Raw genomic sequence first — 72,089 nt, 5'->3', positions numbered from 1 at the left:
CACTGGCCAGACAGGTGAATGCCCCACTCTCTCGTTTACCCGCTGGCTGACCAAATACATCCATAGTTAAACGCTTCAGGTTGCTACAGTTTTCCTCCCTCAGTTTTACCCCTGTTGATTGACCACCTTTCTGACTGCTGACTACTCTTTTTCTTATGTCCAGGCAATGAGACCCTTTGTCTGAGTTGATGTCTCTGCCTCCCGCCTTCTTTGTTCCCTGCGAATTGCCACTCATTGAAGAATATGTCAGAGAGCTTCATTCTTTGTTGACTGGTTTTACCTGGCCCTTGGTTATTGATCCTTTCTTTCGGCATGCTATGGGAATTTATTTAAATGTTTTTGAATGAGATACACGGCGAATGAATGCAATAAATTTATGTTACTTTGAAAAAGCGCTGTTGTATATTGGGATGAAGAACATTGCTACTCTAGCACTGCCTCACCTATGTCTCTTTTAAGGGAACAAGCCGTAAACAAATTTTCTAGAAAGGAATTTTTTACTTTGTAGATTTCAATTTTTGTATGTTTGGTGACGTACCGTATTTTATTAAAAGCGTCCGAATATCTTCTATGCATAGCAAGATTTCCAATGATTTCAGACATAGACGACATTATCAATTAAATTTGTGGCGACTAGAATTTTGCTCACAGTATGAAACTGTCTGATAACGGATAATATTTGAGGAAATTTACACTTAATGGTATAGGTATTCTGTCAATGTCTGTGTGAAAGAATCAGAAAGAAAATGATGATTAGCCTGATGTGAGGAGTTCACGTTTGCTAGCTATGGATGTATTCTGCCATATTATTGAAAGAATAAAAAGAAAAAAATAAATTGCGAATTGATGACTAGATAAACGAGACGGTGCACATCCTAGAAGTCTTGGGTTGCGTTATTTTTCCAAACGAAGGGAATAACAGTGTTTGTTAAAATTTTGAAGCTTTTTTTCTCAAAACCAAAAAAAAAAAAAAAAAAAAAGAATGGCCTCTGCCGACTCAGTTCCTGAGTGGGTGATCTTACGTCAAACGACGCATAGAAAAATTAGAAAAGGAAATTCTCGGGTGTGATTGGGGGCTAGTCTTGTGTTGTGTTCGCCTTGTGCGGGTCTTGGTTCAACGTCGTCGCGCGGAGTGTCAGTCAACACTTCGTGTAGAAGTTACTTCAGGTATGTAAGAAATGAATCTTTAATATTTTCTACTAAACGGCAAAGAAAGGGCAGATATGAGGGTTGGGAGGCTGAAACTTTGGACTTTAACATCTTTCCGGCAATTAGTACCTTAACTCTAGCGTGGTAGATGATGTTCTTTAAATATTCCTTTACTTCATTTGTCTTTTTGGACGCCAGTAACTATCCTACAGTCGTGAGATCAAATGTATTCAAACCGGTGATTAATATTAAAAAAAAGAGACTACATAGAGGTTGAAATATGATATCGAAGACGACCTTCGTAAACCTTAATGTAATGCTGAGCTACTTTTTAAATCTTATTTTTGTAATTTTATTGTATAAGTTATTTTACTATCCTGTAAATAAATTGGCTAGCTTAAAAGGAGTATTTCATTTTTCTTATGGATTACTGTTCTAAGGGTTAATGACCACTAACAGCTGTTTGGAGGATCAGTCGATAGACATATTATGCTAGTCGATCCCGTTAGTGTATTGTAGCTAACGCCCCCGTTTTCTTTATAAGTATCCTGTGAACTTGGCGCTGATGACAGAAGGTTTTCTTGAGGCTGTTTAGATAGCTGACTACTCACTATCTTATCCAAGGGACATGATACTGGGAGTTGCTTAAGCAAATACTGAATTAGAGTGTGAGACGCCGCCGTGAACGAAAGGTGTATCGGAATCGAACCTTCTCGTATGAGTCTCACTCTCCTTCGATCTTACTCTTCCGACACCTACTTTGTGTGCATTCTCAACAATGTAAGACTTGCTTAATGAAGATTCGCCTAGAGGAACAGTCTGGAACCAACCATCATGGGAATCTAATATCCATATTTGGTAAAGTAAGTATGTTTCTTTTTCAGGATCCTTCTAGGAACCACATAACTAGTGTTCTGCATACTTACGTAGTGATATATTAGGGTCGCCACTTGACCCTTGCCAACACCCTCAGATTTTAGCGTAAAATGCAGCGTGTACATATACACAAAAATATATCGTAATAACTTGCGGTCGGGTAGCATTGAAATGTAGCATAGAGATTTCCTCCAATGGTGTAGCGGTGGAGGCGTCGGGTAGCATTTTCACTGTCTTGATGCTTTTATCTCCAACCCCTCTGTCCGCCGTACGCTGCATTTTCTTCGTCAACAGTTTTTGTAAGTAGAGTACTTATATTTCATTTATTTTGTAGTCAATAATTATGTTTGCTCATTATTGGATTATAATATTTTTTCCTAGTGTTCTCTTAGAGGGTTACTTGATATTTTTATGATCATCCACTGGTATAGCGCGGGCAGACATTTTTGCTCATGCATTGCCATTTTTTTTTACAAAACAGAAAATCTTTAGGAAATGCAAAAAGGAAGGAAGTGATAGTTGATAATATCAATATATAACTCAGCGTTTTATGTAGGTTACTATAACAGGTAGTGGATAGGAATAATGGAGCAATGTCAAGAAAAATACTGACGCCCACGCAACATACTAATAATACACTATGAGTTTTACTAAAAAGTTCAAACAAATTCTCCGGGAAGAGAAAGACGGAAGTACTGTAAATAAAGAAGATAGGGATCTAAAGCAAAGTCCCATGTTTATCCATTACTCAATCTTAAACTCCGGACCGAAGCATACCTCTCAGAAACAGCAATAGCAAACTTCTCCACCTTCTCAAGGAGATAAAGATCAATCCAAGAATATTTTTTTTCTGTCCCGCTCCACGTCCACCCGAACGTAAACATACCAACTTTCAGTGGCGATAAAAATGAATCGGTGGAACGTTTTTTAAAAGAGTTTAATACAGTTAAACGCATTTATGACTGGACGGATTTTGCAAAGCATGTTATTTACCTGCCTGTTTAAAAAGTTCTGCGCAAAATTTCTATCAGGTGAAAGAGCTACAGCTAGCAGGCCTTGAATACAGGAATTGGCTGCTCATTTCCGCCAAGCGCTTCCATCAATTGAGTTCCGAGCTCGATTGGAATTTGGCTTAGCATGCAGAAGTCAGCATGTCAATGGTGTACGTATACACCGTACGGATAGTATGGTGTACGTATACTCCTTACAGCGAGACCTAAAACTACTCAAAGGAAGAATAAAGAACACCGAGTTATTAAGCAGGATGCGAACGGGATTGCTCCCTGAAGCCTTATATTATTGTTTATCAACTATAAAAGAAAAAAATGATTTGAAAGCTGGTTAAAAGCTGTGAAACGGTTTAAAGCAGCCAGGAAAATGTTTTTGCAGCGTAACATGCCCGAGTCAACCTACCGTAGTACGGACGCTAACTCACTTAACATCCCGGGAAACCCTGATTTTTTCAGTCTTGGAATTTGCCGTACGGATCCCATAGAGGCCGGGGCGGAACCAAAACCGTATCGCCTCAACTACTCCAATAATTTTGGCATTGGGATGGGAGGATGACGATTATGTACCGTGAATATTAAGGTTGGCTCTACCTGGACTTCCGGTCTCATTGATTCTGGGGAGGAGATAAGCCTTATCAGCGATAGATATCTCTCAGATCAATTCCCGATCGCTGACCGATTAAAAGGTTATGTAAAAATAAGGGGAGTGGGAAATAAAATTTCTGATTTTCTTCCAGTGGTGCGATTATCATTCTATCTTCAAAACCACTTAAAAACCACCTCGAGGAAGTATATGGATATGGCTATAGTTAATGCTAAAAATTGCGCTTATGGCAATCTTAGGAGCAGATTTCCTCCACCGTTATTGTCTTTCAATATATTCGTGATACCTATCTTTGGCTAATAAGGATGAAAATCATGGTAGAAACATCTGGTTCAAGATCCCCAAAAGTTACAGAGGCGTACAATCAGTACCTTAGACTTGAGCCATGTAAAGCGATTTTCACGAGGAAAGCGAAATCGTAGGCTAGTATCCTACGTACCCTATAACAGTCTTTCTTGTTCAAAAGAGTCAGATGCACATAGGGCATCGAACCCCAAACGCAGTAAACATTGTCATACCACGAATGTAAATTCACACATCCCGTTTCGATCAAAGAAATATTGTAAATCCTCAAGAACGGCTTCCCGTGAATCCCATAAAGATTATCCCACCCCAATTTTTTCCAAAAAGCTAGTGAGGAGCTCCTCTCCTAACTCGGATCTAGCTGATTTTACGGGAATTAAGCCATTGAAAAAGTTCCACCCCCGGTCAGCGGACGCAGGTCCTATTCTATCAATTATAGCAAAACAAAATCCCCTTCAAACATAAGCGGGCAAGAGAAACGCCTCTATTATCCAAACTAACAGTGTTCATTCTATGAGAAAACGTGAAAGACGTTATCAAAAACCCCTACCTCCTAGATTTAAAGAACATAACTTTGAAAATTTGAGGAATCTTCCCGCTAAAACGTCCATAGAAAACGCTAGCGAGAAGCATTCTGCTACTTCCGCTATAAATCCTCCTGCTCAAAAAATAAGGAGGGTAATCCAATCATACTTACAGATGGGAATCCCTCCCTCCTCAGTATTGAAGGCACTCTCCCTGAGGACTCCCTAAAAAGATCCTGGTCCTGCTAAAGTTTGTTTAGGATTCGGTAATAAACTCAAGAAACTATATACTGCCTCATCTTATAAAGTGAACCTTCCCACTGATGTTCGGGTGCCAGCCAAAGCGCATTATAATGTGGAAATACCAATTCCGCATGCGGGAGTAACCATTTGGAAATTCACCCCCTCCCGGGGGATTCCTTACTGGTATTCCTGTTTTATACATCCTGGACCAATTCTGAGTAAAACTGGTAAAATCATAATTACAATCTTTGCTTCCTCAGATCGGTCAAAAACACTTCCGAAAGGCCCCTATATAGGAAAGTTAACTCCATGTCTAAAGACTACTCCAACTCACACCAAAGAGGAAATCTGCAACATACATCAAGTCATTCATGTTACCAATAAAAAAATGAGGGTAATAATGATATACCGGATGCTCCCAAAACATTAAAAGAGCTAGATAAAGCATTAAATGTAAGCAAAGATTTAGAGCCCGAGGAGAGAAAACAACTGCTAGATTTACTAATGAAGTTTCGGAACGTAGTGGCATGGAATAAATCCTGTCTCACGGCCGCTACTAACAAATTTGTGTGCTCTGGAGGTTACTACCGATATTCCAGTGGCATCTTCTCCATATCAGGAGACACCTAGAAAAAAGAAATAGTAACGGCAAAGGGAAAAAAGTTGCTCAAAAGTAAGATCATTCAGCCCTCTCGTAGTCCATATAGCAGCCCGGTCGTAATTGTGCCCAAAAAATGGGTCTATGAGGTTTTATGCGGATTACAGGCCTTTAAACAAGATTTTAAGGCCCCGCACTCAACCAATTCCGCAAATTAACTACATTCTAACATTCCTAAACAGAGCTAAATACATAAATACATTAAATTTACAATCAGGTTTTCATCAAAGGAAAATTAGGCCTAGCAATGTAGAGAAAACAGCCTTTTCCTGCTCGCAGGAACTGTTCGCATTTTTGCAACCACCTTTCGGACTTAGTACCGCGCCCGCTCTCTTTCAAAATATAATAAATATTATTTTTGCAAATATAAAATAAAAATATCTAATACTATATATCGATGACCTCATCTGCCCTTCGTCATCATTTCCTGAGTTGCTAGAGAGGACTAGAGTAATCTTATCACGGCTAAAAAAGCTAATCTAAAACTCAACCCTAAGAAGTGTTTCTTTGGGTATAAGAAAGCCAGTGTCTTAGGTCATATTGTAAGTTCCAAGGGAATTAGAGTGGATTCTGCAAAAATTGAGGCTATTAAGCAAATTCCATACCCGTCTACGGTTAAAGAGGTTCAAAATTTTATAGGATTATGTTTTTTCTATAGATTCTATGTGAAGGATTTTTCTAAAATCGCGAAACCATTGACGGCAATGACCAAAAAACGTTTGGGAAAAAAGAAGAAAGGAGTGGGACACTCTAAAGCAGTCTTATTACCTCTCCCATTTTGGCACACTACGACCCAACTCAGGAGGTCATAGTTTACGCGGACGCAAGCAGAGACGGGATTAAAGGCTATGTCGCCCAAGTAAAAGATAACAAATAACATCCTTTGGCTTATTTCTCTACGTCATTAGCTCCTACTAAACAGTGGTATTCAACACCTAAACTGAAATCACTCGCTATAACAAAAACAATCATCCACTTTCACCATCTTTTGGCTAATCAGCCGTTTAAGGTTAGGACCAACGCCTGTGGTATATGTTACTTAAGAAACAATAAAATGCTTAATTCTAAACTAATGCGTTGGGCTATTCATTTACAATCCTATCAATTCATGATAGAACATGTCAAAGGAAAGAACAACGTGACGGCCAATTTCCTGGTAAGATGCCCGTTAAAAGAGGAATTACCCTCCAAATATGGGCAAGACGAGGATTGTGTAAATATTTGCACTCTTAGCTTAAGCCCAAAATTGGATATGAAGCTCATGCAACGGGAGGACTCACAAATTGCAAAACTAATTAGCAAACTTCGCACTGACTCAGCGAGTAAGACTGTAAAACTTTACAAACTTGAGGGAGATCTCTTATACAAAGTTATGAATGAAAAAAATAAATTAGTGATACCCAAGAAAGTCATTCCAAACATCCTTAAAAAAGGCCATTCTTCGCCTTTGTGTGGAGGCCATTCCGGGTTCGCCCGCACTTACAGCAAGACAAATAAACAATATTTTTTCTCTCACATGGGGAAGATAATTAAAAAATATATACGCACTTGTAACGAATGTTAAAGGGTAAACATTCCTCGTGAGAAGAAACAAGGGTTTCCTCGTCCTCTGCCTGTTAAAAACAAACTTTTTCATAGATCAAGTATGAATATTTACGGGCCTCTCCAGCAGAGTCTCGAATATACGTACATAATAATAATAATGGTAAAGTACGTAAGCCATTTTATAATTCTGGTGCCGTTACGTAACATAAGAGCTCCTGCCGTGGCTAAAGCCATATTAAACAAACTTATCACCCGGTATGGCCCACCAAAGACCATGCTAACAAATCAAGCTTCAAATTTTTGTAAATTGCTAATATCAGAATTTAATCTTTTCGAAATAAAGCACGTTCGTACTGCGTCCTTCAAACCTTCTTCTAACGGCTTATGTAAACAATTTAATGCAGTTATCTCGCAATTTCTTGGCTAAATATACTGCTAAACAACCTACAAAATGGGCAGAATATGTGCGGTTGTGTGCCTATGTTTACAATATTTCCACCTCCCCTATTAGGAAGTTTTCTCCCTTTAAAATTCTTTTTGGTCAGAAGGCTAGGTTCCCCAATCAAACGACAGTCCAATATAAGTTTGCCAAGATCGTGGAACACCAAAAACAACTTCGTTTAATACGTAGATTGGCCCAGAGGGCCATGAAGAAAACACAGGCAAAAACGAAGGTACGGGTGGATCAAAATAGGCAGCCTATTACACTAAAAGTTGGAGATTTAGTCTTATTAAAAAATTATATTCCAAAAAGGAACGTTAGACCTAAGTTAGCCAAAAAATTTATAGGACCTTATGAGTTACAGGCTATCCATGCTAGTAATGCATGTAAAATAGCACTAGTATCGGATCCCAATAAGACTCAAATAGTAACAATAAAAAACTTAAAAAAGTACTATCCCCGCTCAAAACCGATCTATGGTGACGAGAGCGATGACAGCAACATAGAGTAAGGTAGAGCTAGTAGAAGGGCAAGTTTTTTTTAAATCAAAAGTCGCCTCAAGTATGGTGAACAGGCGCCTATAGCTCACCATATGCGCAGCCGACTGCACAATCTAATACATTTTGCAGTAGGACGTGAGTATTCCAAATTAATCCATTCCAAAAAAATCCTGGAAAATTGGATACTCCTATTTCTAGGGAAAAACGGAGGAAAAAATTAATTACACAAAAGTAAGCACCGTTTCTGTTACAAAATAACAAAAATCGATCTCAGGTGCTGGGGCTCAGCTCCAATCCCAGAAAGGTTGCCAACCATTAAATTACTCAATAATGTATCACTGTCCCAATAATGCGGGACAGTGGCGCAATATGCGCCTGCTAATATGTCAGGCGCTGAGATCCTTGCTCCTCGTTACGAGTTGAAAAACAGTTCAGACGAGTGAAAAACGGAATTAAAAAAAGTAATTTTGGTACTCTTGGTCGAGTCAGAGATAAAAAAATATCTAGGACGTGTTATAATTAAATCAAACGAATATGACTTCGTCATGAATTGTGTAACGTTTCCGATTTTCTCTCTTTTAGTCGAGTTCTGGAAAACTAGTGCAGTCTAAACTTTTTAAACTTACACCTGCAGGGCGAAAAACAGGAATTACATCTATACAGTAAACAAAATAAATGAACTAAAAAGCATACATTTCCTTTCTTGCAGTTGCTCAATAAGTAAGAAACTTAATTTTACTTGAACAAAGTCACTATGATGTAACTTACAATTTAAATATAAATGATACGTTATCAACGAATGCTTTTGTTCCCTTTAAACTTAACAAAGAAACTATCTGTGGTAAAAAACACTATCTCCGAAAGTACTCTCATTAAGTGCATTCCATAGGAAATAACTCGCGCAAAAACGTCACCGTAAGTTAAACTGCCTATTTTACAACATTCAAATACCCTTTCAATGTAACCACTTATAGTGTTCTCTAATTATGAAATTTTACTGTGGCTATTAGTGTTTTTCCAGTGGTATTGTACCGAGTAAAAACAAAATAAACACCAGCACGAGTCTGCTATCGAATGCTTAAATATATTTCAAAATATTCCGTCTATACTATCTATGCTAATTTGACGTGAGTGGGAGATTTTTTTAAAATATAAATAAATAATAAATAACAAAATGTTTGTCATACTTATCCAGTATAACGAGCTATGTTTAATTAGGTGCATATGAAATGCTCCGGATGAGGTCCAATTTTGCATTATACTCTTACTCAAATCACTGTTATCCCTACATGTTGGGTGTCAGCAACTCCCTATACTAATCATATAGTTCCTGCAGGGTGGCCAACTTGCAAGGGATTGAAAGAACTAGATAGGTTTATTCACGTTAATCACAAACCAGAAAATACCGGTTTCAATGTTAAACTTTTATGAAGTATAGAAATTCTATTAAGTGAATGTGGCCGGCCATGGATGTGTTTCTTCTGCAACTTCTCTTCCTGCCACTCTACAGAATGTTTAACAATATGAACAAAAAAACTGATGTGAACCCAAACTTTTATAATCAACTTAATATTTATTACACCGCAGTAAATAAAAAGTGGGCTTAAGCCATATTACATTTTATGCGTTATTCCACATTCCTAAAAATTTATGTCGGAGTATGTCACTTATTAGTAGTAAGAGTAATATAATAATAATAATAATAATAATAATAATAATAATAATAATAATAATAATAATAATAATAATCAATACTATTATACTAGTACGGCTTGTAAAAGAAACAGGAATCCCACGTTCGCTCTCTGAGCCAGCGTGACCACCACAAAAATATTTGCGACACTTATTGCCTTACATAGTGTAAACAAATTTGGTAAATCTACGAAAACGTTAGCATTCCGATTTGCAATCGGCCAATCTTATAACAATCACAACTATAGGAAGTTCATAAAGTAAGGCTATGGTGTTCATAATAAATAAATGTGATTCATATACTTTTTAGCACGGGTTTGTTCCCACCTATCTTAGGCAAGTCTTCAGCATCAACCATCAGATGGTGAGTAATGAGTAAGTAATCCATGAGCAACGTTTACGTAAGAAATTACTGTAACAGATCGGCGAGCTTCCGATCTGTAATTATGTTTCCATTTCCTCTCTGTATACCTGCGGCCTTGTAATCAACGGAAACACGATTATGCATCACTTGCTTCATTTCTTAGACACCTGAGGTAGTTACATCATTAATTTATAATTACTTTCAGTAATTTCTCGTGTCTTAATTGTCGTACTACTGTACTCGTAACATTCCTTACATTTGTTGTATAATCTCATCAGATATAGTGCAGCAAAAACGTGTCTAGCAAACAAAATCATTGAAGCTTATATGGCTATCTTAAATTATAGCATTTAAATCCATATTCAAAAATTTATTCCCATGAACAAATTGCTTTTACCTATTGTAAAGCAAAAAACAGCTCTGGTATGAATAATGGATAAATAAATAAATAATCTAAAATTGTATATATTCATCAATAGTATTCCTTTTCTTTAGTAATTTTAGATTTTACGTGCAACCCTCGTACACTTAGGTCGCTCACTACCTCCTTGCTCCGTTCGAATTTTTATTTTCCGGGAGATTCCGGCGGGCATTCTGCCGAAGCAGGTTTTATAATAATTACACGTCATTGTCATTAGATAGTACTGGGAGTAATAAAAATTTGTATATATTAGAGCTATGTCTAATCTCAGTTCCTTGTTTAATGATAAAAACGCCATTCCAAACGAGATATACAATATAATTCGCCATTCCAAAAATGGTAAAATTTATGGACCCCCGTTTTTTTCTCGCCTTATTATGGCTTACCGTCCACGCCGCAATTCGAATGCTTCAAGATTCGACCTACTTAAATATATCCTATCTAATTAAATCAACACATATGACCTTACACTTACCTCAACAGTGGATTAATTTGCTTAAATTAAATTTGTGTAAGGTTAAGTGTCGCTTTCAGAATCAAGCCAGCCGCTTGGCACTCCCATGGACCAGGAATGGAAACCATAAATGTTGGACCAACCAAGGAATTGGCATACGGAATACGTTGGATGGAAGACGTATAGTAAAAACCATTTTAATTAATTATTACGTTTCCGTTTTTACTTTAGACTGATACAAAAACATACCTAAATACCTAGATTTCTTGTACTTAGGCCCGAATTAAGGCAATGTAAAAATATAGTGAGTTAAGTAGTTATCAAACACTCATGATGTCTGAGATCTACATAAAAATTCAAATAAAAAAGTCTAAATTTAAAAAAGTAGCAAATTGGTATCAATTACGAAGGTTAAACAAATTAGTTTTAGCTATCAGTTACACCTGATTCAGTACATTCACTAGGAAAGTGTATTTAATATAAAGATAGGGCTTCGTTTATAAGGACACAAAATTCTAGTTAAAAGTATGAGCTTATCTGATAAAAAGAAAAAATATCACCAATAATAAAAACTGAATTGAGTAATGTTGACCACGTTTTATAATGATACAACAAACAACAGATTGTAGAGTTATTGATAAGAATTTTAAAAAATTTTGAAAAATCTGGCTAGTTTATAAAAATTCAAATATTTTAGTTTATAAAAGTATTTTGGTTAAAAATTTAAACCCAAGAAACTCTGTAATCTAAAGATTATATATACCCCCCTCCATACGAAATAAGATCTAAAAAATAAAATATATAAAATCTTTGGATAAGATAGTGAGTAGTTAGCTATTTAAACAGCCTTGAGAAAACCTTTTCTTATTAGCGCCAGGTTTACAGGATACTTATAAAGAAAACGGGGACGTTAGCTACAATATACTAACGGGATAAACTAGCATAATATGTTTATTGACTGATTCTTTAAATAGCTGTTAGTGGTTATTAACCTTTAGAACTGTAATCCATAAAAAAAATGAAATACTCCTTTTAAGCTAGCCAATTTATTTACAGGATAGTAAAATAACTTATACAATAAAATTACAAAAATAAGAATTAAAAAGTAGCTCAGCATTACATTAAGGGTTACGAGGGTTGCTTTTAATATCATATTTCAACCATTTATGTAGTCTCTTTTTTAATATTAATCACCGATTTGTATACCTTTTATCTCACGACTGTAAGGTAGTGTACTGACGTCCAAAAAGACAAATGAAGTAAAGGATCTTTTAAAGAATATCATCTACCACGCCAGAGTTAAGGTACTAATTGCCGGAAAGATGTTAAAGTCCAAAGTTTCAGCCTCCCAACCTTCATATCCGCACTTTCTTTGCCTTTTAGTAGAGAATATTAAAGATTTATTTCTTACATACCTGAAGTAGCTTTAACATGAAGTGTTCACTGACACTCTCCACGATGTCGAACCAAGTACCGTATCGCCAACAAAGAAATGACCCCCAATTATCCCCGAGAATTTCATTTTTTAATTTTTCAATGCGCCGTTTGACGTAAGATCACCCACTCAGGAACTGAGTCGGCAGAAGCCGTTCTTATTTTTTGGTTTTGAGATAAAGCTGCACAATTTTATTAAACACTGTCATTTCCTTCCTTTGGAAAAATAACGCAACCCAAGACTTCTAGGATGTGCAGGGACACTGACGAATTTAGAATAATTCTGAGCGTCATACTTCAGGAGAACTTAATTCCGTAATTTTTTTAATTGCGTAGAATAGAGATCTCAGAAACAATCTGACTTTTGTTTGTCACGTACTTCAGGGAATTGTTTGTTGATAATTTAAGACGTGATTATCATTGGCTATTTATTTACGTTAAACCTTTTATTGTGGCTTGCTCTGTTACCTTTTTTAAAGCTGTGAAAAAATAAAAAAACAATAAAAAATAACAATCACGTTGGCATGGTGCCTACAAGAACCAAAGTTCAATAATGATCCTCTACCGATTTTCCGCAAGAATAGGGTTACTTCATATCAGTAGTGGCCGAAATAAATCAGTGGCGGCTTGATTATGGTTTTTAGGCCAGCGTAATGTTACACCGTAACATCTGCTGAAACTTGGACTTTAAAAAAAAGAAAACAGAAAAAGAAAAAAAATGCGTAAAGTTACCTTTACAGTGATGTTGGAACTGCTATGCGTGTTGAGATGAACACATAATACCTTTTCTTACTTTTTTCTTTTTTTTTTTTTTTGACAAATGATTTAGTCATAAGTTCTGCCTGTATTTTAAAGTTGCTAACTGGCTGAATCGTGTATTAACTTTTTACCCTTACGCATAGTAGTCCTAATCACCGAACAGTTGCGAGATCCTTATTGTTAATTTTGAATTATATAGTTAATTATTATTATTTGAGTTTATTAAACTAGACTTGACTAATATAAATGTTAAACGTGCATTAACCTTAACGAACATTAGAAAGTTTATCTGACTAACAGGGTGTAAAATGCTAGGTATTGATGCTGGTACTCGGTTAATGACGTGTTTTGCGGATACCCAGAAAGAAGGCCGCTATAAAATTAAATTTTGATAATATGATTGTCTTTCTATGAAGGAGTACCAGAGAAATTTTGTTACGGTACAATAAGCTTTATATTAATGCGAGATAATTTGTTTTCTGGTTATGGTACGTTTTTTTCTCTCGTTATTGCATGCATGATGATATTACCGTTTGTAGTTTATATTTAAAAAAACAACTAGTTATGGTATATAACCTAGTATGTAGACATGACAATTATTGTTACCCAATTATTTTTGTATATTTCTTGACTGACAAAAAGTTATGACTTATGTAAACGTAGCTTATTAATTAAATAGTCTAACCTTCTAACAAGTACAGTTTTTTTTTTGTAGACTGTAATATGTGTTCGATACCTCGCTTCTTACTCTCATAGAGTTTACATAGTTATGGATCCTAAATTACAAAGTGAAATTATTGAATATAAATTGCAAAGCTAATTAAAGATTAGAAATTCCATATAGTTTTCAAAGAAGAGAGCCTAAATGGATTTTATTTTTATTTATTAAGTTTAAGAGGCAATACGCTCATTATGCGTTGAATTCTAAAAATTTTGGTTGCTATGCAGTTTTACCAGCAGAATTAATGATTACCATACTCCAAATTTTGTTTTAGTTAATTATTAACCTCTTGTAAATTGACTAATATATATATATATATATATATATATATATATATATATATATATATATATATATATATATATATATATATATATGTGTGTGTGTGTGTGTGTGTGTGTCACTTCCGCTATTACTGTTGTACAACCATTTTTGATATTTTTGATATAAGTTGCAAAAATATATATTTCACATGTTTTTTGAAAATTTTAACAATTAAGTTTTTAATCGTTACGAGTATTTTTAGCGATTATCAATTAAAAATTACCTCATAGAAATTTTAACTGATTAAATTACAAATTAACAAACTATTTAATTAATTAATTGAATCTTCAATATTTAAAGAATCAATTACAAGCTTGTATACAAGCTCTATGAAATTAGAACGTTCAAAACACAATCTTACCTGTAAACTTTTTGTGCATTGGTAGACAACTTGCCTAAACTTAGCTTGCAAATAGCTAAGAGAGAGGAAAAAAAATTAACTTAAAGTATCACAATTATGCACTCTAGGCTACACAAAGCGGATGCTTAATGAAAGTGAATGATTGTCAAATTAAATTCTTGTGCTCTCCCACCGGGAATCGTACTTGAACCTGTTTATCAAAGACACCCACAGTAGTCACTAGACCAGCGGGAAGGGCTAGTAGCGAATAGGGTTTCAGCTCGATAATGCTGAAGCATTCATGAATTTAAACCCTATTTAAAATATCATGGGGTAAACTATATACCGGTGAGGTAAATAATTCATATTGTGTGTAAGTGTTTCTTATAAACGAAGATTACATGGTGATAGCACTTTCGCATGTTATTTCTGCCTTACTACTGTGGTAAGATGTGGCGTTTACACAAATAAATCCTTTAGGCATTACTCTTTGTTTCTTTGTGAAGTAACACATTTGAGCCATAATTCCAAATTTTGCTATGATATTTTCTTCTTCATTTTTTTTGTAATCTAGTAATCTCGATTGTTTTGACGTATAATATTTACGATAAATGATGAATTACACACTACTGAGATAATTTATGGCCCCAAAGAAGGACGAGCAAGTGATTCATTCAAAATATAGGGAAGAAGAAAAATTGTAAGGGACACTATTAGGTGAATCATTAGAGTTATTAAGATGTGGTCCATATGCTCGAGAAGTGATTTTAATATTCATTCTTTGTTTCCTTTAGGAGGATCATGGACTAGTTTAAGAAGTACACAGCCCAATGTTCCTACTGATGCTATAAACCAAAGACTTTTTAGAAATAACGTAAATCATATAGGAGAAGATGGGGAGTTTTAATTGCTTAACAGATGTGGCCAACATCCTGGAAATGTTCTTTAGCGGAGTAATTAACTTTTTTTGCCATGGACTTGAGTCTTTGTAACAAATCTGCAATTAGCTTACATTTTAGTCCGAAGATTTAGAAAGGGAAGCTAAGCTGATACCTCGTAGGGCTATTAATTGTAATACTGCCCATAATATATTTACATGTTACAAACTGTAATAATAATAATAATAATAATAATAATAATAATAATAATAATAATAATAATAATAATAATAATAATAATAATAATAATAATAATAAAATAAAGTATATGTTTTTGTATAAGACAGAGTAAAGTGTGTGTTATGATTACTGTGAGACAAGTGTGACGTCATTCAAGTGATCCGTCCTCTTTGCAAATCTAGATGCAATACTTTTGCACTACCAGCTCTGGTTGCTCTCTGCTGTGAACATGTGTTGCTTCCTGGTAATCGAAGTTGTTACCATGAACGTGAAATGATCGTCTGTACATATTGGAGAAGAAAATTTAAAATCCAGCAATTAGATTCTGTAATCAGTTAATTGTTAACGAGATAAAGGTTGATTTTTGTATATGCCTTATGCTCAATATTTTCTATAATTCACAATCATTCCAAATAATAAGGTGTAATATTTATTGTATAATTAAGTGCTTTGCTGTTTACAATACATTGAAGTCACTTTTGGATCTCCATCAAATTTTATGTAATCATACAGCATTTCTGTTATTTGTATTGGTATTTGTTTTGTTTTTGCATTTCTCGTATTTAGTTCCTCGTATGGTAATTAATGTAATTGATTCTTTAAATATTGAAGATTCAATTAATTAATTAAATATTTTGTTAATTTGTAATTTAATCAGTTAAAATTTCTATGAGGTAATTTTTAATTGATAATCGCTAAAAATACTCGTAACGATTAAAAACTTAATTGTTAAAATTTTCAAAAAACATGTGAAATATATATTTTTGCAACTTATATCAAAAATATCAAAAATGGTTGTACAACAGTAATAGCGGGAGTGACACACACACACACACACATATATATATATATATATATATATATATATGTATCAATTACAAGCTTGTATAAAAGCTCTATGAAATTAGAACGTTCAAAACACAATCTTACCTGTAAACTTTTTGTGCATTGGTAGACAACTTGCCTAAACTTAGACAGACCGCTAAAATCCACAACAGAGGCCTGAAGTTGTACAGAATATGTTGACAATAATCCACATTCTGTGAGCTGAAACGAAACCAATATTTTAAAATCATATTATTTAAAAGATCTCTGGCAATAACCAACATATAATACACTCACACAAATTCGTAATTTCATTGTTTGTAGTAAGACTATCTTTTTACCTTTTTTTCGGCACAAAGAAAAACCTCGTCTAGCTGGTAAGTATAGCGTGCTTTCATACGACACGTGAATTCTTTCCCGTCTGCAAGGGAGTGTGTGTGTGAAGAACTGAATACAATTAGATTTTCATTTACTGCGAAACGATGGACCGACCAAAGCAGCAGGATTAAATTAAATTTTAACAGAAGTTTGGTAATTGATATCTAAGTGAAAATCAGGCTATAGTCATCACAATGAAAACATCATCCTCAAAACAATGAAAAGCGCACGCACTAAGCTAAATCAAGATCGATTTTCTTCGTCTTCTGTGGGGTAGGGATATCACAAATACAAACACAAACGCCAAAACTAGAGATGCAATGAATCAAGATAAAACTTTGAAAAAAAAGTTTTTTCAGGATTTATTTTGTGTGTGAATTTTTTAGCTTTTTAACATTTTCTTCCTCAAAACGTTTGATTAATTAATCGCAATGCCCTTGACAGAGCTAGATATTCCATATGTCAAGTAGCAAATAAAAGTAAATAAGATTAATTACTATACGAGGAACTAAATACGAAAAATGCAAAAACAAAACAAATACCAATACAAATAACAGAAATGCTGTATGATTACATAAAATTTGATGGAGATCCAAAAGTGACTTCAATGTATTGTAAACAGCAAAGCACTTAATTATACAATAAATATTACACCTTATTATTTGGAATGATTGTGAATTATAGAAAATATTGAGCATAAGGCATATACAAAAATCAACCTTTATCTCGTTAACAATTAACTGATTACAGAATCTAATTGCTGGATTTTAAATTTTCTTCTCCAATATGTACAGACGATCATTTCACGTTCATGGTAACAACTTCGATTACCAGGAAGCAACACATGTTCACAGCAGAGAGCAACCAGAGCTGGTAGTGCGAAAGTATTGCATCTAGATTTGCAAAGAGGACGGATCAGTTGAATGACGTCACACTTGGCTCACAGTAATCATAACACACACTTTACTCTGTCTTATACAAAAACATATACTTTATTATTATTATTATTATTATTATTATTATTATTATTATTATTATTATTATTATTATTATTATTATTATTATTATTACAGTTTGTAACATGTAAATATATTATGGGCAGTATTACAATTAATAGTCCTACGAGGTATCAGCTTAGCTTCCCTTTCTAAATCTTCGGACTAAAATGTAAGCTAATTGCAGATTTGTTACAAAGACTCAAGTCCATGGCAAAAAAAGTTAATTACTCCGCTAAAGAACATTTCCAGGATGTTGGCCACATCTGTTAAGCAATTAAAACTCCCCATCTTCTCCTATATGATTTACGTTATTTCTAAAAAGTCTTTGGTTTATAGCATCAGTAGGAACATTGGGCTGTGTACTTCTTAAACTAGTCCATGATCCTCCTAAAGGAAACAAAGAATGAATATTAAAATCACTTCTCGAGCATATGGACCACATTTTTATAACTCTAATGATTCACCTAATAGTGTCCCTTACAATTTTTCTTCTTCCCTATATTTTGAATGAATCACTTGCTCGTCCTTCTTTGGTGTCATAAATTATCTCAGTAGTGTGTAATTCATCATTTATCGTAAATATTATACGTCAAAACAATCGAGATTACTAGATTACAAGAAAATGAAGAAGAAAATATCATAGCAAAATTTGGAATTATGGCTCAAATGTGTTACTTCACAAAGAAACAAAGAGTAATGCCTAAAGGATTTATTTATGTAAACCCTCATCTTACCACAGTAGTAAGGCAGAAATAACATGCGAAAGTGCTATCACCATGTAATTTTCCGTTATAAGAAGCACTTACACACAATATGAACTATTACCTCACCGGTATATAGTTTACCCCATGATATTTTAAATAGGATTTAAATTCATGAATGCTTCAGTGCTACCGGGCAGAAACCCTATTTGCTACTAGGCCTTCCCGCTGGTCTAGTGACTACTGTGGGTGTCTTTCATAAACAGTTTCAAGTTCGATTCCCGGTGAGAGAGCACAAAAATTTAATTTTACAATCATTCACTTTCATTAATCATCCACCTTGTGTAGCCTAGAGTGCATAATTGTGAGACTTTAAATTAATCATTTTTTTCTCTCTCTTAGCTATTGCAATAATAATAACTTTGTAGGCAATACAAAACCATGCATTACAAACTGTTTATGCATTAATTTCTAAAATAAGCATACACCTCTCATAAACTGCAGCGTGTATTATAAACTCAGTATCTTGATTACTGTGGGAACTTGTTTAACGAGTATTATCCTTAATCTGTAAATTATGTTAAGGTTTCTAGAACCTTTTCAACAAATCCTGGAGTTAAATTCCGAGGATATTATTTAATTTCTCCCCCGAATCACTTGGTATTTACTTTGGCTCAGTTAGTAGTAATTACGGTTCGTTATTTGTAAGTGTGATGAGTATAAATACAGTGTGGACGTATGACTTAAAAATTGGTAATGCTTTGGGCATCACCCCCACCATCACCTGGATCCGCCCGGTACCTTTCGGTGTACGGTACTACTAATCGCCCTACAGCGTGACCTTTAACCCATGGGGTCGGGATATGAATCCCTTTGTATGGCAATCTAGTACAGGTAAACAGTGATTTTCTAGTCGATTTGTAATTTTTCATCAGTTACTTCTGCTCATTACAAGCTGATGGCGGCTACGAAATACAAAATTTACGGAGAAATGAACAGAGTCAGACTAAACGTGATAATGAGATTAACAAATGTTAGAAAGGTTATCACTGTAGGGTGATTAACAAGGAAGAAAACGTAAGGTAAATTGTGGACAGTATGTGTTCGCGGATTGATGCGATATGAAGTGAGGTGGCAGTAGAGCGTAATCTGACAGTGTTTCAAACTCACTGTGTTATTAAGTAACTTAGGATATGTACGCTGCGGTATTATCATGGGAGTCAAGGCGGAACAAAACGTGCCCTGTGGGGCTTCTAACCCGTTCCTACTACTACTACTTATACTATGGGTCTATGTAGTAAAACTGCACGCACCTGTTAATCGTGCATTAGTTCTGTGTGCAGAGTGGACTTAATACCACGTGACATTACGTCACGCTCGTGCGGTGCAACTTGAATGTAAATTTAACCTCACCCTTTGGGAAGACATGATATCTAATCGGCCGCATTGTTTTAGTCATTAATGAGTAGTGTGTACTTTGCAACACTTAACAGTCCAAGATATTAATTTTGCGGAGTAATACTATACTGATGTAAATGGATGTATGTAGGAAAGAGCAAAAGACCATGAAAATAAGTGTCGTGGCTAAAATTTCGACCAAACTTTTTGCGGTGTTTTTGCAAACACCTTGTACTCCACGACAAAGTTCTCCCTTGTATAACCTACGAGAATTTGTTCAAATCAATTGTTATGTGAATATCACCCAGATTCTCAAACTTCTTCACTTACGAATTCAGTGGAACAACTTTATTTCTTAAAACTCTAGTGAAGACGATAGATTTTCAGAGATAGATGTCTGTCGCATTCTGCTCCAGACACCCTTCCCAATTCTAGCGACCAACTACGAGACGATAAGATTATTTTTTTTCTCTCTCTCTTTTCCCCTTTTGAAACAACTTCTCTGTTTTCCGGTGAATCATCAGTCTGATATTACTGTTACCAAACCCTCTTAGAGTCTTAGTTCTGATATGACTCCGTATTCTATATTTAGCGCTGACTTCATACTTTCGCAGCTGCTAGAATGACCTTTGAACCGAGCACTTGTAAGAGGTTTGTTTCACCCCTTTTCTGGTATAATGTTGTGTAATTTTAACTGGTTTTAGTTGGAACCCATGTCTGTACATTTTTTCTTTTCTTTGTGAAGGTGTGTGCGTTTTGGAAACTCTATAAGATATCAGACATGTCGCGCGCCTATCATAAGTAGTATGAGATCACCTCTAGCCAATCAGAATTCACCAAGTGTTCCGAACCATTACATCATTTACATCCAACCAGATTCTAAAGAATTCTTTCTAACGATTGCACAATCTGGCGTAAGATTGAGACACCCTAGCTTGACACATAAATCCTCGGGGATGATCTCTCGAGTGGTTAATTACCACCGAACAGCCGAGGAGCCCATAATCCGTGTTTCTCTCTCTCCCCTCGTGGGGGGGGGGCGTCCTCTGCACTCCTTGCAGAGTGACTCTCATTAATTTAGTGGTAATTCAGTATTTTTAACATAGTGCCATATAGTGAAGTTTGTCGTCTAGTGAAGTTTCGAAAGAACAAAAGTGCTGTATCGAGTATCCGGCGTGACGACCGTTTCCACGCCAACCTTTTGGAATTGATATTGTGTTTTGGGAGTAAGTATTTTTTTTTACTAGCTCTCCCAGAGAGCCATCGTACACTTACTCAGCATTTGAATTCTTCTGTAGACTAAAATAATTACTTCGCCCTACTTTGAGGGAACTGTTTCTTAATAGCTCCAGTCCAACACGCCACACCTACCAACTAAACATCATGTAGTTGTAAACATGTGATTTTAACTTCAATCTTAATTAGTGACCCAACTGGATTCTTTTAATGTTTGATATTATGGTCTGTAAAGAAACTGAACTCTCTGATAATAAATAACTCGCAACACAATCGTAATGCTTCCACATTATTATTACTATAACAGACCAAATGAAACTCCCAATCTCTCTCAGCTATCGAGAGACGCCTCCGCTAAGATCACGCACTGCGATTAAGTGGTAAGTCACCTTACAGTGGATCGTCGTGAGAGTAAATCTACTAGTATTCTAGATCATAGTCCTGTCAGTTCCTGGGGACTCCCGTCCCCCTTTCAAGGGACTACCATTAGGCCTGGTAAGTCAAGATCCTGTCTCGATAGAGATGCCAGTTACCGACCTCCTCTCTGCATCCATCCACAGGTAAGAGTAACCTCTTTTCAGCCAATCCGCTCGGGCTATCAACTACCGCTACTAGTTTGCCAACTCCAAGAGATTACTGTAGTGAATGAGTTAATTACGTCATCTGTGATTAAGTTGTGTAATTTGATTTGCAGTAGTGTTGTGTGTCGCCAGTGCATAGTGTAAGAGGGCTTTGGTAGGAAAGTGCCTCTTAGTGTAAATCATGTGTTCCTTATTCGTTTGTTCATCTCAACGAACCGACTTCCCATCCTTGCAGCTTTTCAATATGTTAATTGTAATGTAGTAATTCATTTAACCAAGGGGAGTCGCTTCCTCAATTGGCTTAATACTTAGTACATAAATGAAGATTCTTAAGCCCTAGTAAATTACTTAATTGAATTAAAACTATCATTGGTTCTAACCGTTTGGTCGTTCAACTAATCTACTTGCTGTAACTGCCCATTTGCTTGAACCCTGTCAATACTAATGAGACGCCCGTTTTTATCTTATTGTTTAGTCCGCCCCTCGTGATGTCATCAGAGATATCGGGATGTGTTTGCCTCCCCTCTCTTTTGATGTATCAAAAACCTGGAAGTGTTTCTAATAGCCACGAGTGTGGCCCCGCTTTAATTACAGATATTATTATGTATTTCATTAACTATTAATGTGTCTAAGTAGACATCACGGCGGACAGTTAAATACAAAGTATCTTTCTGTAATGTTGCAGTATAACCTCTGTCGGGTTAATGAGTTATTGCGCCACTCTTAGGTTGAACGACCCCTTCTCGTGCTGAGACCGTCGTCTCTGGCTTAATATCATAAATCACACCGCTCCCTGTTCAGACCACTGCTCTCGGTGTGATCCAGAGAACTATTATTTATTCGTATTAATCGTGTTTATTGCTTTAACACTGTCTCAGGAACCTCATAATATTTTGTGAGATTGAGGAAGCGACTATTTGACGAGCTTTTGTCTTTCCGCAAGGATAGGAGTAGCTTTATTAAGATCAGAATGTTATCCGAAAAGTCCTACCGGTGGTTTCGCTTGAACTCGACCCCCTTACGGGTTCTCGCGGCACTACATAAGAAATACTTGTGATTAATAGTGAATTGTGAAGGCCAGAAATGAAACAGGGGTAATTGTACGTAAGATATATGAAAGTAACAACAGGTACGTTGTAATACAACGTAGAAAACAGATTTATGCGGGTTTTATGCTGGGCCGCCATCTGCGGCAGTTTAGCCGTTTTTTTGTTTTTTTTTTGTAAGATTAGTTAAATTACTCAAGGTTTTATATTTCTGTACCTACAATCTGGTATTTAACCTAATTACATCAAAACAACTATTCAGACTATTCTCGTGAAACGGGGATGTCTATTAACCGTATGCCTGTATCATTCGGAATAATTATGAGTTATACAAAAGCTTTTGTCCATTACCAAAACTTGGTCAGTTTGCTATTCTCTTTCGTTGGCCCATAATAGTAAATATACATCTAAATATGGCTGGCATTACTCGAGCAGACCGTTCTACAAAATTTTGACATAGTTTTTACATTTTAAGATTAGGTTAGGATGCAGACTGATTGTACGGATCCACAGACCTGTAAAATTGAAATTTGTAATAATATTTTAATAATAGTAGTTAAATAATAAAAATAAGGTGTGTTCTTACCTATGAGATGCATATATACGTGGAAATACATTAATGAAAATCCAACCTGATATCCGAGTATTCGTCCATAAGGTAAGTAGTAATTGATGGACGATTTCAAAAATTTACGAAATAAATTAGTAATAATATTGAAATAGACCAGTAGGTGAATAATCGAACTACGTTGTGTTGTTATGCCCGACGAAGATTTGTACTAAAAAAAAAAAAAGTTCTGAAGGTGGCCCAGGAAATACGAAGATGAAGAAGCGGAACTTAAAGTATTGGTGAAGTTCCTAAAAATTCCTGAAGTTCTTAAAAATCGTCAGCACAAAAGAATGTTACGATGTGGACAATAGTAAATGTAAGTTCTTCTTGTCTTCAGATTCATAAGTGCAAGTATAAATGAAGGGACAAATCACATATCTTAGCAGGGTTGGCAAAAACCATGGTTTTTATTAAAAAAACCAAAAAAACCGGTTTTTTTGGTTTAAACCAGGTTTTTTTGGTTTAAACCAGGTTTTTATGGTTTAAATGATTTGCTCTATATATTCATATCATATATGGACAGAAATAAGTTTGTTTCGCATTGATGTTATTATGCAACAACCGGGTTATGCTGGAAGGGGTCACATAAGCTTAAAGCGGAATAAAAACCTCTTCTCGAGTTACATCCGAGAGAAATTGTCCTCCATTTGAACTCGGAACCAGGACTAATTGGCCACAAATGCGATTCCTCTGCCGACTCACTCACGAAGGAATCCTGATAAAAAAAAATACGTTGTACTGATCTTTACATGCTTCTTAATATAACTGTCAAAAGTCATTTCAGAAGGACAAAAAGATAAACAGTTGCACAAGTGAAACCATTACACAGAATTACATATGAACAATTTCAAAGCACTACGGAGTATAGATGAACTAATTTAGTTCAAGTTAGTTAACAACGACTTTTATGGTCCAAATTAAAGAAATACACCGACTTAATCTGCATATCAATAAGAAAAGTGAATAAAGATACGAATTATTTGAGTCCACTTTGGCTCAGACTCATTTATACATAAATAGATACCAAAGATACTTATTTCACTAAATGCCTCTCGTGGGGTCTGTATGATCCCCCCACCCACACACACACACAAAATACGGCATTTTCGATGTATTTTATCAATAATAAACATTGAAACGAAACAATATTTAGAATTTTTCTTCGACTGCAATTACATAACAATAATAACAACTACAAGAAAAAAAATCACAAAAGAAACATTTATAAACTTGTAAAAAAAAAAAGTTGCTTTTGTAGTATAATCTTTTTGAGTAATGAATGGGGAATTTAGGCCTGAATATAATACGAATAATATACGGGAGTGAAACGTGATAACCCACAAATGTGTGTTCATCAAGATTTTACAAACACTTACAATTTTACGAACATTTTTTTTGTTTGTTTGTTTTTTGGTTTAAACCAGTTGTTTTTTTGAAAAAACCAGCTGGTTTAAACCATGGTTTAAACCAGCCAACCCTGTATCTTAGTATCGTGAAAGCAGTGGTTTTTCATAATACTCCTTTACTGGTATACCTACCATCGCTGACATGCCTTCTCCCTACAAACGCAATTCCTCACTATCGCTTGAGTGCCCCTGCTGCTCTATTGCTCTGACTCGGTTACATAGCATTCCTTCTTTTTAATGACGACTATTGTTTAGCCTTGGGAGGGACAGCTTTTTCACCTACTTTTTTGCGATTTTCTATTCCGACTCGGTCGTTTCATGGTTTAATACGTTGAATTAGGGTCCATAGTAGAAGAAGAAGTAGTAGTAATAGTAGCAGTAGGAGGAGGAACGGGTTAGAAACTCAGAACGGGTTCGTTGCCTTCTGTTCTTGATATAAAAAGGGCAATTACATTCACTTACTTTACGGTTTGTAGAGGTCCCCCTACTGCCTTCAAAAAATTGTGTACGGCAGTTTCTTGACTACTTGAACACCAGTATCAACTCATTTCTCCCGTACATCACCCTGTCTTTTGCTACTTTTCGCACCCCAAGACTGAAGTTACCTTAATGGCTACCAAGCATATGTTGATTTTTTTTTTTGCAAAGACCTACTAAAGTAAATCTGCACCGGGAATGCAACTGCACACCTCAAAAATGATCGCTTAGAATACAAAAAGTAAATGCAGGGAAATAAGTATATATTTCATGAATTTATGTTTGGATCCGCATAAACAATCTGTACGGAATCGTTTACTCGAGTGAATCCATATATATTTTGTGGGAGTGCCGAAAAACCATCTGAACCCCCTTACACATCATCAGCTGTTCATATCCCACTCCCCTCACAAATCCCAAAGTAATCAACTATCTACAGCACAGGGATTTGGTTCATTCCTTTAGTATTATTTCGCAAATTTCCTTAGACTAAACTCCTTATTGATAAATATACTTACACTTATACAAGTCATTTTTTTATATATCTTAATCCACACAATGCCAAAACTTTCATACATCACGAAAAATCAATCAATAAAATAACCAAAACTCTGTCAATCCCCCTTTCTCCACAGTGTTGCTGGTCACATATATTTTTACTTGTTCTCCCAACCTGTAAGGATAGGAAGATTCGGTGTAGACAATACACATTGGCAATTTTAGTAACGGTTCGCGTAAACGCAAAATTAAGTTTGCGATAATCAGCATTAACAATTATAATTTAGACCTTACACAGTGACACTCTGTCACGTGATTAGTGCTATACTAAAGATCTACTAACATAAGTGTTTGCTGCGTAAACGGTGTTGAGCTTTACGCAGAGACAGTCTGAAGCTTGATTAGTGCTATACTAAAGAGTTCGACTAATGTATGTTTCCCGCAGTAGTCAGGATTTTAGTATAATGCTAATTATACGTCAAAACGACTCTGCATAAGGCCCGTTAAGTCCAAAAATCATGAATGGTAGTCATTTGACAAAGATTAGGATTGAAAATTTCCTGTTTGTTTAAAGTCTTAGAAAACAAAGTTTATTAAGCGCTTTACACTGCTGGTGAAGTGTTGAGTGTTTTAAATATCTCCATAAACTGTTCCCCACAAAGTATCATGAAAAAGTTTTTTAAGTTCAAACGTTTATAACATTTGGACTTAACAACGGTTAATCAGCAAACAGATATGTTTCCTGCAGTAGTCAGGCTTTTAGTATGACGCTAATCATACTTGAAAACGACTGTGCATAAAGCCTAATGATTTTTGGGGAGGTGTTATTTGTATTATGCTGCAATACGCAGAATTTTAGAATGACTGATACGAAATGTGAGTCAGAATGATCTCAAAAATAATACGTTGAAAGTGAATATTATACAGATCAGGTTAAGAATATGTATGAAAAATTTGGATATTTTGTAGGTAAAATCTACAGGGAGAAAAAGTAACATAATGCTTCTTGTAGACGATCAAAGAACAAGACCATTCAATACCTCATATTTACACTATCAAAGAAGTATTGTTCAACACACTTGTACAAGAGTCTCGAATGAACTTTAAACAACTTTTACACAATCATAGAGGTATTGAATCATGTTTTGTATCAAGTATGTTATAAAATAGAGGATCTGCCCATACAACAAAATCGTGAAGCCATACGTCACAATTCCGCCACACCTACTCTGTCCGCTCCGTACCACTAAGATCGCAATGTTTCGAGCCAACAAACATGGCGGAAACGAGAGTAGCCAATCAGATGTAGCAGCTCAGACGATGCTCAGTTGTTTTTCGGCTTCACTAAGTTCATAGGATGAAGACACGTACTTGTTCTTGTTCTTGTTGCTTTCTTGCCCCGGCTTTCACCTTTGGACAGTTTATAAACTGAGGATTGTGACGGTATTGGTGCACTTTATACGGTCCACTAAGATGAACTGATCTTGTTAAATATGTTCACTGAATTGTAGTAAAAGGTATTGTTAGAGCGAAATGTTGTTCACTATTATGTATTGGAGAAGATGATAAACTACGGTGCGTATATTATGCGCTAAGATAAACGACACATTCACTGGTGTTGTGTTGTGGTACCGGTACAGAACCATGTAAAGGATATCACGATAAGCAGGAGTTAACTTACACTGAAAGATGAGATGGGGTAGACTTCCTTCTGAATCTCCACAGTAACAGGAAGGAGTATTGCGGTATCCTTGCTGATATAAACGATAGGGCGTTTGGGCTATGCCTAGATATAACCTAAAAAGTAAGCAGACGTGTCTCCTCGTCCAACCTTCGGGTTAAATCCACTTTTTGGTCGTAGCACTTGGAAATATATTCCAGAAGTGTTTGCTCTTGGTAGCGTCTCCAGTTTTCTTGTCTTTGATGCTGAAGTAAAGCGTGTAGACTCTGTGATGGAAGAGGGATGTTGATGATATGATCTTCCTGTGTTCCTGTTTTTGCCAATATGTCTGAAACAGTGTTGCCAGGTATGTCGAGATGTGCTGGACTGTAGAAAAAGGAGACAGATTGACCTCTTTCCCTAAGAATCGAAAGTTGTTGTTTAATATTACTATGAATCCATGATACTCGATTCGATAAAGCCGTTGTATGTAAACTTTGTAAGGCACTAAGGCTATCACTACAGATGCCGAAGGAACGATATTTATTCTGTATTGCATGTCTTAATCCTGTGCGAATAGCACATAGTTCTGCGTGAAATATAGACATTTGATTTGGTAATCGTTGAATTACAAACTGAGCTGTGTGGGGTACGTATATGCCCACTCCTGTATATTCCAGTCTTCCTTGCGTTCGTTTGGAAGCATCTGTATAGATCAGAGTGCGGAAAGGATGATGTTGCTCCATATAATTTTCCCATCTCGGCGCCACGCTTCGCGGACATAAGAGATTCGTTCTTTTGGTAGTGGTGATTGGAAATTCCAGTTCCACTGATTGAAGAGTGGTAGTATACTGACTATTATAACATGGCAGGCGAGGATTGCGATAGATAACATGTGTCCAACGTCGGAGGTTAACATAAGCCTGATACAGCCAGGGAAGTCTTTGGCGATACGGTAAAGAACCGGTTCGATTTTGTGTATATAGCAGTTCCAGTTTCGGAATAACTGTAGATGAAGAAGTTCCTAATCTGCTCATGATGTATCGGGCAGCCGTGTACTATGTTTGTATCTGATACGGTATTGTACCTGCTGCTTCTAAGAGAGCATTTGTCGGTGCAGATTGCGGTAATGAGAATATCGTGCGGTGAGTAAGAGCTTGAAGTTGGAGAGGTATAGTACTGAGTCTCGCTGGAATCGGAGATAGGAGGTAACCGCCATAATTCAATATGGATTCTATACATTGATGTGATATTCGAAGGAGTGGTCCTATGTCCGTCCCCCACTTTTTGTTGCTAACACTTCTTATGATATTGATGTAAGGTTGAATCTTGACCTGAAGGGATGCTAATTGAGGCTTCCAAGATAGACGGGAGTCAAAGTGAATTCCTAAGTAAGGCAGCTGTGGTTGATGTGTCAGTATGTGGTTGTCTATTTGCAGTTGAAAGTTTCCTACTTGTCGTTTCCTGGTGAAAATTGTATAGGTAGTTTTCTCCCAGTTGACGTGCATACCGTTGTTTAAGTTCCAATGTTGGATGTATAGTAGAGCGGCTTGAAGTTTGTGTTTGGCTTCAATTAAAGATGAGCTGCGTACATATAATAAGTGATCATCGAAATAACTCAGGATTCTGACATGTTGTCTCAATGCTAGGTGAAATTCTAGTATGTAAAGATTGAATAGAAGCGGACTGAGACATGAGCCTTGAGGTAGTCCTTGAGAGGTGATGCGCGGGTCAGAGATTTTCCCTTGATATTTTATACTAATATGTCTATTAACCAGCCAATTGTGTACATACCTGATAAATTGAGATGGTATTTTTGCTTCTGAGAGATGCTGCACCAGTCTATCTAGGTTGATCTGATCATATGCTCTGTCAAAGTCCAATTTAAGAGCCACTACATATTGTCGATGTTGAAAGGCTTGCCAGATGTCGATGAGAAAGGTGGAGAGCGCATCGTGCGTAGCCTTACCTTTACGAGCTCCTATAATTGTAGGTGGAAGAATATTATGGTATTCAAGGTACCATTCCATTTTCCGTAATATAATTTTTTCCAGCACTTTACTGAGGCAGGGGAGCAGGGTAATAGGTCTATAACTGTTGGCGTGACCCACTGGTTTTTTCGGTTTAAGAATCGGTATTACTAAGTGATATTTCCAATTGGGCGGTATATGTCCCGTAGACCAGACATATTGATAGCACTGCTTTAGTAGTTGTTGACCAGAGGCTGGAAGATCTTGCAGGTGCTGATAGGTGATCCGGTCTGCTCCCGGGCTCGTGTGTCTTCCCGCCGATAAGGCTTCTGAAAATTCTTCAGAGTATATGGTTGCGAGAGCAGGCGATAGTGATGTAGTAGGAAGGGTTGACCACAATGCTGTTCGTGAAGACAAGGCTGTTGGGGCCGTTAAATTGCAGTGAAATTCCTCTAACCAGGAGGGGTTGAGCTGTGATGCTGCCTGTAGAGGGCGTGATGACAAATTGTTCCTTATGAATTTCCAGATTGAGTTTGCGCTGGTTCCTGTTTGGAGAGTGTTGCAAAACTGTTGCCAATGTGATTTACGACATCTTTGTATATATTGTTTAAGTTTAGCCTGTGCCTGTTTTGAGAGAAAGTATGTTTCCGGAGTTCTATCATGGAAATATTGTTTTTGAGCCTTTTTACTATTGTTCAGTAATTTTTGGCAATAAGTATCCCACCATGGATATTTATAACGTCGAAGTCTTTCTCTTCGGGGTTCCCTGCTTCGTTCTGCCTGATGAGCGCCGGCAACGATGGAATCCGTCAAGTGTTGTATTGAATTGATTCCGTCCGTAGGCTGCAAAGAAGTGATTGCGTGGTCTATATATACCTGATAGTGTTCCTTGTCATAAATACTGTTGACATGGGGCATCGGAGTAAAGGCGTAGCCGGGTTGAGATGGTGATCGGACTCCTTGCAGATGTGCCAAGTTGGTGATTATAGGATAGTGATCGCTGCCTCCCGTGTAGCCGTACACTTGCCAGGTGTGTTGAAGGTAGATGTCTACACTAAGCAAAGTTATGTCAGGTGCAGATGGAGGTGAATTCAAATTGGGTAGGCGAGTAGCCGTTCCATCATTTGCTATTAATAATGATTGTCCTTCCAGAGCCTCAATTAGGTGGTCCGCCGCCCTATTGTTTCTCGATGATCCCCATAGTACACTTTTAGTATTCGGGTCGCCTGCGATGATACATGGTGGCCTACATTGCGTAAAGAAGTATGTCCAGAGAGTCGTCGGAATTTCCTGGTTAGGTGGAGAATATACGTTTAGAATATGTAACTGTTTGTATCGGAAACCTTGTGCTTGTATTGGCGGTTGCAACAGAGGATGTTGGAGATCTATCAGTTGGATTTCCTCATTAGGAATCTGTTTATGGAAACCAACAGCTACTCCTCCATAACCGTCTATTCTATGCTGCTTGTACAATCTGTAATCAGGAATCCTTGGAGCATAGTCTAAAGAAGTCCATGTTTCTTGTAAAAGGAGTATAGTGGGAGTGAAGATACGGCATAGATGCCAGAGAAATGGTTCCTTTCCTCTGAGTTGTCTGCAGTTCCATTGTAAAATTTTGAAGGCGGAATTAATGACCATTCTCTAGGGTTCGGAAGTATTCGCGTAAGAGTTTATAGAGCGGACATTCTTCTGTGGGTTGCGTTGAGGATTGAATACCATAATTGATAGCAGCGTATTTTTCGATACTAGCCAATAAGTTGTGTAGAAAAGTGTTTAATGAGTCTTTAGATGGCTCGGTTTCAGCGGAGTTCCTCGAATGGCTCGACGTCCTACGGCGATGTATGGGTATGCGCTCTCCTGGTTGTTCATTTAAGTCTTCCTGAGTCCTACGTTGTTTACTGTTTAACGATCCTGGAAACCACGAGTGTATTGTTTCTTCTGACGACCCCTTCTCTTCATCTTGCCGAGGCGCTCTGCGTTTTTTGCTTTGGTCCTGCGTTCGTCCCACAGGCCAAGTAGGAATTCGAGGTGTTGATGAGGGGGTGGGTAGATTGAACCGGGAGGGTGGGGGTTGGAAGGAAGTGGCTGACGTGGATGGTCCCTTGAAAATATAGGGTAGATCCGGTGTATGAGAGGGAGATGATGAATTGTGGACCTGGTTAGAGCAGGTTTTAGGAGAAGATGGTTTGGTCGAGGGAATAATTTTTTGGGCTTCGTTGTATGTGATTTTCTCTGTCGCCATAAGTTGGTTGATGCGTTGGTGGCGTTTTCGTTCTGGGCACTGTGGATCAGTGGCCATATGTCCCCTCCCACAATTAATACATTTGGGATCTTGAGTACAGGCACTGGGGTCATGTGGAGCTCCGCAACGGTAACAAAGTTTTTGTTTTGATCGGCACGCCCTCTGTAGGTGTCCCAGACGGTAACAGCCCTCTCTGCATTGTTTGACTGCCGGTACATATGTATGTATGGTATGGCCTGAATGATACAGTGAACAAAAATCCGGAAGACGTTGGGAGTCAAAAGTTAGTACTACGGAGTGAGTGGCTCGGATGTCCGAATCCACGCGCTTTTTGATGCGTCTTACATTTATCACTTGTGTTCTACACACTAGCTTGTCTTGTATTTCTTCTTCTGAAAACTCCGGGTATACACCGTGGATAATGCCCACAGAGCGGGTTGTGTAGTACGGCACGAAGGCCGACCAGCCGTGGGTTTTGAGGAGGTCATGTTGAAGGAACTCATTCGCCTGTTGGCCTGTATGAAATTCTATCTTAATAAGGTTTTTTCCTGTGGGGTGAAACGATTTAACTCCCGTCACTTTCGTTTGGAAGAGTATTTTACCGAGAACTTGCGGGTGTTTTCGCACCGTAGTTGCATTATTGTCTGAAGTAGAGGTTGGAACTACATGTACCACATATGGTGGTGCATGATGAGGTAAATATATATTAATCGCCGGGGTGAAATTAACTGTAATTTCGGTAGCTATTGGAATAGTCTCGTCCATGTGCACCTCGTTACCGCTATGAGTAATTGGTACTGTCACTATCGAGGGGGGAGGGGAAGCACCTCCCGATACCTCCGCCATGAGGCGGGGTAATTGTTCACTAATATCACAAGATTATTTGGAGGCGAACACTTCACTACAAATAGTACACACACAAAACTTGAGTTTGGGGTACACGATGAGAATCTAACTATCACTTGTACACTGGTAATGTAGAGCGACACTATCTTCGAAGTTGTCACTTCCGTTACTTGTACACAAGTCGAAGGCTAACTGTCTAATGAAAGACGAAAAGAATAATGAAGACACGTATGGGCAGATCATCTATTTTATAACATCCCTGTTTTATATACTCGTTGATAGGTGGCAGTCCCAAACACTATGAAAAAAAATGAAAGCGAAACTACGTACTGATTTAGTTCAGACCTGCGCATGAATAGCTATCTGATCTAACTTTCTGCAGGCATTTGGAATTTAATAGATTGTATTAAATCATTTAGAAAACAGGTCAATTGATTTTGTAGCAAGCCCATCGAATCTTTACGAAGTATTTTGTACCTTTTACATTAAATGTGGTTAGGTTAGCGTACTTTAAAAGAGTAAAGTGCTGCTTAGATATAAAATCGTTCCCTCTACTAAGCTTTTTTAAAACTCTGATTCTTCAAATGGTGTACTGATGACACAATCATACTCAAAATGAAAAAATTCGAACTGTTTTCTAAAATTGTATGTATCACGAGGCAATGGTTTCCTTTGATGTTGTTTATACTATGACATTTAAGACTTAAAAAAACGGCTAAAAACACAGGAAACCAAACGAAGCAATGATAATATCTTTTTTCAGCAACTGGACTTCCCACCCATCTGCATCAGACTTTCTTCACGAACCAATCTCATAGTTAGTATATATAGTACTGGTTAAGAATAGCCCGTCAAACAAATAGTAATTTTACTGTTAAAATGTGAGTGCGTATGTAAGAGGACTATCTGAGATAATAATTTCCACTGTTGGAATATGCATGTATAATGTAGGAAGCCAATATTTTATGATTAGAAGTTCAATGTTACCAGTATCAAATCATTACAAGGGCTATAGTTGAGTGCAAATGAGTGAATAGGATGTCAAGGGTTTATTGCATTATTCTTATTTTTGCTTCTTGTATTTCTTGCACGATAAACTTCGTCTATGACGCGTCTGCTCCCTACGGACGTACTCCCTGACACTGTTAAATAGTATTCTTGGTTTTACTGTTTTTTTTTTTTACTTTCTTATACTACTTTTACACGATCCAAGAAAGCTTAAACAAGAGTCTTGTTTAAGACCATTCAAGACTATTTGATGAAAAAGACGTCAGCAAGGACGTCCTTTTTGTCTTGAATTGAATAGTTTCGTTCAAGAAATTTCGTTTCGTTCCTCTTCTAAACAATCCAATTCAAGAATGTTCAATTGCCAATCAGAGCTCGAGTTGAGTGCAGGAAAATACAAAACAACTATGATGGCGTCGTGAGACAGAACGGCAGTTGTTGAATAAATATATTTTCATTACTCTCTTCCATAATTATCTGATGTTCAAAGTGTGCTTATAATAATAAACGAAGTCTAATATCTGCGCTGGAAGATATTGTTAGTATTTTGGTTGATAATATACACGATTAATGTAGTTACAGTGTTTGCATGCCCATAACAATTGTTAAATTTTGTGGCAATGATATAAGTATTAATTTGAGAATTTAATATACAAGAATATCGGGTGTAGATTAAGAAAGAAGAGTCCATAAAATAAAAAAAGACATATATCTGACTTTTCTTGCTTTAATCAGACGTTTTGTACTGTTTTTAATCTGGGATAATAAAAAAATAATTGCGTACAGATTGTTAATTACTCTCAAACAGAAGTACCGTGGAAATGATTACATGTTATCCTATTATAAGATTACAATTATTTTATTACGGAATTCACACGTAGTATTTCAGAAGTTATTTCTTAAGATAGGATTTGCTTTCATGTGTGCAGGTTAATTTTACGAGGACTTTCCTGTAAGGTACAAATGCGCATCCAGACATATGCCAAATATACAAAAGTGAAAAAACAACATTAAAATCGAGAATGGTATTTAAGAGAATCAGGGCAAGAACATAGAAAGGGGCCCATGCGAGAGTACGTCCATAGGGAGCAGGCGCGTCATCGACGGAAGTTATACTGCAAGAAACATAAGAATAAGAATAAAGCAAAAATAAGAATAATGCAATAAACCCTTGACATGGTATTCAAATTATAAATTTAACAATTTAATTACACTCTCCACTATCAAACTAATTGATTCATTATACATAGCGATATCTTCATTATATCAACTTAACCTAATTTCAACTGTTGGAAGCTTACTAGAAAATAGTTTGAACTTAATCTAACTTTGCTACATTTAGAAAACATAACCTGATCGAGACATTGAACAATTTTTAAATTCAAACTGAACTATGAATGCCATTTATTTATGGATTAGTAAAAGAAGACAATTTATCTCTGGACTTCTTCTGGAGATTCAACTATAATATCACCTTCTCTTATAAACAATGATGTCCGGAAAATGTACATTTTTAAAATTATGTTTCAATGTTTTGATGGTCATTTGCTGTAGTCATTGATTTTGTAATATACCGCCGTCTGAAATTAAACACCGCGTAAGAAATGTTTCATCAATTTTACAGGAGAGACAAAAAATATTTAAAAAATAACTCCAGCCTCAATATACGCGGTATTACTTTGAGGGAATAACAGACCAATCTGTCGCGGTATAATTGTATTACTTAACCAGATTGTGCGCCATTCTATATTGATTCTAATGGTATAAAAAACTCAAATCTGCAAAAATTGGAGATACGTGGTGTTGAACCTCAGATGTCGATACATTGTATTTAAACCTTAGTTTGCAAATTTACTTTCATAAAGGCACTGTGAAGAGTATTTTAATTGCTTCTTTGTGTTAAGCTAGCAGGTTTTATCCGAGGAGCTTCAGAGAGTAAATAATTCAACACCTAATCGGACATACGTGTATCTGAAGACACGACATTTAATCTGTCAGTTGTGGTGTGATTTCGGAACTTTACCAACTTACCTTTCAAGAAACCGGAATCAGTGTATTTTCGCGCTTTTCTAATCGCGGTGGTGACTCAGGACTATTTCTAGCTCATACAGGTAATGCCGCCTTCTGTCAATTGAATCATATCTGCATCGAAAAATATACATATTAATAACGTTTCTACTGTAATACCACCACTCTGTCGTCGAAGATTTGAAGGAACGATTGTGAATCAGCTGCAACTAAATTCCTCGAAGAGGACAGGAGCACTATATAGTGCTGGAAAAGCGACTAGTATACTAGAAAAACTCTTCAGCCAAACGTGAGAAACGTGCAATAGGAACCACTTGTTGATTCTAAACGAATTTTACTTCTCTGACTACATATTAAATTAGGTCTTATGAAGAGCATGAACCACGTGAGGAAGGCCTATAAGTACTTAAGACAAAAAATTCTCTCGGTTAAGTGATGGCAGAGTTAAGGAAAGCATCTTCGTAGGTTCACAGATTCGACAGCTTTCAGAGATCAACAGTTCGATGAAATACTAGAAGGTGATGAGGAAGCTGCGTGGGGAAACTTTAAGAGCATTCATTCACAATTCTTGGGAAGACGACCAGCAACAAATTACAAAGAACGTGTGACTAATCCGAATTCTTATTAGAATGATCTAGAACAGTGATTCCCAACCGATGTGTAGCGCAGTCTAACGGAGTGTATCGCGAAATTTTGGAATTTAGGAATCATGTGTAATGTTTTCCATTGTACAAGCCTTGCTTCCGGACTTAAATTTGATTTAAACCACTCACTGACCAAAACAATATAGCTATTGTTAAAAATATTAATGTATAACAGTTTCATTATCTATCCTCTTTGGGTCCATCAGACACTTCAAATACACAGATAGTTACAGATTTAATAGAAGAGCGAAAAAAAAAATCTGAATCCTGATTGGTACAACAAATCCCCTTACATCACACACCAAAAATAAGATCAAACAAAAGTGACTATTCTCCTTCCCCCATTGTTGACACTATATACATTCATTTCCCCATGGGGGATGCAGGCACGTAGCCAGGATTTCGTAAAGGGGGGGTCCGTGACATGAAATACTGTGGTCATCACACCAGGGGCTAGATCATTCTAAACTATTTTACTGTAACATATATTGGTTCGTTTAGCCCGGATTTCGTAACGGAGGGGGGGGGGGAGACATGAAATTCTGAAGGCCCAAAAACTCGATCAATCTAAACTACTTTACCATTAACAAATATTGGTTAGTTTGGACAATAAAATGAGGATAGTTGGTAAGTACCTTAATAAGAAACTATGAATTATCTCGAGTAAAATAATAAAAAAACTTATTGAAAAAGATTTCACAATATTTACGTCCTTCCTCTCTTTGTTCAAATATAACAATTTTCCTTTCATTATGACCTCAACTATTATAAAAAGTACATACTCAATAATGTCTTGTAAAATATTTTACAATATCTGCGTTCCTTTCTCTGTTGAATTAACTGTTAACAACTTTTTTCCACATAAATTTTTGTTTTTATTATTCCGTCAACTACTGTTTGTTCCAAATGACAGGAGCAGTAGAAAATTGTTTTTGAAATAACATGTTTGATACTGCAAGGATGCGATGACGAAAAATTATGATAAAAAATGTCCACGCTGTTACACAACGGCACTATCCTTTCGGAATCTTGAAATCTTCCTGACTAGTAACAGAAATTCTGAGAATTCCGTAACTTTTCTAGAAATTTCAAATTCCCTGACTCTTCCAGGTTATCTCGCTCACCTCAACACCATGTATTGCAAGTAATACAAATCTCCTCAAAAGAAAGAGTAACCAAAAGCTTGCTGTAGCTTTTTATTTTTAACGCTGATCCTTCTAGTCTCATTTCATTTTGTTTCATCCTTTCTTATTTTTTTCATTTCTAGTCTCGAAGGCGGGGGGGGGGGGGTCCGGACCCCCCGGACCTTCCCCCTTGGCTACGTGCCTGGGGGATGGGGAATAACGACTTTTGTTTCTTTTGATGTGTGATATAAGGGGATTAGCTGTAGTAGCATATAGTAACCAATCAGGATTCAGAAATTTTTTCGCTCTTATGTTAAATCTGTCACTACCTGTATATTCATAGTGTCTGATGAAGCCAAGTGGATAGTTGACGAAACTGTTACACCTTAATAATATTTATAATAAACGTTTTGTTTTGCTCCGTGAATGTAGGAATCATGAATGTAGGAATCATGAAGCATTTAATAACCCATTAAAAGCAATTTTGAAACAGACTGGCACTGCTCAGTGCCAGTATTCGCAGTTAGAGGGAAATTTAGCAAAAAAAAAGGAAAAAGGGATTTTCTCGATAAAACGTATTAATTCAGGGAAATTCTAGTGTTGATTATAGAGGAACGTAAACTTTACTTTGTTCTTTAGATATAAACAGGCATGTAGCCAGCCCAAAAATGTAGAAGGGGGGGCTGAAGTTAGAGGGGCCCGATCCAACCAAATTATAGTTCATCACCATATTATAATTCATTTGCAAGCCTGCCGTGAAAATTTTAGGGGGCCAGCAAAAATTTAGGGGGGCCCGGTCCCCTAGACCCCCCTGGATAGGGGCCTGGATATATAAACCAATAAAATAGCAATAGTATGTTCTGTTCGAAGTAACATTATTTGCACCCATTGTTGGCAAGTTGTATTTTTGTAAAAAAAAAAAAAAAAAATGAAGTAAATATAAATAAAAAACAAATGTGGTTAGTACTTCGTTTAATGTAGCTAAATTAATCCTATATCTTCTCTCATAGGTATTGGACGCTCAACAAAATACGGAAAATTTGATACCAAGATGGAAAATTCAGTGTCAGTCGAAGGAAATTTTCTGAAAGAAATCTACGAACACTGCTCAGTACTACATACAGTCACTAGTGTACAGAAACATTTAGTCTTACATTGTTTTAATTATATTATTATTATTATTATTATTATTATTATTATTATTATTATTATTATTATTATTATTATTAGTAGTAGTAGTAGTAGTAGTAGTAGTAGTAGTATTAGTATTATATGGAGATGTTATTGACGTGGAGTAAAGGTGTTGCCAATCAAAAAAGGTTGGGAACCACTGGTCTAGAACTCTATACATCGTTCAAATATTAATTTTGCCTTTTGTTTTATAGCTGTTTTGTCAAAAATTGAAGAAATAAAAAATTGAAATAGAATTTTAGACAATATTTCTTTTTTCATCCTGGAGAATAGCAATGTCAACAAGGTGTCATTTATAGCCTGAGCAATTTGAATACAAATTTTAAGGATCTTTGGAAAAGAGGGCCGCGGTGGCTCAGTGGTAGAGCGTTCACCTCTAGTGCTTGGGGTCGCGGGTTCAAACCCTGCTCCTGCCAAGTAAACTTTGTGGTAGACAAACACCGTGCTCGTGGGTTTCCTCGGAGTTCTCCCGTTTCCTCCCACTTTCTTCATTCCACCATTTCATTCATTTCTCATAATCACCGTCTCCTTTAGCCTAGCCGGCATAACCGTGGGACGTAAAACTCAAAAATTTCATTTCATTTCAATTTCTTTAGGAAAGAATTACATAATTTGAATGAACAATGATAACGTTTCATTTTATACTTAAGACTAGCTTTCGGCTAGCGGGGGCTCCGCCCCCACACCCCCACGTTTGCTTATCTTCTAAACCCATAATTATACGGAATTTCAAGTTTCTTTTCCTATTTCAACTATCTAAAAATATAAGATTTCGTATTCCAAGAAAACGCCCGTTTCAATAACATGGGAGTTTTTCATCCCCTCTTTATATCCCTTAAAGAGTAAATATATTCACTTTTGGAAATTTTCCTGTGGGTTAGTCCCAGAAGGCTATAATCATGCCAAATTTCATCATTCTAATCCTGCCTGAAGTGCCTACACATTTTGGGGTGTAGAACATGTCCCATAAAAATAACATGGGAAAGATTTTTCAGCTCCATACTCTAAAGTTGGAAATTATTTAGGTAACTCTAACGAAAACGTACGAACATACCAAATTTCAAGTTTTTATTCCAAATTCCAAGTACCTAAAATATGAGATCATAGGATTAAAAAAAAAAAAAAAAAAAAAAAAACTAAATAATATGAGGAATTTCTTCATCAGCCCTTTGGACTCCCTAAGAATTAGAAATATTCACTTTTGGCAATTTTCCTGTCGGTTAGTCCCGAAAAGCTACTATCATGTCAAATTTAATCATTGTAGAGCTACAGGAAATGCTCAATAATTTTGGATGTAAAAAGTGTTCCTTATAAACTAGGAATGCAATAGATATACCCGATTGCAATGAAATGAGCTGAGCGAGCTTAAACTACGTAATCAGGAAGCGTTTTTCGGTGATTATTCCTCGATGGTACATCGGATTTTTGATTTCGACCTATGTTGTCACTCAGCATGACATACTCTATCAGCGTGCTAAGTTTGGTTGAGATCGGCCAAACGGTCTAGGAGGAAGCGTTTTTCGGTGATTATTCCTCGATGGTACATCGGATTTTTGATTTCGACCTATGTTGTCACTCAGCACGACATACTCTATCAGCGTGCTAAGTTTGGTAGAGATCGGCCAAACGGTCTAGGAGGAAGCGTTTTTCGGTGATTATTCCTCGATGGTACATCGGATTTTTGATTTCGACCTATGTTGTCACTCAGCACGACATACTCTATCAGCGTGCTAAGTTTGGTTGAGATCGGCCAAACGGTCTAGGAGGAAGCGTTTTTCGGTGATTATTCCTCGATAATACATCGGATTTTTGATTTCGACCTTTGTTGTCACTCAGCACGACATACTCTATCAGCGTGCTAAGTTTGGTTGAGATCGGCCAAACGGTCTAGGAGTAAGCGTTTTTCGGTGATTATTCCTCGATAATACATCGGATTTTTGATTTCGACCTGTTGTCACTCAGCACGACATACTCTATCAGCGTGCTAAGTTTGGTTGAGATCGGCCAAACGGTCTAGGAGGAGTTCGCGGACAACCAAACGGCTAACCCGAGTATAAGAGCTTCGCTTCACTCAGCTCAACTAGGAATGCAATGGATATACCCGATTGCAATGAAATGAGCTGAGCGAGCTTAAACTACGTAATCAGGAAGCGTTTTTCGGTGATTATTCCTCGATGGTACATCGGATTTTTGATTTCGACCTATGTTGTCACTCAGCACGACATACTCTATCAGCGTGCTAAGTTTGGTTGAGATCGGCCAAACGGTCTAGGAGGAAGCGTTTTTCGGTGATTATTCCTCGATAATACATCGGATTTTTGATTTCGACCTTTGTTGTCACTCAGCACGACATACTCTATCAGCGTGCTAAGTTTGGTTGAGATCGGCCAAACGGTCTAGGAGTAAGCGTTTTTCGGTGATTATTCCTCGATAATACATCGGATTTTTGATTTCGACCTGTTGTCACTCAGCACGACATACTCTATCAGCGTGCTAAGTTTGGTTGAGATCGGCCAAACGGTCTAGGAGGAGTTCGCGGACAACCAAACGGCTAACCCGAGTATAAGAGCTTCGCTTCACTCAGCTCAACTAGGAATGCAATGGATATACCCGATTGCAATGAAATGAGCTGAGCGAGCTTAAACTACGTAATCAGGAAGCGTTTTTCGGTGATTATTCCTCGATGGTACATCGGATTTTTGATTTCGACCTATGTTGTCACTCAGCACGACATACTCTATCAGCGTGCTAAGTTTGGTTGAGATCGGCCAAACGGTCTAGGAGTAAGCGTTTTTCGGTGATTATTCCTCGATGGTACATCGGATTTTTGATTTCGACCTATGTTGTCACTCAGCACGACATACTCTATCAGCGTGCTAAGTTTGGTTGAGATCGGCCAAACGGTCTAGGAGTAAGCGTTTTTCGGTGATTATTCCTCGATGGTACATCGGATTTTTGATTTCGACCTATGTTGTCACTCAGCACGACATACTCTATCAGCGTGCTAAGTTTGGTTGAGATCGGCCAAACGGTCTAGGAGGAAGCGTTTTTCGGTGATTATTCCTCGATGGTACATCGGATTTTTGATTTCGACCTATGTTGTCACTCAGCACGACATACTCTATCAGCGTGCTAAGTTTGGTTGAGATCGGCCAAACGGTCTAGGAGGAAGCGTTTTTCGGTGATTATTCCTCGATAATACATCGGATTTTTGATTTCGACCTATGTTGTCACTCAGCACGACATACTCTATCAGCGTGCTAAGTTTGGTTGAGATCGGCCAAACGGTCTAGGAGGAGTTCGCGGACAACCAAACGGCTAACCCGAGTATAAGAGCTTCGCTTCGCTCAGCTCAATAACATGGGGAAGATTTTTCAGTTCCCCATAAAACCACTCTAAAGTTGAAAATTTTTATTGTTCTTGATTTTGTTCAATAATCCTATAGAAAGCGTACAAGCATAACGAATTTCAAGTTTTTGTTCTAATTCCAAGTACCTAAAACGTGAATAAAGAAAAGAAAGCACATTTAAATAACACCGGGATTTTTTCATACCCCTTTATACCCCCTAAAAATTAAAAATATTTTCTTTTGGCAATTCGGTTAGTCCCGGAAAGCTACAATCATTTAAATTTCAACTTTCCACGTCAACCGGAAGTACCCCTTTATTTTTATGTCAGTAAGTTCATGTAATTTTATATATAGTTAGGATGGTGATCAATTTCTACTTCCCCTTCTTATTGTAATCCTCCATCGTCGTCTAAAAGAACAAGAAAAGAATCATAGTCAATTAAATATTTTAATAATAAATCGATTGTAAGTCACTCATTATCAAAACATTATAACATTAAGTAAAGACATATCTGTTTCTTTTTACATTTTTATTTTCCAAATTATGATTAAATTACAACTGCAAATTATAGATTGGTTTGTTCCTCAACGGTAAAATATAATAATGTGTTTACAGTTAATATTACATTTATTTTTGTATTTCCTGTTTTTATTACGAATTCAACTTTGATAAATTTCGATCGATAAGACTTAAAAAAATAAAACTACTTTTGCTCCAAAAGCTAATGTCACCATCGAGTCTTAAAATTTTGAAATTTGTTTGATCGTGTAGGAAACTACAGATCAAATCTGGTTTGAACACAATTTTAATAGTTTTATGTTCGATACATGATTGATTTTTCGACTTAGACTCTTTCGTAAGTAACATAATTAGTAACAACCTACTGTTTCGTAAGTAATATAATTAGTAACAACCGATTTAGTAATTCAATCAACACATGATGTTACAAATTAATTACTTGCAAAGCGAATACTCTTATACCAATCAATAATATATTAATTTATTATTATGTAAACCAATTACAGTTGTATTTTATCACAAAGCAAAGAGAATTTTGTTTGTTTTTGTTTTCAGAAATTTATTGTAACAAAACTGCAAAAGCAAACTATAATTTATCATATTTTATAATGATCGCCATTAATACACGTACATACACTATTATTGTATTTTTTACAGAGTGGCCAAGATAAAAGAGACCCAGTGTAATACTGCACGTGAAATTCGCAGCTTTCTGAGTGTTGTTATTTGTTAACATTAGTGTGGTGCTCGAACAGGGTCACATTGGGGGCCGCGGTGGCTTAGTGGTAGAGCGTTCACCTCTGGCGCTTGGGGTTCCGGGTTCGATCCCAGCCCCCGCCAAGTGAACTTTGTGGTGGACAAACACCGTGTGCGTGGGTTTTCTCGGGGTTCTCCCGTTTCCTCCCACTTTCTTCATTCCACCATTTCACTCATTTCTCATAATCACCGTCTCCTTTAGCCTAACCGGCATAACCGTGGGACGTAAAACTCAAAGATTTCATTTCATTTTCATTTTCGAGCAGGGTCACGTGATGTCATGTGATGTCGAGCAGCTATTAGTGATGATAAGATAATTTACTATTCTGTAATCTTTGTTTACAATAAACGAGTTATAAGACATGAGGCCTATTTTATCTTGGCCACCCTGTACTTTCTTTATAAAACGGAGAAATTGTTAAGTGACATGTCCAGATATTGTGTGTAATTACGCAAGAAGTTAATTTGACCATAATCTGGATTGACTTTTTGTGCTAGTAGCTGTCGAATGCTATATCTATTACATTTCCAACATTATACATTGTTACACTATGTAATGGCAAGGCCATACATTCTAAAACGAAAAATGTAATTATTCAGATACAGCTTCTTCCAAACTCCACGGATTCTATGTAATCTGAACATCAAAATTTTAAACCATAAGCTTAAATTTAAATATAATGTATTGTAATTCTTCAACATTTGGTTCAAATATATTTCAAACTTATTTAATTTATTTCCGTAAATAAATTAAATAATTATATGTATTTATGTGTTGCAACAGAAATACCTTACTGCATAATTTGTTGTAATTACAATTTAAGAGGAAACAAATACACTGCACAACGAATAGTATTGTTGTGCCAATTAAAATATTGATATTTAATGAAATTTCCTTGAAATGTTGGTATTCAATATACACATATTTCACAATTCAATTTTACAACTCAAAAATCAGAAATAACTCGACTATTTTAATATTATTGAGTTAATTGATAGGTTTCAGAACGTTTGTTTGTATAGAATGTATTGCGGGTATGTTGTTTTAGAGTAAAGAAACAAAAATGAACCATACTAGAAGAAAGAATGGGTTTTCTGTTTTAATTCAAATGAGTTTGACATATTGGCTAAACAAAAGAGACGGAATAAAATATATAAAATGGAAATGATTACAATCAAATCTCTAAAAGATCTTAAAACAATTTGAGTGAAAACTGAAAATGACAACTGTTGTGGAATACATATAAACGCTATTCAGATTTTTTAAAATCATAAAATAACAGCATTCCATTCAAATTCCATATTATTCCAAATAACTTTAGAAAATTACACTTGCTTCTGACTTCAGGTTATAATTATAACAACACCATTATTATAGCGCACAGAGCTGGAAAGAATTTGATTGATTGTCGTTACCGTTTTAAGGTTGTGTCGTGAAATCGAATAAATTATATCTTTTGATAATGCTCAGATTAGATGACTTTTTTGTTTCATGGAATGAGAGTGTAATTTCGAACTGAACCGCAATTCAAGAGTATCCATTAAAATCACCAATTTGTGTTTGGGTCAAACAGCATCCATATAGTCGGTGCGTATGCTTTCAGTGGTTATAGAGGAAGGTTCATAGCGTATGTGATAGAACAAGTAAAAACGAATATGTTGACCATATGTAGTTCCCATTCTAGAGGCCTCACATGACGATTACATATGGACTGCTTGGATGCCAAGTAGCTTAACTTAATAAAAATGAGAAAATGGACCAATACTTTCATTCACTTTTATGGATGAATGCCTTTTCTACAACAAGATTTTTGTAAATAGTAAATTATAAAACCATAAACTACATAGTTATGATTTTGGTTGCCAAATAGAAATATCAATAGTTCATGAGATATCTTATTTAACTTCAAATTTCTCTGCTGGAAAATTCTAGCTTCGTATCCATGTGGTCCATTTATTTCTATTACTTTTGCTCAAAATATGCTTTTTGCTCTCCCTTTCATATGACCTCATGTTTGTAATATATTAGAGAGAGTAAACAAAATTTTTGAATCAACCGATGTATCAAATTTTTTAGAATATTCAGCTAATGGACTGTAGTACGTTTCAGGGATATTTGGAAAGTTGAATTACTCCTAATTATTGCATTGTAATTTTTGCATATATTTTTCTAAAAAATCTCAATTTGTTATTTTTTTTTGTTTGCTATACATCATCTCCAAGATTATTTTCTAAAATTTCTTCACAGCTTTACTTTTTTGTTGCATTTATTCCTAAGACTGATATACTAGGGTGCATCACATTTTTCCTTTTTATTTAAGTTCTTAAAGTTTGTATATTTTGCGTTTCATAAATCTTATTTTTTTTTGCGGTTTTTCAATTTTTAAACCATTTTTTTCCTATTTTTTAATTTTAAGCTTTTTGTACTATTTTAACATCTTGAACATTTTTCTTACTTTTCAGATAGTTTAAACTTTTTTTAAAAAAATTTCAATCTTAAACATTTTATATCTTAATATTTTTGAGATTTTTTTGTATTTTTAAACTTTTTTTCTTATTTTATTAATGTCTCTTATATAGAATAGATCCATATTCTTGTTATAGATAAACGAGAATTAATGCATGGAGATCGCCAGACTTTTATTAATAGAACAATTAGTTACATTATTTTTCAGTTAACGAAAGCTGACGGAGAGAAGGTAGTTGAAATTACTCGGCACGCCACACAGTTATTTTAAGAGATGGGGGATTGTGATTTAACCGATCCATCAGAATATTGCGAACCATCAAACAATCATTTTTGTCGGTAATAACAGCCTCTGGATAGCGAAGAGTGTATGGCATTGAAGTAAAACCTACACAACGATTCTTATCAAGAATCAGGGAGATGTTGTAACGAAAGTTTCCAGCCTGATGCTGATCGCCAACCAATTGAAGGAGGAAGTAATGGAAATGAGCCATACGTTTATGTGTAAACTTGAAGTAAGCCGATGGAGCCTTCAGAAGTTTGAATTCTGTTTTATTTTCTACAGCAAATTTGAAATAGCAATGATTGTTAGCTGACATCCCGTAAATCAAGCGTCCAGGTTCACCATGCTGTTGCAGGAAATGCTCTTCAAATCCTGATGGTCTTACCTCATCATTGCATGTTTTGATGAAGCATAAATATGGCCTGTATTTGCAGGTTCTCTGGTGGTAAACAACATTCTGTCGTACAGGACTCTTGAATGTACAACCATCGGGCTCATAGCTGCAGGCTACCATTGGAAGCGGACGCAAGGCGTTGACGGGGTGGGCACGATTGCGTTTTCTTTGACGGCATGGGCGACAGACGAGGCGTCCTCTTCCGCATGTAGTAACAGGAAGAGCTGGAGGACTGGAGTAACAATCAGAACATGTAAAGAGTGGTAATCCAAATTCTGGCGGATTTGCAGCTGCCTGTAACAAGTAAAGAAAAATCTCTTATTCTATGACAAACAATCAACATATATCTATGTATTTCCATCTATTGACACGAGGTTATGGACGAAATAAAAAAATCGTTGTAAATGAAATATTTATCATTAATAATAATAATAATAATAATAATAATAATAATAATAATAATAATAATAATAATAATAATAATAATAATAATAATAAACTATTTGGGCTCCCAGCTAAATTTGGCTACAATTCTCAGCTATATCTATATTCTGTTTTTATACAGCTAATGCACTTTTCAAAATTTGCTAACCTCTTCAAAAGCGGCTATATTTTGACTTTGCATTTACGGAAACACTGATGTACACAAACACTAAAATTTTGTGACTTAGTAACACTGAAGATTAGTGTGCTGTGACTGTCTTTCGTGTTTGTTGAAGTTTAGCATCCCTTTTCAACGCAGACGCGCTATGAGACATCGATCTATAGTTTAAGATGGAACTCAACTGTTGTATTCTCGCCACTGGTCTCATGGCTAGCTCTCTTCTCATGTATGTGCTAACAGAGATGGAGTCCGGTCAGACATGGAGTGGGTCAATGGATCATGGATCAAGATTTGTGAGTGGGCCAGTGGGTCGTTGGTCAACACCACATGACTCACTGCGACCCACCACCAACCGTGATACATTCTAATCCATCGAGCCACCATGACCCACAGATCAACCCTGCTCAATGCATTATAAAAAGCATCTTTAGAACACTGGCAAATTTGTGTACGTTTTACTTTCAAGGCCTCCATTTTTCTTCTTTTCTTTATTTGTTTCTATTCACTTACAAGGGACGTATGCGAACCGTACAGCTACATATTTATGAAAATTGGTACCCTGACTAATTGTGGATAGCTAATCATCGTGGTGATAGTCACTCGGTAATGAAATGCTTTGTTTACGCTCTACGCATAACATATATACCAAGCAGTGACCGGCTGAGGCTATGGTGAGTTATACCCCAAAAACGCCATAAAAAGGCAGAAAATGAAAAATGTATGCAAGTAACCTGATACCTACGGGAGCAGGACGCGTAACCAAGAACATAGCAGTAGTGTGACCCAAACAGTGTTGCCATCTCAATACAAATTTATAGTTTTTTCAGATAGAACGTATATCATTTTATGGCATTAAAACAAATGGCATAAAAGGTGAAAGAAAATAAGCAAAAGGTGGGTTATCATTGTTGCCAAATGGGGAGATATGAGGCTCTAAAATCGAAAAATTATAGGATTCGTACAGGGAAATGAACAATGTACAACAAGAAGACGACTGCAGAAGGACCAAATGTACAGTAGAGAGTAAACTTCATCATGCACAGCATCCAGTAACTAACGGTCATGATACAGGATCACCCAAAATGGGGACCTGGTAGAGTTGCCGTAGAAAGAAGAAGTTACATGAGACATTATGCGGAAATGTGAACAAGAAACAAGTCTACCTGTAGCGCAGTAACTCCAACGGCACTTGTGTGGAATCGATATCTCGAACTACTCCTGAGAGCTATAAAACGAACTGTCTTGGGGTTGCAACACTGTATAAAATTCTCCATGCTTTTCAAAGCACACAAACGAAGGCGTAGCGCCTGAAAAGAGTACAGAAAAGTTGTGGCACGAAAGGTAACCAATCTGTGACTAGAAAGTACGTCAGAATCGATCCCAGACATTAGTGAACTGTAATAGGTGTCAGTCGAGAGTATAGGAAACGTATAATTAGCATGTGAGACAACGATGAAGGTAAAACACACTGCATTCAGGTTACCAGTAATATACACGTGCAAAATACTTTAATATAATGCATCAATACATACAACAGAAAACTCACAGATAGTACGGTATACGTACATTTCTCGCCCTAGCCACGCACTAGATATGACGTATCAAGACCGTTAGTCACTGAATGCTGTGGTTTACTCCCTACTGTACATTTGGTCATTCTGCAGTCTTGTTGTTGTTATACATTTGTTCGTTTCATTGTACGGACCCCATAATTTCTCAACTTCAGAGCCTCATGTCTTCCTTATTTGACAACACTGATAACCCACTTTTTGCTTATTTTCCTTCACGTTTTATGCCAATTGTTTTAATGCTATAAAATGATATACGTTCTATTTGAAAAGCTATAAATTTGTGTTGGGATGGCAACCCTGCTTGTGTCACACTACCGCCGTGTACTTGGTCCCGTGTCCCCCCTCCGGTATGTTCAGGGTACCTGCATACATTTTTCATTTTCTGCGTTTTTATGGCGTTTTTGGTGTATAACTCGGCACAGCCTCACCCGGTCACTGCTTGGTATACGTATTATACGTAGCGGGTAAACGAGGCATTTCTGCACCGAGTGACTATATCACCATAATTAACGATTCACAATTAGTCAGGGTACCAATTTTCATAAATATCTAGCTGTCACGTTTCGCATACGAACCTTGTAAGTGAAAAAAAGAACTTCAGGCACTTTTGAATATTGATATTTGTAATTGTAATAATAGCAATTAGACTTACTACTTGGCTTTTGAGACAGTCGAATTTTAGTTTTTTCCTATTATGTTGGCGTACTTTACCTTGATTTGACTTTCAAATTTTATCCATTTTCCACCGAAAAGAATCAGTAATTCAACAAGGAAATAATGATATATGATAATTAAACTGAAATTCGTAATATGGTCCATGACAAACACGCTACCATTTTATATTGTAAAAGTCAGGTCCACTGGCATTGTAACAGAGCGGCGCTTGAGCGATTGACTGTAGAAATGCAAACTCCGATTATTGATAATTTCACAACCATGTGTTATTACCTGTGTAAACTGTTTAGTCAGTGGAAAGGAGGGCATGGGTCATGCGCCAGAGTTGATGACGATGGGTTTTGGTGAGTAGGGTGAGTAGTGGGTCAGAGTGGGTCATGATGGGTCACGGTAGGTGATGAATCAGTTTGTCAAGGATCAAGATTTCATTGACCCATGTCATCTCTGTTTCTGGTAGCGTTCACCTCTGGTGCTTGGGGTCCCGGGTTCGATCCCAGCCCCCGCCAAGTGAACTTTGTGGTGGACAAACACCGTGTGCGTGGGTTTTCTCGGGGTTCTCCCGTTTCCTCCCACTTTCTTCATTCCACCATTTCATTCATTACTCATCATCACCGTCTCCTTTAGCCTAACCGGCATAACCGTGGGACGTAAAACTCAAAGATTTCATTTCATTTTTCTGTTTCTGGTAGGAGAACTTTGAAATTTGAAGGCATTCCACCTTAAAGTGCAAATCTACGCCTTATTTAACGTCAGTGTTTGAAACAGACGCTGAACTTCGATTAACACACAAATCAAACCACTGTAATGCGTGTTGAGTTGATTAATTGAGTTCTGCAAAAGCCATAATCTGACTGTAACAAATACTCTCTTCGAACAACCACTAACGAGGGAACCTATCCAAGTGCGACTCTGACTTCGAGTCGAGACTATGGTCGTTGGATACCTTGTCCCAAAAGAACATAACACGAAAAGTGATACATCCTCGATCGCAACCGTTGCAGAGATATAAGCGTGAAAAGTTCGAAATTGAGCTCCATACTATACATTACAAAGTCAGCTTCCGGGTCAGATTTGGCGGAAACGGTCAGGTAAGGAAACTCAGCGAATACATATCAAAGTAGTGTTGGGAGCCCACCACCTTTTGAATGAAAAAAATGTTGCCCCCGGGGCACTCGCAGGGTCCCAGGCGGGGTCCAACTCAAAATTGGCAAATGGAACCGGGGGTCAAGTAGCATATTGTATGAAAGCTAGTGTTAAATAAAAGAAGATAGAACAAATCTCAACTCTCTATGATGACCCTGTGCAAACGGGCAACTGGTCAAAATGTCAATACAACCTACATCAGAAAATATATGGCCACTCTTCTAAATCCGTTAAGTTGTGACAATAACAAGACAGAAAAACACGTTTAAAAGTGCAAGGTATTGAAGTTAAACAAATTGTTGCAGAGTCTCTCACAGTGGCCATATATTTTCTGATGTAGGTTGTATTGACATTTTGACCAGTTGCCCGTTTGCACAGGGTCATCATAGAGAGTTGAGATTTGTTCTATCTTCTTTTATTTAACACTAGCTTTCATACAATATGCTACTTGACCCCCGGTTCCATTTGCCAATTTTGAGTTGGACCCCGCCTGGGACCCTGCGAGTGCCCCGGGGGCAACATTTTTTTCATTCAAAAGGTGGTGGGCTCCCAACACTACTTTGATATGTATTCGCTGAGTTTCCTTACCTGACCGTTTCCGCCAAATCTGACCCGGAAGCTGACTTTGTAATGTATAGTATGGAGCTCAATTTCGAACTTTTCACGCTTATATCTCTGCAACGGTTGCGATCGAGGATGTATCACTTTTCGTGTTATGTTCTTTTGGGACAAGGTATCCAACGACCATAGTCTCGACTCGAAGTCAGAGTCGCACTTGGATAGGGTCCCTCGTAAGAAGAAGATATACATGGACAGGACCAGTAGACAAAGAAAGATACCAAATAGACTATATAATGGCCCGACAAGCATTTAAAAATCAAGTGAAAAACAATAAGAGTTACCCAGGTGCAGACGTTGACTCAGACCATAATTTAGTTTTGATGAAGAGCGAACTTCGACTAAAGAAGAAAAGAGTGGTAGCACCAAACAAAAGATGGAACACAATCAAACTAAGAAGAGATGAAAACACGAAAAGGGAATTTGCAACGGCGACAGACAAAGAGACATCTAAAGTACAGTAGCTTTAGCGGGGGATGACATCAACTCGAAATGGGAAGCCATGAAAGCACGAATTACAAGAGCAGCCAACGAGCACATTAGAAGAGAATCAAGAACCCACATAAACCTTGGATAACAGCAGAAATATTTGGAAATGATGGAGAAAAGAAGACAGTTCAAGATAACAAACAAAGAAGAGGAATACAGAAGGTGCAGAAATCAAATCAACAGAGAAGTAAAGAAGGCCAGATAAAACTGGATAAACAACTTGAGCAAGGAAATTGAGGAAAATATAGTCAAAAGCAATACAGAAACGGCATATAGAAAGGTTAGAAGTTCGACGAGAAAAAGAAACACGCAGACATTATCATAGACAAGGACAAGACAACGCTAATAGAAGAGGAGCAAATAACAAGAAGATAGAAGGAATATATTGAAGAAATCTACAAGGGAGACAGAGAGAATGAAAAAGAGATAGAGAAGGAAGAAGACGTCGATGAAAATGAATTAGGACCATCAATTTTATAGTGCGAATTTGACAATGTTTTGGAGAAAATGCAACATGGTAAAGCCCCAGGAATGAACCAAATACCAACGGAAGTAATTAAGATTCTTCGAATAGCAACAAAGAAGAAACTGTTTAATCTTATTAATGAAATGTACATTTTAGGAAAAAATACCAAGAGACTTCGAGAAAAGCATATTGGTCCCTATCTCGAAAGGGAAAGCCGCACGAAAATGCGAAGAAGACAGAAAGTTAAGCTTGCTTTCCCATGCATCAAAAATACTGTGCAAAATTATCGCACAGCGAATGGAAGGGAAAATCGAAAAACGGCTATCGGAGGACCAGTTTGGGTTCAGGAGAAAAAATGGAACAAGGGAAGCAATACAGAGTCTACGGTTAATCATGTAACGCACATCCGAATAAACAAACCAATTGTGATAGCATTTGTAGATATTGAAAAAGCTTTTACCAATGTAGATTTGAATATCATATTCAGAACGCTGAAGAATCTGAAGGTGGATTACAGAGACAGAAGAATAATATACCAACTTTACAGGAACCAGACAGCTGTTATAGGAAGAGATAAAAAGGAAGCAAGAATAAGTAAAGGAGTAAGGCAAGGATGTGGACTTTCACCTCTCCTGTTCAACGTCTATATAGAAGCAGCTATGAAAGAATTCTTTGATAGAAACGAGAAAGGCGTAAAAGTGAATGGTCAGGTTTACAGCATAATAAGGTTCACTGATGACATAGTACTGATAGCGGAGAACGAAAAGGACTTGCAGGAAGCACTTTCAAACTTGAACGACCAACTGGAGAAAACATGCAAAATGAAGATAAATAAGAAGAAAACCAAAGTGATAAAGTGCACAAGAGCATGACAGGAAGGGGCACACGTATGACTAGAAGGAGAGAAAATCGAAGACGTTAAGACATTTCCCGATTTTGAAAGTCTAATATCCTCGAACGAAAGAAGTGAAAAAGACGTAAGTTCCAGAATAGCGCACGCTAAACAAGCATTCAATAGGAAAAGAGGACTGCTAACATCAAGAAATGTGTTGTTGGACGTTCGAAAACGATTTATTAAGACCCTGGTATGGAGCGTGACGCTTTATATATCAGAGACGTGGACATTGAGAAAAGCTGAAATATCCAAGTTGGAAGCATTTGAAATGTGGTGTTGACGCAGAATGCCGCGCATATCATGGACCAAAAGGAAAAGAAACGAAGACATACTAAAGGAAGCTAATGAAGGACGACAAATCATGAAGATAATAGGAAAAAGAAGAAACAGCAAGCTTGGCCATCTTATTCGGCACTCCGATTGGATCACCGTGTTGATAGAGGGAAAGGAAGAAGGAAAACCAGGAAGAAGAAGACCAAGGATAGAATATCTAGACGCAGTCACAAAGAAGAGACCTTATCAAATTATAAAACAGCTCTCCCAAGCGAAAGAAAAGTTCTAAAATTTCCACGTTGCCCACCAGCCTATTTTTGAGGTGAACAATAAGAAGACGGAAGTTTTGATGTAGGACGTTTTGCTAAAGGACGTTTAGGTGTGAGGCTGGTTCGATGTAAAGTATCCAATCTTTACACCTATACATCCAGTCTTTCTAACGAAAGTTTTTCAAAAGGAAGAAATAAACGTAACACAAGTTATTCATTAGGACCAAATAAATTCATGAAAAATCAAAAAAATTAAATAAAAATTAAATGTTGCCATGAAATGTTACTAATCTGCGTGATTATTATTATTATTATTATTATTATTATTATTATTATTATTATTATTATTATTATTATTATTATTATTATTATTTTACACATTTCATAAATATGAACTAGAAGCTCATGGTTAATGCTTTCTTAATGTTGGTCCTAATAGAAGCTGGAAATTTTACTAGAAACTTAGTACAAGTAACCTTATGCGTAACATGTATTATTGAAAGTATCAAATCAGAAGCAAGAAGTAAGACTTTGTTGACGTTTGGGAGGGAAGGAGGACGAAACTCAAGATACGCGCATTGAGAATTCGAGTCGAATGTACAGGTAGATGCTTTGCACCTCTCATTATGGAAGATCTTAAATGCTCTTCTGAGAGATGAATTCCTACGTGCGATTCAAATAGAACATGAAGTCAGACAATGGCGAACATGAAGTCAGAACAAACAAACAAAAGAAAAAAAAGCTGGCGTTACAAAGAGGCTGAGCAACATTTGTGCAAATGCAAACTTAATGATGTAATTAGATTGTTAAAGGGAGTTGCATACAATTTTAAATTCTAAATTTGGTGATTCTGAGGAAACTGAAGTTGTTCAGATTTTCTTTAGCAGAATTCCTATGAGGCAGGCATATATGCAGGAATTTATTTTGGGAGGGCCTAAATTCAATATAAGGATAACTTATAGTAAGATTTGTACAATCACTCCTAAAATTAGACTAAATTTACACAAAAGTTAGGATTTCGGGGGACCTCGTTATTCTATTATCATGAACACATTTCATTCTATCATGAACGCACCCCAACGTCATTCTCTAATTGCTTGAATGATATTTTAACCAGTTTACGCTATGGCACGGTAACTACACTACGGCAGTATGAGTGTAAGATCACAAAATTCAAAGTAATATTTTATTTTTTCTAGGTGAACTAGTTCTCCATTTTTCTCCATTACGAATATGTAATTAATGTTCTCATTTTTTTAAACCCTGAAATATCCTCTACAGCCAAACGTCTTCACACCGAAACTTTCTACACCAAAACGTCCTAGAGACATTTGGAGCATATTATAATAGAATAGATATGTATAAGAAAAAAAATCAACATATATCGCTAGACTACTAATGTGATACTAGACTACAACACACATATTCATTCAGGGATGTGGCCAGCAAGTTGTTCTATGGAGACATGACTCAATGTGTTACTAACGAAAAAACAAGAATGCTATATTACAGCTCTGAGTCACTTGACAAATAGTTATTGTTAAACTGTTACGAAAACAAACTTATATCAAATAAAAAAATACAAATATTCTTATAAGTTCCATTTAAATATCGTGAACAGATATTCCACCAATCAGAGATAAGCATTTGTTTACATTTTCTAATTTTGGCCAATCACAAACAAGCAATTGTTTTCATCTTTCAGATGGATAATTCTTTTACCATTGAGAAGTAGTTTTTTTTTCTCTCGATGGTAAAATACAACATATTATAACCAGTGCTCGAAGTGGAAAAAAAGCAGAGGCGGTATGTTTAATTAGGACTTTGTCTCGACATACCGGCTATCTAACTGTTGAAATGCAGTGAGGGTATGTTGCCTAGAAGATTGCATTTCTATTTACATAATGACTCAAACCCATTGAAGATATTCTCTGTAGTAACGGGGGGTGGGGAATAAGGAGAGATTTTGATCTCCCATTAACAATTTTCTGATTTTGATCCCTTTATGTTGTATTACAGAGAATTATACACGAAACTGCTCAAAAATAGAATCAGGATATTAACAATTTCCTACGGGAAAACTTGTGGTCTCCCTACTCGACTGTGGATTATTCCAAACTTCCGGAAGGTCCGTCCCCCACAGCAGACAACCCCTAAGTCCACCCATGCTCAAAACACGTCATTTACATGCATTGAGGCAAGAAGACACACACACATACATAACGAAGAAACAATTCAATATGGCATATCTAAATACAGTATAAACTAGATGAACCTCTTCGAAGACCCCTCATTTTAAAAACAAAAGGTATGAAAGAGATAACAAAAATGTCGGTCTTGTCAACTTAGAAATTTTTATACATAAGAAATACGACCTTTTTACGTGCAAAGCTATTCATTAATTACTCTCTATAAAAATGGATTTATTAAAAGTATTTAGCATTTACTTTCCAGTGACGGTATGTTTTAATCATTAAAAACCAGATGGTTGAGGGCCAAAAAGGCGTAACTGCAATTTTATTAGTTTAGAGGCTTAAGTGATATGTGCCTCTCTGGCACAGAACCAAATGCTAATAGCTCAGTTATACCTTTATATCATTTTCGAATAACGTTCCAAGGATAGAGATTTTCATTAAGGCGTCTTGGCACAAGAAAATTCAATCCATTATGCATGTCCTCATAGCATTAACTCAAAATATGAAAATTCGACAGTTACGCCCTTTTGGCGCTCAACCATTTGCCTTCATTGCTGAAAAACCAAAGGCGGTATGGCATATCACCGCATACCGTCTCATTTCAACCACTGACTATAACACTTAAATTCCACACAAAGAATAATTTCTATATACTATCTTGCTTTGCCTTTAGTAATATTGTTAGGTCATATTGTCCCAATTTATATATTTGTGTCACCATTATTCTTAAGATTTCAACTTCTGTACGAGGAAATGTTGACCGAATTACCTTAATACCCAGTCACTTAAAAAAAAAGAAATACAAATTTTCTTATTACTACTTTTAAGAATTTTCCGTGTTATGAGAGAGAATCAATCCACGCTTTCGTATGGGCACTTACTTATGTCTTAAATAGTGGTGGGCACAAAAACCGGTTTTTCGGTTTTTAAAAAACCTAAACCGGTTTTTGAAAATTTTCAAAAAACTGGTTTCGGTTTTTCACCGAAACCAGTTCGGTTTTCTCCGAAACCGGTCTCCGATTCCGTTTTTTTTTTCAAAATGTGTTCTATTTCTGACCAGAATGGTGTTTCGTTGTTCTCCAGAAACCGAATCTATTTTCTCAGAAATAGTTTTGTGTTTTCGAAAAGTTTTCACCGAAACCAGTTTCGGTGAAAACCGAAGCCGGTTTCGGTGAAAAGCCGAACCAGTTTTGGAGAAAATCGAACCGGTTTTGGAGAAAACCGAAATGTCGGTTTTTCGGATTTCGGTTTTTATAGAAACCGGTTTTTTGTTTTTATAAAAAACCGGTTTTGCCCATTCCTAGTCTTAAACTATGTTATTGTTCAGTTAGTTGCACTCTCGCAACCAGAAGGATAAGATCTCCTTGGTGAAGTTCTAGACGGCCAACAGATATCGCGTGGATTTACTCGTAGTAAAATAATGGTGGCCTATGATTGCTAATTTAATTTCAGAGAAGCTGAAATGATATAAGAAAATCAAGAGATCCTGAGAGCAGTTGCAATTGTTGGGAAAATAATTAATATTAAATTTCCCTTAAATCTAAATATCCCTTTTCACGGAGATGAGGCAGAAAGGGAATTAGACAGGACAGGAATTCCTGTTCTGCCTAAAGATAAGATTAGATATAAAGAATGTGTTACAAAGTGCTGGAGGGTCATTAGGCAGAACAGGAAGACACCAGTAAATCTATGAAGAGTAAATCTGAAAAGAAAGCTCTTACCTCATCCGGAAGACCTCTGAGGATCCGGTCGTTACGAAAACCAAGCTGTGGCCATGGCTGTCGTGCTCCTCCTGCATTTACTACTTCTATCTGCATTAGGTCTAGCTGTTCGTTTCTGTCTCTTCTTTCGTTTTCGATTATGCAATCCATTGCAATAACCGCTAGCACAAAGGGGTTGTCCAGTACATCATCCTCCTCCCGACCTAAATGAGTGGAACATTTATTAGTCCTAAGGGTTTAGCTACAGTATTACAAATTACTGTATATTACTTTCACTATGCTATTATTTCTCACTGTTGTCTAGTTATGGTCAATTCTAGGAGTTTCAAATATACTTCGAAATAATTGCTGATATTTACAGTAAAACATTAACATTTACATTACATGATCGTAGTTCCGTAAATTAAGCGTAAAGCTTAATTTTTAGTGAATCTTTAACTTCATAGAGACGGGCGTGGCATACAAACATACTGTCGATTGTCCCATTGAGGACAGGTGTGGTATATAAACACTTCTGGGCGAAGAGTACGGGTGTGGTTTATTGCCTCATTTGCATTTAATTTGCCAAATAAGTCATTCCGAAACAAATCATAGGCTTGTATGGCGTCCATTTTTCTTATCTCTGAAGGAAAACTGATAGCCATCCCTGTAATGTTAAGGCTCAAACTCAGTAATAGACACAAACTTTATTCATTAATGCTTGTTTAAATTAAATGAAAGCTTTCAGTTTAACATCCCATGATTATGTTTTTTGGGCCAAGGGAGATGGATGATTAAGGCAAGTGAACGATGATGGAAGAATTGGTGGAATGAGAATATGGGAGGAAATGGAAGAACCTTGAGAAAACCCACAGACACGATATTGTCCACCATCAATTTACTTGGCCGTGGGATCGAACCAGGGTCCCCATGCACTGGAGGTGAGCATTTTACCACTGAACTACCGTACCTCCTCCCAACTATTAGGTCAATTCTGAACACAAATGAATAGAATTTGATTCAGAAATACAGTCAAATGGTGGCGGGAGGGAGTAGAGAACAGTTTTAGATATCAAGAAAAGAAAGAGAAACTGGTTGGGACATTGACTGAGAAGGAAGTGTATCTTGAGGGAAGTGTTAGAGGATATGGTGGCAGGAAAGAGAGGAGAGAGCGAAGGAGACTACAATTTATGGATTATATCAAAGTAGAAAAATTCTATGAGAAGAGGAACAGGTTAGTGAAAGACAGTGGCCCATGGAAGCTTGGCCATGTTAGCTCGTCACTAGGATTAAAATTAGGAATTAGATTTCTTGGCTTTCGGTATCTATGGCCATGTTAGCCCGTCACTAGGATCAGAATTAGGAATTAGACTTCTGGGCTTTGGGCATCTATGGCCATGTTAGCCCGTCACTAGGGTTAGAATTAGGAATTAGATTTCTGGGCTTTGGGCATCTATGGCCATGTTAGCCCGTCACTAGGATTAGAATTAGGAATTAGATTTCTGGGTTTTGGGCATCTGTGGCCATGTTAGCCCGTCACTAGGGTTAGAATTAGGAATTAGATTTCTGGGCTTTGGGCATCTATGGACATGTTAGCCCATCACTAGGATTAGAATTAGGAATTAGATTTCTGGGCTTTGGGCATCTATGGCCATGTTAGCCCGTCACTAGGATTAGAATTAGATTTCTGGGCTTTCGGCATCTATGGCCATAATTGGCCCGTCACTAGGATTAGAATTAGGAATTAGATTTCTGGGCTTTGGGCATCTATGGCCATGTTAGCCCGTCACTAGGATTAGGATTAGAAATTAGATTTCTGGGCTTTCGGTATCTATGGCCATGTTAGCCCGTCACTAGGATTAGGATTAGGAATTATATTTCTGGGCTTTGGGCATCTATGGCCATGTTAGCCCGTCACTAGGATTAGGATTAGGAATTATATTTCTGGGCTTTGGGCATCTATGGCCATGTTAGCCCGTCACTAGGATTAGGATTAGGAATTAGATTTCTGGGCTTTAGGTATCTAAGGCCATGTTAGCCCGTCACTAGGATTAGATTTCTAGGGGTTGGACATCTATGGCCATGTTAGCCCGTCACTAGGTTTAGAATTAGGAATTAGATTTCTGGGCTTTCGGCATCTATGGCCATGTTAACCCGTCCAACATATGAGGGATGACGTCCTTCAGTGATCACACTGCCCGGAAAATTGGAGAGGAAGAAAAGAATGCGAAAAGAAGTGGCTTGGGATGTTCTCGGCAGTTGCCTAGTGTGTATAAGGAAAACCCAAGAAAAACTTCACTCAGGATGCTGGCCTAAAACAGCTGTTATACCTTTTTGACTGAGTGTCCCCACTGGGAATCGAAACCCGGACAGCTCGCACCAAAGGCTAGAGGGTTAGCGACTACGCTACCCGGAGTCTCTTATGGTTTTAAGGATAACAAAATTTCAAGTTTCAACGCTGAACATTTCTCGGATACGGTGGTGAATAATTCAGTAACAGTGGGTTTAATCACACAAAAGTTCAGTAAAACACCCTCATATGTAATATTTTGTTACACGAGGGGGTTTGATTATTTATGGGCAAATCCTTGCTACACATTTATCCTTTTAAACATTTAATCGTGTCTCGACGAAGAAAGAATCACGTTAAGTCAGACGTTAGAAGTGTGTTCACTGAAAGAAGATGAATTTCGATGAGAAGTAGATTCCCGTGAAGTTGAAAATAAAGTAAAGTGAGAGTCGAAAGATAATGTTGTGTTTCAGGTTGATTGATGTTTGGAGAATTTGCCACTTGTGAACCAAACACACTGAAAAGTTAGGAAGAGTTTCAATGTGACCGTATAGTTAGCTAGGATTAAGGATTAGATTTCTGTTCTTTCTTCATCTATGGCCATGCTAGTCCGTTAAATATGAGGAATGGCGTCCCTCGGTCACCACATTATCCGAGGAAAGGGAAAGAAGGAAATGTCTGGGACCTGTATGTTAGGTACCATCCAGGCATTTGCCTGGTGTGAATGAGGAAAACCCAGCAAAACCTCACTCAAGATGGCCGGTCTGAAACACCTCTCACACTTTTTCGGTCGAGTACTCTCACTGGGAATCGAACCCAGGTACGCTCCAGGGGCGGATCAAGAGCCAGGCAACCCGGACAACTGCACAGGGCGCCACACTTAGGGGAGCGCCAAAAGAAGCCTCAAAATGTAAATTTTATAACGTGTTTTCTACTGACCTTTTTGGTTTATATTCTTGTAAAGTAGCTTCAATTACATTATTATTTTCCATTCCACCATGGAAGGTGAGAGTTTCGTAGCACGAGGGGGAAGGGGCTGTATCGACAAGTGGAGACATTGCATGTAGAAGAAAGGGTGGAGGGGAAGTTGGTATTGGGCCACGTTCTTTGTGAACTTTTCCCAGGCAATGAATGTTATTGGATTTTACATATGTTACTCTTTTAAAATGATAGTGGAAGGGGAACTGTATATACAGACTTACTTTTGATTTCTTAGGAAGGACACCGTCGTGCCAAACTGTTGTCGTTTGTTGAAAGTAGTGTCTAGAAAATGTTATTGTTTCGCTAGGTACAGTTATTGCCAAATCATTCATTTCGACAGTGTTTGTGAAATAGAATATACCACTCCGCAACAATAGGAGGGGGTTTGAAGCGGCACTACGAAAAAAAAAAACACACATTCAGCGACTACCTTTGAATTCTTCCTCCCTCCAGCAATGTTGTTTTCGTTGTTACTAATAACAATGAGCGATAAACTAAAACATAAAATTATCAGTTCAGCAACAACCACCACCACTACAAAAGAGCCAATAAGCCCATGCTATCCAAAATAGATGAGTGATGGGGGGCTCCAAAAAGTCACTTTGCCCGGGTGAAAATTTTGCCTTGGTCCGCCCCTATATCGCTCACACCAAAGACGAGAGCGTTAGCGACTACGTTACGAATGCACCTTCAACGAGAGAAGTGCAGTGAGATCTCAAGTTGTTCACACCCTACGTTAACCTGCATATCCACGTCTCATATAGTGTCTGTGGTAAAGGAGACGCAAAACTCTAAAACAATACAATCACAGAAGATTAAGTACTAGCCTTTTCTCAGTTGTGATGTTTTTCCAAAAATTACAAGGATTCACTATCAAATAGATTTTTTTTTAAAATTACAATGAATAACTTTCAAATAGAAATATGTTTCTAGAAATTACAAGCATTCAGTGTCACACAGAAATGTTTTACTAGAAATTACAAGGATTCACTGTCAAACAGAAATGTTTTACTATAAATTACAAGGATTTACTGTCAAATAGAAATGTTTTTATGGAAATTTCAATACACAGAAATGTTTTTCTAGAAATTACACAATTTCACTGTGAAACGCCAACACAAGCAAGAGAAAATTGTACAATACTGTTGACGTGATACTGCCTAGAATTGTGATTAAATGTTAAATTTTAAATTCTGTTTAACGATAATATCCAAAGATGATACATGTAATCAAGCTGATAAATATTCAATAGATAGATCGAATAAATTATCATCGACAGATTTAACCAAGCTGAAACAAAAGAAATAAAATAATAATGATAAGTTTTGAAGTAAATTTTCAAGAGACGTTTCGAGAAAATGGAGGAAAACTAATCTTTTTGCCGCTAAAAAGTATGTTGTTCTCTGCCAATAATAATTAATTACTTCTTATTCAACTACTCTATGCAGATGATCTAAAATTGTATAGGAGAATTATAACAATACTGGATTGTGTTAGTTTGCAGGAAGATCTAGAAAGAATAAATGAGTGGTGCAAACGCAATTTGTTAAATATAAATACAAATAAATGCAAAACTGTGTACTTCACTGAAAAACAGAATGTTTTTAAATTTTAATATAAGATAAATTGCAAACAAATAAAAGGGGAAGAAACTGTCAAAGATCTGGATAATATATAATAGCAAACTATCGTTTGAGTATCATATAAATCAAATTGTAAATGCCGCAAAGAGGAGCCTTGGATTTATTTTTGAGGATGAGAAGGAATAGCGAATGCTTTCTGAAATTATATTTTACATTTGTTAGATCAAAGTTAAAATATGCGTGTATTATATGGAACCCAAACATGAAGAAAGACTCGTACTTCAATAGAAAGGAGGGGTCAGTGGCTCAGTGGTAGAGCGTTCACCTCCGGTGTTTGGAGTCCCTGGTTCGATCCCAGCTGGCGCCGTGTGGACTTTGTGGTGGACAAACACCGTACACGTGGGTTTTCTCTGGTTCTCCCGTTTCCTCCCACTTTCTTCATTCCACCATTTCACTCATCAATCATCATCACAGTCTCCTTTAGCCTAACCGGCATAAGCGTGGGACGTAAAACTTAAAGATTTCATTTCAATTTCATTTGAATAGAAAGGGTTCAAAATAAATTTCTATGGTTTCTGGAATACAAGAGAACAGGCATCTTCCCCAGTTATTAAAATAATACTTCTCTTAATGAAAATTTTAACACAATGTCTCTCAATCATAGAAGTTTTAAATGACATGCTATTCTTATACAAAATATTAAATAACAAACCAAATAGTAAGGGTTTAATCTCTGCCTTTCATCTCAGGGTACCCAATAGAAACATACGTGTGGGCAATAGAAATTTCTGTGTAACAAATCTTCAACAAATGCAATAAAACAGTCACCAACGTGGAGGATAGTTCCAGTGAACAAAAAACTAAATAAACATAAAAGTATTCTGGCTATATTTCTCAGGATGTATTTCATAAATATATTACAGCTATTCAATGTTACTATGATATGAACACTGTAATCGGGTAGAATTACCTGTTCCTCTCAAATTGCTTACTTATGTATTGTACATGTAAAAAAAATGAATGGTGGTAATATTAAATTTTTCTGCTTTTTTTTTTTTTTTTTTAACGGAACATCGAAGAAGGGAGTATGTGCACCAAAAGTACAAGTGGTAGTTAATAGGCCAGCGGAGAGCGGGTGACCAATTGCACCGATTGTAATTTAGCTGGTTGAAATATAATTTAGTATTCCTTTTAGCAGCCAGATTACAAGAGGCATGGACCTACAGTTTAACGTGATACCCGAACCACATAAGCTCACGCAGAGACTCGAACCTGGAGTTGAAGTGATTGACGAAGAGCTCAATCTTTATGTTTGCAGTCATATCATTTGCCACTGCTGTTTCACATACACAAAAAGCAACAAAATGTGGTGTAATCGTGAAGGGAGCCAAGCAAAATGCTAATGGCTCTGTAACGACTGCTACATTCTAAAAGCCTAGTTCAAGGGAAGTTTTAATTATTGCTAATACGTAACGACCGCCTCCCTTAAACTCACCTTCTTGATCCCTGATTCGAAGTCCTAGCAACCTCGAAAGGAACCGAGAAGGGACTCAACGCGCAACGGAAAAAAAAACGAAAAAATAAAAATGAAGAACCAGAAACTTACCTCCAGTGGATGCAGATTAGAAGAGAGAGTAATAGCTCCATTCAACTCCTTTAATAAAGCTTAACTTAAACATGTATGTATATATGAATATTTTACCTTAGTTATATTAAGTGCTTTGGAAAAAAAATCATTTTCAGATACGATTTATTAACAATGCTTGAACTCAGACTGGTGTGGTAGTTAACCACACTACTACAATTAACGTAAGGTGCCGGTATATTTATTATAGTATCATACCATCATGAAGAAAGGGGAAAAAAACTTCAAGAGAATACATTTAGAATTCTGTCTGTCAATCTCATATCCAATTTGTTTACAATATCAACCATTATCAACTTGTCATTGTTCATCATCCATAACAGAACCGTCAATAAACCAATAGTTGAAGTAAATTGTACTGTAGGTGTTAGAAACCGTTACCTGACACTTCGTCACACCACATAAGAGAAACAACTGTATTGCCGTCACAGAAAGTTACATAACATTTAAGGACTTCATATCACTCGTCATAAGTACGACGTAATAACAGAACAGAGTGATTCTCGCCTGCGCGAGCGTCAGCTGAAAGAAGTGTTACCGCTTCCGGTTCAGTTCAGGCGCCGAAACACCATTAATAAAGGAACGGGGGTAATATTTACAGACATCCCCGTTCGGCAGCTCCAACCAGGTGCATTTCGCCAGCCCCCCCACCTTGGAGTTTCGAAAAAAAACCTATGCCAATCGTTTGTGCTACGTTTGTGCCGGAATGTACCGCAAAAATTTTCGTTTGTACCACTTCCGGTACGAAGTTATAAGGGTTTTAAAGTGGGGGGGCTGGGGAAACGGCAGCCCCCCCACCTTGGAATTTCGAAACGAAACCTATGGGAATCGTTTGTGCTACGTTTGTGCCGGAATGTACCGCAAAAATTTTCGTTTGTACCACTTCCGGTACGAAGTTATAAGGGTTTTAAAGTGGGGGGGCTGGGGAAACGGCAGCCCCCCCACCTTGGAATTTCGAAACGAAACCTATGGGAATCGTTTGTGCTACGTTTGTGCCGGAATGTACCGCAAAAATTTTCGTTTGTACCACTTCCGGTACGAAGTTATAAGGGTTTTAAAGTGGGGGGGCTGGGGAAACGGCAGACCCCCACCTAGGAATTTCAAAACAAAACCTATGGGAATCGTTTGTGTTACGTTTGTGCCGGAATGTACCGCAAAAATTTTCGTTTGTACCACTTCCGGTACGAAGTTATAAGGGTTTTAAATTGGGGGGCTGGAGAAACGGCAGCCTCCAAACTTGGAATTTCGAAACAAAACCTATGGCAATCGTTTGTGCTACGTTTGTGCCGGAATGTACCGCAAAAATTTTCGTTTGCACCACTTCCGGTACGAAGTTATAAGGGTTTCAAAGTGGGGGGGCTGGAGAAACGGAAGCCTCCAACCTTGGAATTTCGAAACAAAAGGTATACCTATCGTTTGTGCTACGTTTGTGCCGGAATGTACCGCAAAAATTTTCGTTTGTACCACTTCCGGTACGAAGTTATATGGGTTTCAAAGTGGGGGGGCTGGAGAAACGGAAGCCTCCAACCTTGGAATTTCGAAACAAAAGGTATACCTATCGTTTGTGCTACGTTTGTGCCGGAAAGTACCGCAAAAATTTTCGTTTGTACCACTTCCGGTACGAAGTTAAAAGGGTTTTAAAGTGGGGAGCTGGAGAAACGGCAGCCTCCAAACTTGGAATTTCGAAACAAAACCTATGGCAATCGTTTGTGCTACGTTTGTGCCGGAATGTACCTTAAAAATTTTCGTTTGTACCACTTCCGGTACGAAGTTATAAGGGTTTTAAAGTGGGGGGCTGGAGAAGCGGCAGCCTCAAAACTTGAAATTTCGAAACAAAACCTATGGCAATCGTTTATGCTACGTTTTGTGCCGGAATGTACCGCAAAAATTTTTGTCTGTACCACTTCCGGTACGAATTTATAAGGGTTTTGAAGTGGGGGGCTAGGGAAGCGGCAGTCTCCAACCTAGGAATTTCAAAACAAAACCTATGGCAATCGTTTGTGCTACGTATGTGCCGGAATGTACCGTAAAAATTTTCGTTTGTACCACTTCCGGTACGAAGTTATAAGGGTTTGAAGTGGAGGGGCTGCAGAAACGGAAGCCTGCAACCTTGGAATTTCGAAACAAAAACTATGCTAATCGTTTGTGCTACGTTTGTGCCGGAATGTACCGCAAAAATTTTCGTTTGTACCACTTCCGGTACGAAGTTATAAGGGTTTTAAAGTGGGGGGCTAGGGAAACGGCAGCCCCCCCACCTTGGAATTTCGAAACGAAACCTATGGGAATCGTTTGTGCTACGTTTTGTGCCGGAATGTACCGCAAAAAGTTTCGTTTGTACCACTTCCGGTACGAAGTTAAAAGGGTTTCAAAGTGGGGGGCTGGAGAAGCGGCAACCTCAAAACTTGAAATTTCGAAACAAAACCTATGGCAATCGTTTATGCTACGTTTTGTGCCGGAATGTACCGCAAAAATTTTTGTCTGTACCACTTCCGGTACGAATTTATAAGGGTTTTGAAGTGGGGGGCTAGGGAAGCGGCAGTCTCCAACCTAGGAATTTCAAAACAAAACCTATGGCAATCGTTTGTGCTACGTTTGTGCCGGAATGTACCGTAAAAATTTTCGTTTGTACCACTTCCGGTACGAAGTTATAAGGGTTTGAAGTGGAGGGGCTGCAGAAACGGAAGCCTGCAACCTTGGAATTTCGAAACAAAAACTATGCTAATCGTTTGTGCTACGTTTGTGCCGGAATGTACCGCAAAAATTTTCGTTTGTACCACTTCCGGTACGAATTTATAAGGGTTTTGAAGTGGGGGGCTAGGGAAGCGGCAGTCTCCAACCTAGGAATTTCAAAACAAAACCTATGGCAATCGTTTGTGCTACGTTTGTGCCGGAATGTACCGTAAAAATTTTCGTTTGTACCACTTCCGGTACGAAGTTATAAGGGTTTGAAGTGGAGGGGCTGCAGAAACGGAAGCCTGCAACCTTGGAATTTCGAAACAAAAACTATGCTAATCGTTTGTGCTACGTTTGTGCCGGAATGTACCGCAAAAATTTTCGTTTGTACCACTTCCGGTACGAAGTTATAAGGGTTTTAAAGTGGGGGGCTGGGGAAACGGCAGCCCCCCCACCTTGGAATTTCGAAACGAAACCTATGGGAATCGTTTGTGCTACGTTTTGTGCCGGAATGTACCGCAAAAATTTTTGTCTGTACCACTTCCGGTACGAATTTTTAAGGGTTTTGAAGTGGGGGGCTAGGGAAGCGGCAGTCTCCAACCTAGGAATTTCAAAACAAAACCTATGGCAATCGTTTGTGCTACGTTTGTGCCGGAATGTACCGTAAAAATTTTCGTTTGTACCACTTCCGGTACGAAGTTATAAGGGTTTGAAGTGGAGGGGCTGCAGAAACGGAAGCCTGCAACCTTGGAATTTCGAAACAAAAACTATGCTAATCGTTTGTGCTACGTTTGTGCCGGAATGTACCGCAAACATTTTCGTTTGTACCACTTCCGGTACGTAGTTATAAGGGTTTTAAAGTGGAAGGGGGGGCTGGAGAAACGGCAGCCTCCAACCTTGGAATTTCGAAACAAAACCTATGCCAATCGTTTGTGCTACGTTTGTGCCGGAATGTACCGCAAAAATTTTCGTTTGTTCCACTTCCGGTACGAAGTTATATGAGTTTTCAAGAGGGGCTGTGGTAACGGCAGCCCCGCACCCAGTAATTTCGAAATGAAACCTATGCCCACTCTTTGCATTACTTTTGAACAGGAACGTTTCGCTAAACTCTTTTCTGTACCACTTCCGGTACAAAGATACGGGAGTTTCAAGCTACGGGACTGCCGTTTTGATGCCCCCTCGGAATTTCGAAACGAGACCTATGCAAATCGTTTAACAACATTTGTGTCGGAATGTATCGCAAACATTTTTGTATGTATCACTTCCAGTACAAAAGTATGACAGTTTTAACTAGGGGGCTGCCGTTTCCAGAACCCCCCATCTTGGAATTTCGAGATAAGACTATGTCAATCGTTTGTGGTACGTTTTTACCGGAATGTACCGCAAAAAAAATTACGTGCCTGAAGTTGGCCCCCCACCTCTCCCAAACCACACCAAACGTTGCACATCGTTAATGCATCGTTAGTGCAAGTTAGTGCATTTAGAACTAACGTTAGTGCTATCAGCGTTTACGAGATATTGAAGATTTTGGTTTGGGACCTACTTCATATGAAGTTAGCCCCCCACCCATCTTTATGCAGACAGATTTTCACTAAACTTAGCGCATCGTTAGTGCATCGTTAGTGCACTTAAACACACTAAGCACTACCGTAAGTGCTACCACATTTTGGGATTATTCAAGATTTTCGGAGGGGGGGCCAACTTCAGAAATATCAAATTCTATACAAATAGAGGTAGAAACATGGGGTTGACGGTAATCGTTAGTGCATTGTTAGTGCACTTAAACGCAATAAGCACTAGCATTAGTGCTACCATATTTTGGGATTTATTCAAGATCTTTGGTGGGGGGCCAACTTCAAAAATATCAAATTTTATACAAATAGAGGTAGAAACATGGAGTTAACGGCAATAGTTAGAGCGTGATTAGTGCACTTAAATGCACTAAGCACTAACGTTAGTGTTACCACATTTTGAAATTTATTCAAAATTTTTGGTGGGGGGCAACTTCAGAAATATCAAATTCCATACAAAGTGTCAGTATTTTCAGGAATCAGTAACGAATGCACTAATTACTTTGTTAGTGCTTGAAGAGGGCGCAAATTCACGCTGACCACCAAAGATATTTTACTTGTAGCACCTACACTAATTAAGCACTAACGTTAGGGGTTGGTGCACGAAGAAGCACTAACGATGCACTAAGGATTGTACTGGAAATGATCATTAGTGCTTTTTAATTTGGCAGAAATTTGACACAGTGAAAAACTCCACTTAAATTTCTTATGTGAGTTTCCTGAGATGTAACTGGCCATAACTACACTAATAGTGAAGCACTAACGAAAACAGCTCTAATTTTTTCGTTATTGGTTGAAGTGGGGCGCCAAGTTCATGAAAGCTTCCAAAGGTTTTTTTACTTGTAGGACCTACATTAATGAAGAACTAACGTTAGGTGTTAATGCACTAAGAAACACTAACGATTTGAGTAGAAGAGGTCATTAGTGCTTTTGATTTTGGCGGAAATTTGACGCAATGAAAAATTCCACATGAATCTCTTATGGGATTTTTGTGGCATATAATTGGCCATATCTACATCAATAGTTAAGCATTAACGGAACTATGAGTGTTTTGCAGAAGCGCTAACGATAAATTAACGAATGGACTTATTTTTCGTTACTGCTTGAAGTGGGAACCAAGTTCACGCTGGCCCGCAAAGGTTTCTTACTTGTAGCACCTACACTAATGAAGCACGAAACTTAGGTGTTGGTGCACCAGGAAGCACTAATATTACAAGGAAAGAAAACTTTCGAATTTATCGTGAACTTAGCCCCCACTACAAGCACTAACGAAAAAATTTGTTTTATACGTTAGTGCATTGTTAGTACTTCTAGAAGATACAAGTAGTTTCGTTAGTGTTTCACCATTAGTGTAGAAATGGCCAATTATAAGTCTCAAAACTCCCATAAGAAACACATGGGGAATTATTCATTGTATCAAATTCCCATCTCATTCAAAAGCACTAATTACCTCTGTTAGTGCAATTGTTAGTGCATCGTAATTGCTTCTTAGAGCACAAACACCTAACGTTAGTGCTTCATTAGTGTAGGTGTTACAAGTAAAAAAAACCTATGGAGAAGTCAGCGTGAATTTCGCACCGACACTTTAAGCACTAACGGAAAAAATAGTCCAATTCGTTAGTGCTTCTATAAAGCACTAACAATTTCGTTAGTGCTTCACTATTAGTGTAGTTATGGCCAATTACATATCAATAGACTCACAAGAAATTTAGGCAAATTTTTCATTGAATCAAATTTCCGCCAAATTCAAAATCACTAATGATCTCTTCTAGAGCGATCGTTAGTACATTGTTAGTGCTTCTTAGCGCATCTACACCTAAGGTTAGTGCTTCATTAGTAAATGTGCTACAATTAAAATACCTTTTGAGGCCAGAGTGAACTTAGCGCCCCCACTTCAAGCACTAACTAAAAGTTAGTGCCATTCGTTAGTGCATTGGTAGTGCTTCTGGAAAACACTAACAATTTAGTTAGAACATCAATATTAGTTTACTTATGGCCAATTACATGTAATGAAACACATAATAAATTTATGGGAAATTTTTCATTGCGTCAAATTTCCGTCAAATTCAAGAGTACTATGATCTATTCTAGTGCAATCGTTAGTGCATCGTTAGTGCTTCTAGAAAACACTAACAGTTTCGTTTGTCCTTCAATATTAGTGTAGTTATGGACAATTACATGTCACTAAACTCCTATAAGACATTTATTGGGAATTTTTAATTGCATCAAATTTCCGCCATATTCAAAAGCACTAATGATATCTTCTAGTGCAATTGTTAGTGGTTCTTAGTGCACCAACCCCTAACGTTAGTACTTCATTAGTGTAGGTGCTACAGATACAATATCTTTGGAGGGCACGGTGAACTTGCGTCAACTTCAAGCACTAACAAAAAATTAATGCCATTCATTAGTGTATCGTTAATGCTTCTAGAAAGCACTAAATGTTTGTATGAAATTTGGTATTTCTTAAGTTGGTCCCACCAGAAATCTTGAATAAATCCCAAAATATGGTAATGCTAACCTTAATGCTTAGTGCATTTAAGTGCACTAACGATGCAATAACGATTGTCTTTAACTGCATGTTTCTACCTCTATTTGTATAGAATTTGATATTTCTGAAGTTGGCCCCCATCTAAAATCTTGAATAAATCCCAAAATATTGTAGCACTAACGTCAGTGTTTAGTATTTTAAGTGCACTAACGATGCACTAACGATTGCCGTTAACTCTATGTTCCTATCTCTATTTGTATAGAATTTGAAACTACTGAAGTTGCCCATCCCACCGAAAATCTTGAATGAATTCCAAAATATGGTAGCACCAACGATAGTGCTTAGTACGTTTAAGTGCACTAACGATGCACTAATGTTTGCCATAAACCCCATGTTTCTATCCCTATTTGTATAGAATTTGATACTTCCGAAGTTGACCACCCCACCAAATTTTTTGAATAAATCCCAAAATATAGTAGCACTAACGTTAGTGCTTAGTGCGTTTAAGTGCACTAATGATGCACTAATGATTGCTGTTAACACTATGTTTCTACCTTTATTTGTATACAATTTGATATTTCTGAAGTTGGCCCCCCCACCAAAAATCTTGAATAAATCCCAAAATATGATAGCACTAACGTTAGTGCTTAGTGCTTATAAGTGCACTAATGATTCCCGTTAACTCAATGTTTCTATCTCTATTTGTATTAAATTTGATGTTTCTGAAGTTTGCCCCCCACTTTAAAAATATTATAACTTCGTACCGGAAGTGGTACAAACGAAAATTTTTGCGGTACATTCCGGCACAAACCTAGCACAAACAACTGGCATAGCTTTTGTTTCGAAATTCCAAGGTTGGAGGCTTCCGTTTCTCCAGCCCCCCCACTTTGAAACCCTTATAACTTCGTACCGGAAGTGGTACAAACGAAATATTTAGCGGTACATTCCGGCACAAACGTAGCACAAACGAATGCCATAGTTTTTGCTTCGAAATTCCAAGTTTGAAGGCTGCCGTTTCTCCAGCCCCCCACTTTAAAACCCTTATAACTTCGTACCGGAAGTGGTACAAACGAAAATTTTTGCGGTACATTCCGGCACAAACGTAGCACAAACGAATGCCATAGTTTTTGTTTCGAAATTCCAACTTTTGAGGCTGCCGTTTCTCCAGCCCCCCCACTTTAAAACCCTTATAACTTCGTACCGGAAGTGGTACAAACGAAATATTTAGCGATACGTTCCGGCACAAACGTAGCACAAACGAATGCCATAGTTTTTGTTTCGAAATTCCAAGTTTTGAGGCTGCCATTTCTCCAGCCCCCCCACTTTAAAACCCTTATAACTTCGTACCGGAAGTGGTACAAACGAAAATTTTTGCGGTACATTCCGGCACAAACATAGCACAAACGATTGGCATACCTTTTGTTTCGAAATTCCAAGTTTTGAGGCTTCCGTTTCTCCAGCTCCCCCCACTTTGAAACCCTTATAACTTCGTACCGGAAGTGGTACAAACAAAAATTTTTGCGGTACATTGCGGCACAAACGTAGCACAAACGATTGCCATAGGTTTTGTTTCAAATTTCCAAGTTTGGAGGCTGCCGTTTCTCCAGCCCCCCCACTTTAAAACCCTTATAACTTCGTACCGGAAGTGGTACAAACGAAAATTTTTGCGGTACATTCCGGCACAAACGTAGCACAAACGATTGGCATAGGTTTTGTTTTGAAATTCCTAGGTGGGGGGGCTGCCGTTTCCCCAGCCCCCCCACTTTAAAACCCTTATAACTTCGTACCGGAAGTGGTACAAACGAAAATTTTTGCGGTACATTCCGGCACAAACGTAGCACAA

At 37.3% G+C, this 72,089-nt stretch overlaps 1 protein-coding gene and 1 long non-coding RNA gene across 2 annotated transcripts; both read right to left on the bottom strand.

Moving 5' to 3' along the window:
• Positions 1-16,411: 16,411 nt before the first annotated feature.
• Positions 16,412-25,778, bottom strand: LOC145681915 (uncharacterized). The gene is made up of 3 exons (XR_014130871.1): positions 25,656-25,778; positions 17,911-18,069; positions 16,412-16,528 (listed from the first exon to the last, which is right to left on the bottom strand). It is a non-coding gene; the product is annotated as an uncharacterized LOC145681915 (long non-coding RNA).
• A 19,896-nt stretch (positions 25,779-45,674) lies between these two features.
• On the bottom strand, positions 45,675-57,227 carry LOC145681919 (E3 ubiquitin-protein ligase Siah1-like). Its single transcript, XM_081753520.1, has 2 exons — positions 57,034-57,227; positions 45,675-46,408 (listed from the first exon to the last, which is right to left on the bottom strand). The coding sequence occupies exons 1-2, from the start codon at positions 57,181-57,183 to the stop codon at positions 45,680-45,682; spliced, it is 879 nt and encodes a 292-aa protein (XP_081609646.1). The 5' UTR covers positions 57,184-57,227; the 3' UTR covers positions 45,675-45,679.
• Between the last annotated feature and the right edge of the window lie 14,862 nt (positions 57,228-72,089).

This window comes from Thermobia domestica, chromosome 3 (assembly GCF_964235325.1).
Source record: "Thermobia domestica chromosome 3, izTheDome1.hap1.1, whole genome shotgun sequence".
NCBI classification, from domain to species: domain Eukaryota; kingdom Metazoa; phylum Arthropoda; class Insecta; order Zygentoma; family Lepismatidae; genus Thermobia; species Thermobia domestica.
This window is presented reverse-complemented; position numbering and strand designations above follow the sequence as displayed.

Excerpts from the sequence above, each read along its gene's own strand:
- LOC145681919 (XM_081753520.1), bottom strand. The coding sequence starts at position 57,183 with ATGGATTGCATAATCGAAAACGAAAGAAGAGACAGAAACGAACAGCTA. Across the intron at positions 46,409-57,033 it reads TCAGAGGTCTTCCGGATGAG|GCAGCTGCAAATCCGCCAGA; the intron begins GTAAGAGCTTTC and ends TACTTGTTACAG.